General features: G+C 40.6%; 6 protein-coding genes across 11 annotated transcripts; 4 read left to right on the top strand and 2 right to left on the bottom strand.

The window, feature by feature from the left end:
• Positions 1-599: 599 nt before the first annotated feature.
• Positions 600-1,541, top strand: LOC118575917 (olfactory receptor 12D2-like). The gene has a single exon (XM_036176277.1). The coding sequence runs from the start codon at positions 600-602 to the stop codon at positions 1,539-1,541; it is 942 nt and encodes a 313-aa protein (XP_036032170.1).
• An 18,698-nt stretch (positions 1,542-20,239) lies between these two features.
• LOC118576041 (olfactory receptor 12D2-like) lies at positions 20,240-21,217 on the top strand. The gene has a single exon (XM_036176452.1). The coding sequence runs from the start codon at positions 20,247-20,249 to the stop codon at positions 21,186-21,188; it is 942 nt and encodes a 313-aa protein (XP_036032345.1). The 5' UTR covers positions 20,240-20,246; the 3' UTR covers positions 21,189-21,217.
• Positions 21,218-34,683: 13,466 nt separating this feature from the next.
• Positions 34,684-46,684, bottom strand: LOC118576014 (class I histocompatibility antigen, Gogo-B*0103 alpha chain-like). Of its 5 annotated transcripts, XR_004943907.1 has the most exons (10): positions 46,593-46,684; positions 46,140-46,409; positions 45,652-45,927; positions 44,377-44,652; positions 44,162-44,272; positions 43,194-43,226; positions 43,011-43,058; positions 37,778-37,922; positions 37,655-37,689; positions 34,684-37,028 (listed from the first exon to the last, which is right to left on the bottom strand). XR_004943907.1 is itself a non-coding variant. In XM_036176409.1 (8 exons), exons 1-7 carry the CDS (start codon positions 46,666-46,668, stop codon positions 43,015-43,017), a joined length of 1,086 nt encoding a protein of 361 aa, XP_036032302.1. In that variant the 5' UTR covers positions 46,669-46,684; the 3' UTR covers positions 34,684-37,922; positions 43,011-43,014. The 5 variants fall into 5 exon arrangements, 2 of the variants coding, with proteins under 2 accessions (XP_036032302.1, XP_036032301.1); XR_004943906.1 differs by having other exon boundaries at positions 34,684-35,240; positions 37,655-37,922; XR_004943905.1 differs by having other exon boundaries at positions 34,684-37,689.
• LOC118576015 (olfactory receptor 1G1-like) lies at positions 35,487-36,508 on the top strand. The gene has a single exon (XM_036176410.1). It carries the CDS (start codon positions 35,553-35,555, stop codon positions 36,480-36,482), a length of 930 nt encoding a protein of 309 aa, XP_036032303.1. The 5' UTR covers positions 35,487-35,552; the 3' UTR covers positions 36,483-36,508.
• Positions 46,685-54,364: 7,680 nt separating the features above from the next.
• Positions 54,365-55,336, top strand: LOC118575929 (olfactory receptor 12D3). Its single transcript, XM_036176284.1, has one exon. The coding sequence runs from the start codon at positions 54,365-54,367 to the stop codon at positions 55,334-55,336; it is 972 nt and encodes a 323-aa protein (XP_036032177.1).
• A 5,595-nt stretch (positions 55,337-60,931) lies between these two features.
• Positions 60,932-68,665, bottom strand: LOC118575998 (class I histocompatibility antigen, Gogo-B*0201 alpha chain-like). 2 transcript variants are annotated; one of them, XM_036176375.1, is made up of 7 exons: positions 68,561-68,665; positions 68,100-68,369; positions 67,588-67,863; positions 66,529-66,804; positions 66,313-66,408; positions 61,608-61,640; positions 60,932-61,296 (listed from the first exon to the last, which is right to left on the bottom strand). In XM_036176375.1, exons 1-6 carry the CDS (start codon positions 68,631-68,633, stop codon positions 61,615-61,617), a joined length of 1,017 nt encoding a protein of 338 aa, XP_036032268.1. In that variant the 5' UTR covers positions 68,634-68,665; the 3' UTR covers positions 60,932-61,296; positions 61,608-61,614. The 2 variants fall into 2 exon arrangements, with proteins under 2 accessions (XP_036032268.1, XP_036032269.1); XM_036176376.1 differs by lacking the exon at positions 66,313-66,408.
• Positions 68,666-70,845: the final 2,180 nt, after the last annotated feature.

Genomic DNA, 70,845 nt, shown 5'->3' with positions numbered 1-70,845 from the left:
CTCAAATTAACACAGACTATGTGGTTTTGATCTCCTCTCCCACGTTCCATCAAATAGGACTCCTTGACTTTACTGGGTATGTGAGTCAGGAAGAGATGAATAAAACAGTATCTTCACTTTAATAATCTAAGGATACGAGACTAGTGCTATTTTAGAGATTTCCTACTTTTTTAGTATTTTATTCTTGACTCTTATTCTTAAAATTTTTCAAGAAGCATCTCAATAGATAAAGAAGAATGATATAGTAGAATATTAAAAAAACAGCATGTCACAGAGCTGACTTACAGATGATAGTTTTATTAGAATATAGATGCTCATAGCCAGAGAAGAGCATGTATGGACAACATGCTGCAAACCTCTCAGAGAATAAAAGTGTTAATGATGAATCTAAATTTTAAAAATAGTTAACCGAGGCTGTTCAAGAGCCAGTCTAATATTACACAGGATCTGAGGCTGGTTTATGTAAAACAACCATTCTCCTTTATTCATCTTATCCTCCTCCTCTTCTTCATTTTACCAAGAAAATTCTAATCTTGAAAGATTGATTGGTCTTGTTCCAGGCTGTGTTCCACAAACTATGTCATCTTTTCTTTTAGGTGATGCTGAATCAAACCTCTGTCACTGAATTTTTCCTGCTGGGAGTGACAGACATACAGGAACCACAACCTTTTCTTTTTGCTGTTTTTATCGCCATCTACTCTGTCAATATAACTGGGAATGGAGCCATCCTGATGATCATCATTTCAGATCCAAGACTCCACTCACCTATGTATTTCTTCCTGGGAAACCTAGCATGTCTAGATATCTGCTACTCCACCGTGACAGTGCCAAAGATGCTGGAGAACTTCCTCTCCATAAGCAAAGCTATTTCCTTTTTGGGATGCATAACTCAGCTTCATTTCTTCCACTTTCTGGGCACCACAGAGTCCCTGCTGCTGGCAGTGATGGCATTTGATCGCTTTGTGGCAATCTGCAAACCACTTCACTATTTTGTCATCATGAATCGCCAGCTCTGTATCCTAATGGCTGTCATCATCTGGACCATTGCTTTTCTACATGCTCTGCTTCACTCTGTAATGACATCTCGTTTGAGTTTCTGTGGTTCCAACTATATCCATCATTTCTTCTGTGACGTTAAGCCATTGCTGGAACTGGCCTGTGGAGACACCGAGCTCAACCTTTGGCTGCTCAACACTGTGACAGGCACCATTGCCTCAGTCCCCTTTTTTCTGACATTTCTCTCCTATTTCTACATTATCACCTATCTGTTCCTCAAGACCCGTTCTTGCAGCATGCTCCACAAAGCACTGTCCACATGTGCCTCTCACTTCATGGTTGTTATTCTTTTCTATGCTCCTGTTATCTTCACCTACATCCGTCCCTCCTCAGGCAGCTCTCTGGATCAGGACCGGGTCATTGCCATCATGTACAGTGTGGTCACTCCTGCTCTCAACCCACTCATCTACACCTTGAGAAACAAGGAAGTGAGGAGTGCATTGAATAGGAAGATGAGAAGATGGCTTCAACTTGAAGAGATCTAAAGAACTCTTCTGAGGCATAAATAACCAGGCAATGAGAAATTAAGATATATTCTTATGTATAATAGATTTACACATATATAACTGAACAAGTTGAGTAATGGAAAATATATGGGAAAATATGATCTAGTGGTATTAAACTATTAAAGCAAGGGAAACTTGAACTTGTGGAGCTCTAATCATAGAATCTGGTTCCTGAATTTGCTTTTGGCATATTAGTTGGTAACTTTTACTTGTGACATACTCTAATGTGACTTGTATGTAACTATTTATAAAAATATGTGTATACTACCCGTGTTTAGGATAAATTATTAGTACTTATGACTGTTTATCTGTTAACAACATTAGTTTGATGATTATTATTATGTTTTCTTATTTTGAGGAATTATTGAAACTATGGTTACAAAGCTGGAAAAGTTAGTTGCAAATCACAAATGAGCTACAGAAAAATTTCAGAGGTGAAACATTTCTTTTAATCCTGATCCTGTTAATATTAGGAGTTTTAGGGTCAATGGGTAAAGTTTTATTTTTTAAACTTTTGTTAGGGACCAAGATTTCAGGAACCAAACATGAACCATGGAAAGTACTAGCTAAGCCAGAGAACAAGTCATAAGCCCACTGCCCTTCCCTAGAGCAGTAACACCTGTTTACTAACCAGAGGCTCCCAAAGATAAGAAGACATTCCACAGTCAGGTGCCATGACAACCGAATGTAAAGAGCATTTCATGGTCAGGTAGCCTAGCAACAGAACAAATGGCCCCTGACCAGTGACCTTAGCCGACATCTTGTAGTTGCACGACCTGCATGTCTCACACATCTTGCATGCCTTCCATGTCTCTTCCCCTTCCCTCCTTCCTGCCCTCTCCCCTCCTATGCTATATAAGCCTTGCGGAGGAAAATAAAAATTGCAGCTTGATCAGAATCTTGTCTTGCTGTCCATCTCTCATGTCCCCTGTCTCTTTCATTCGCTCCCACAACACTCCCTGTTGAAACCCTCTGGCTGGGGCAAATTTTATTGTTTATTATTGTTTTTTAGGCAAGGTCTCCTGTAGCCTGGGCTGGCCTTGAATTCCTTATATTCTTGCTTCTACCTCTCAATTGCTGGGCGTATATGTGTACTACCACACCCTGCTTTATAAACAATTTAGACAATATATTTTACCAAGTCAACATATCATATATATATATATATATATATATATATATATATATATATATCAGCATAAGGATGTTGAGATATTTTACATCTGACTGTTTAAACTCTTTAAGATCTGGGTGGTAACTTTTTCTCTTGTCCTAGCAACATTCTAAGTGTTGAGTAACCTTAGCTACCAGTGTTTGAGTGATGGAATAAAGTCCAAGGTGAGAATTCATGTGGTTAGATTTTTTTTCAAACCTATTTTTATGTATTAAGTATTTTTATTTAATATTCATACATGCATATGATGTGTTTGGATCTAATCCACCCTATTCCATTTTCAATTCCTCCCCTATATATCCTTAATGTTTCCCACCAAACTTCATGTGCTTCCTGGTAAGGAAGTAGATGTCTATAGAAAAACAGTGTTTACTGGGTATTAGACACTAGAATGCAGTTTCACAATGAACTCACAAGGGCTGGGACTGCAGGCACAAGACTTGAACATAATGGGGCCAGAAAAAATTCCATGAATTCCCACCCCTGTCTGAGGAGATTGGGCAGTTGATAGCTACTGGGAGAGGGAGAGTCACTTTTCTTTAGGAATGTGGGCCCAGAGAAGATACCCATGCTCTAGTGTACAAGCCCACAACCACGCACATAAAGGCAGTATGAAATGGATTCAATGTGTATTCAATTAGATTATTTTTCTGGAACCTTGTACTTTCCAGAGTCCATGGCCTTACCCCTTCAAACCAACAAAACTAAACAACTAAAGATATTAAAAAGAAATTGATAATTTTTTTTAATTTTAATTTTATTTATTTATTTTTTTGTTGGAACAGAAATAGTTTTATTCTTTTTTTAATTATATTTGTGTTTTAATTTTACAGATCAGCCATGGGTTCCCCTGTCCTTCCCCCTCCCGTCCCCACCCCCACCTTCCCCCCATCCCCTCCCCTCCATTCCCATCTCCTCCAGGGCCAAGACTCACCTGGGGATTCATTTAAACCTGGTGGATTCAGTACAGGCAAGTCCAGTCCCCTCCTTCCAGGCTGAGCAAAGTGTCCCTGTGTAAGCCCAAGGTTCCAAACAGCCAGCTCATGCACTAAGGACAGGTCCCGGTCCCACAGCCTGGATGCCTCCCAAACAGTTCAAGCTATTCAATTGTCTCACTTATCCAGAGGGCCTGATCCAGCTAGGGGCTCTACAGCCTTTGGTTCATAATTCATGTGCTTCCATTCGTTTGGCTATTTGTCCCTGTGCCTCTCTAATCTTGGTCTCAACAATTCACGCCCTTACAGTCCCTCCTCTTTCTTGACAATTGGATTCCTGGAGCTTCACCTGGATAGCTGGCGCTCTCACATGACAAAATAAAAACAAAACAGTTTTATCCGGTAAAGCGAATGATTAGAGGTCTTGGGGACGAAATTGATAAATTTTATGATGTAAGGAATCTTTGTTTTTGTACAAAGGTGAGAAGCTCTCTCCCTCAGTTCCAGAAACTGGGCCACAAGGCTGCAGAAGCCACAGATCAGTCAATGAGGCCCTTTGCTGACAACCTAAGGCAGATCTGATGGAGATGTCACCACTGTTAGGTTCTCACAGCCGGAAAACCTTTCCTGCTGAGCCAGAACTCCCTATGGCTTTAATGTAAAGATTGCAAGAGTTTCACAGAATCATTAAGTGAATTTTCCTACTCTCTTGTCATTTCACTTTGGATCCAAGGAACAATTGATCTCTTCTGACTAAGAGGTGGCATCCTTGTTAGACTTTCCTTTTCAAATAAGTGCTGTCCATTCTTTAGTTCGCAATCTTTTTCAGGACTGGAGAGGTAGTGCATTGGTTAAAAGCACTGGCTGCTCTTACAGCTGAATGTGATTCAATCCCAAGTACAGCACAGTGGCTCACAACTATTTGTAACTCCAGTTCTAGGGCATTTGGATGCCCTCTTCTGGCCTCCTGGATGAGTGTGGTTTATAGACATACATGCAGACAACATCTCCCCCATTAAAACAACAATAAAATATTTTTGAAAATGCTTCAGAGTTTGCTTTTTTTTTTTTTTTAAATCATGGAGCATGCTTTTTGTTTTTATTTAAGTTGTGTGATTATTTTTGTGTGTATGTGGATTTTTAAAAATTTATTTATTCTTCTCTCATATATTATATCCCAACCACAGTTTCCCTCCCTCCTCTCCCCAGTCTTTCCCTCTGACCTCTGCTTTTTCCCAGATCCACCCCTCTTCTGTTTCCCTTCAGAAAAGGGCAGGCCTCCCAGTGATGTCAACCAAAGATGGCATATCTGTGGTGGTATTGTATTCCCTGAGATACTGTGCACCCTAATAAACTTATCTGGGGTCAGAGACAGAACAGCCACAATATTAAACATAGAGGATAGGCAGTGGTAGCACACGCCTTTATTCCTAGCATTCCAGAGGCAGGAATCCATCTGTTCAAGGATACAGCCAAGCATGGTGACTCACACCTTTAATCTCAGGGAGTGATGGCAGAAAGCAAAAAGGTATATAAGGCGTGAGGACCAGGAACTAAGTTAGTTAAGCTTTTGCCTGGTTAAGCTTTTAGGCTTTGGAGCAGCACAGTTTAGCTGAGAGGCATCCAGTCTGAGGAAACAGGTTCAGCTGAGGAACTGGCAAGGTGAGGTAGCTGTGGCTTGTTCTGCTTTTCTGATCTTCCAGTGTTCACCCCAATAACTGGCCTCAGGTTTGATTTTATTAATAAGACCATCTAAGATTCATGCTACACATATCAACTTGCCATAAGGCTAGGAGCCTCCCCTCATATTAAGGCTGGACTAGGCAACCCAGTAGGAGGAAAAGGGTCTAAAAGCATGTAAAAGAGTCAGAGACAGCCCCTTCTTCCACTATTAGGAGTTGCACAAGAAGACCAAGCTACACAACTGTAACATACATGCAGAGGGCCTAGGTCAGACCCATGCAGGCTCCCTGATTATTGGTTCAGTCTCTGGTTCCTCCTATGAGCCCTGGTTAGCTGACTATATGGGTTTTCTTGTGGTGTCCCTGAACCCTCTGGTTCTTACAATTCTTCCTCCCTCTCTTCTGTAGGATTTCTTGAGGTCTGCCTAATGTTTGACTGAGGGTCTCTGCAACTGCCATCATCAATTGCTGGATGAAGCCTCTCTAATGACAGTTATGATCTCGGCTCTGGTCTATGATCTATGAGTATATCAGAGTGCCCTTAGGAATCATTTCATTGACTTTTCCTTGCCAGCCATGCTTGGTTCTATCCTAAGTCTGTGGGCTACCCAGCCTATGGTTCCTGTCCCTTCAGGCAGTGTCAGGGGTGGGCTCCCTCTCATGGCATGGTTCTCAAGCTGAACCAGTTATTGGTTGGCCACTTTCACAGATTCTGCTCCACCTTTACCCCAACACATCTTGCAAGCAGGACAAATTGTAGGTCAAAGGTTTTGTGGTTAGGTTGATGTCCCGGTTCCTCCACTGGAAGCTTTGCCTGATTAAAGAAGATAGCCAGTTCAAGTTCTGTAGCCCCCATTACTAGGAGGCCTAGCTAGCTTCCAGGTGTCTTTCCCAGTAATTTCTCTCTTCATCTTTCTCCTACCTGATCCCCCCTGTTCCAGTTCCCACCTGCCCCTTGTCCACCCACAATATCTATTCTATTTCCCCTTCCAAGGGAGAGCTATGTGTCCCTCCTATACTCCTCTTTCTTTACTGAGTCTGTGGATTGTAGCTTATCATTTACTTAAGAGTTAATATTCATGTATAAGTGATACATAACATACCAGAAAGAATTTCTTTCTGGGTCTGGGTTATTTCACTTAGGATAATTTTTTTCTAGTTCCATCCATTTGCCTGCAAATTTCATCATGTAATTTTTTTCCCTAATAGCCAAGTAATACTCCATTGAGTAAATGTACCACATTTTCTTTATCTATACTTTGGTTGAGGGACATCTAGGTTGTTTCCATTTTCTGGCTATTATGAATAAAACTGCAATGAACATGGTTGAGCAAGTGTCTTTGTGGTAGGATGGAGCGTGCTTTGGGTATATGCTCAAGAGTGATATAGCTGCATCTTGAGGTAGATCCATTCCCAATTATACCATGTTGATTTCCATAATGGCTGTACAAGTTTGCACTCCTACCAGCAATGGAGAAGTGTTCCCCTTGCTTCACATCCTTGCCAGCATGAACTGTAACTTGTGTTTTGATCATAGCCATTCTGACTGGTGTAAGGTAGAATCTCAGATCATTCTGATTTTCATTCCCTGATGGGTAAGAATGTTGAATATTTATTTGTTTCTCAGCCATTTGAGATTCCTCCATTGAGAATTCTTTTTAGATCTGTATCCCATTTTTAAATTGGATTGTTTGGTTTGTTGATGTCTAGTTTCTTGAGTTCTTTATATATTTGGGTATTAGCCATCTGTCAGATGTGGAGTTGGTGAAAATCTTTTCCCATTCTGTAGGCTACAAATTTGAATGACAGTATCCTTTGCCTTACAGAAGCTTTTCAGTTTCATGAAGTCCCACTTATTAATTGTTGATCTTAGTACCTGACTATTAGTAGTCTGTTCAGAAAGTCTTCTCCTGTGCCAATGTATTCCAGGCTATTTCCACTTCATTTGTCTATCTGGCTTTATGTTGAGGTATTTAATACACTTGGACTTGAGTTTTGTATAGAGTGATGATAAGTATGAATCTATTTGAATTTTCTACATGCAGCCATCCAGTTTGGCCAGCACCATTTGGTGAAGATGCTGTCTTTTTTACAGTGTGTATTTATGGATTCTTTATTAAAAATCAGCTGTCCATAGGCGTGCAGATTTATGTTTGGATCTTCAATTTGAGACCATTGATCATTGTGTTTGTTTTTATGACAATGCCATGCAGTTTTTATTACTACATATTTTTAGTACAACTTGATGTCAGGAATGATGACACATCTGGCAGTTCTTTTATTGTTCAGGATTGTTTTAGCTATCCTGGTTTTTCTGATTTTCCACATGAAGTTGAGGATTGTTTCATGATATGTGAAGATTGTGTTGTGATTTTGATGGAAATTGCATTGAATCTATAGATTTCTTTCGGTAGGAAGGCCATTTTTACTATGTTAATGCTACCCATCCATGAGCATGGGAGATCTTTCCATCTTCTCATATCTTCTTCAATTTTAAAAAGACTTGAAGATTTTAATCATACAAGTCTTTCACTTGCTTGGTTAGAGTTACTCCAAGATATTTTATATTATTTGTGGCTAATGTGAAAGGTGTTGTTTCCTTGATTTCTTTTTCAGCCTGCTTATTGTTTGTATATAAGAGGGCTACTGATTTTTTTTGAGTTAATCTTGTATCTGACCACTTTGCTGAACGTGTATATCAGATGTAGGAGTTCTCCAGTAGAATTTTTTTTGGCTGGTTTATTTATATTATCATATCATCTGTGGGTAGTAATATTCTGATTTCTTCCTTTCCAATTTATATCCCCTTGATCTCCTTCAGTTCTAGTTAAGACTTCAAGTACTATATTAAATAGATATGAAGAGAGTGGCCAGCCTTGTCTTGCTCCTGATTTTAGTGGATTGCTTTGAGTTTCTGTCCATTTAATTTGATGTTGGTCATTTGCTTGCTGTACATTGCCTTTATTGTGTTTAGGTATATCCCTTGTATCTCTAATCTCTGCAGGGCTTTTATAATGAAGGGGTGTTTGATTTTATAAAAGGCTTTTTCTCATCTAATGAGGTGATCATGTGGTTTTCTTCTTTCAGTGTGTTTATATGGTAGATTACATTGACAGAATTTCATATGTTAAACCATCACTGCATATCTGGGATGAAGTCTACTTTATCATGGTGTATGATTTTTTTTTTTAAAATATGCTCTTGGATTCTGTTTGCCAGAATTTTATTGAGTATTTTTGGATCAATATTCATGAGGGAGTTTGGTCTGTAATTTCCTTTGTTGCATCTTTGTGTGGTTTGGTTATCAGGGTAACTGTAAGCTTATAAACAATTTGGCAATGTTCCTTCAGTTTCTAGTGTGTGGAACAATTTCAGGAGTATTGGTGGTATTAGCTCTTCTATGAAATTCTGGTAGAATTCTGTGCTGAAACCATCTGGCCCTGGGCTTTTTTTTTTTTTTGAGACCTTTAATGACTTTTTATTTCTAAGGGTTTATAGGTCTATTTAAATTGTTTATGTGGTTTTGATTTACCTTTGGTAAGTGATATCTATCAAGAAAATTGCTTGTTTCTTTCAGATTTCCAATTTGTGGAGTACAGATTTTCAAGTATGACTTAATGATTTTTTTGATTTTCTCAGTGTCTATTGTTATGTCCCCATTTTCATTTCTGATTTTGTTAATTTGGATATTCTCTCTCTGCCTTTTAGTTGGTTTGGGTAAGAGTTTTTCTATCTTGTTGCTTTTCTCAAAGAGCCAACTTTGTGTTTCATTGATTCTTTGTATTGTTCTCTTTGTTTCTTTTTCATTGATTCCTTGTTTGATTATTCCTTGCTGTCTGCTCCTCTTGGGTGTGTTTGATTCTTTTGTTGTAGAGATTTAGGATGTGCTGTTAAATTTGCTAGTATGAGAACTCTCCAGTTTCTTTGTGAAGGCACTTGGTGCTGTGAAGTTGCCTATTAGCACAGCTTTCATTGTGTCCCATAAGTTTGGGTATGTTGTGCATTCATTTTTACTGAATTCTGGGAAGGCTCTGATTTCTTTCCTTTTTTTCTGTCTTGATCCAGTAGTCATTCATTAGAGAGTTGATCAGTTTCCATAAGTTTTTAGGCTTTTTGTTATTTCTTCTGTTGTTGAAATCCAACTTTAATCTCTGGTGGTCTGATAGAATGCAGGAGTTTATTTCAGTTTTCTTGTATCTGTTGAGACTTGCTTTGTGTCAGAATATGTAGTCAATTTTGGAGGAAGTTCCATGAGGTGCTGAGAAGAAGGTATATTCTTTTGTGTTCAGATGAAATATTCTGTAGATATTCATTAGATCCATTTGTTTCATAATGTTTGTTAACTCCCTTATTTCTCTGTTTACTTTTTTTTCTTGGATTTCCTGTCCAGTGGTGAGACAGGGCATTTAAGTCTCCCATTATGTATGGGGTTCATTGTGTGATTTAAGTTTTAGTCATGTTATTTTTACATGTGTGGGTACCCTTGCATTTGGGGCAAAGATTTTCAGATTTGAGACATCATCTTGGTGGATTTTTCCTTTGATTAGTGTGAAATATCTTTCCACATCTTTTGATTAATTTTGGTTGGAAGTCTGTTTTCTTAGATATTAGAATAGCTACATCAGCTTGTTTCTTGGGTCCATTTGCTTGCAAAATCTTTTCCCAACCCTTTACTCTGAGGTAATGTCTACCTTTGATGTTGAGGTGTGTTTCTTTAATGGATGGAATCTGTTTTTGCATCTATTCTGGTAGCCTGTGTTTATTTTTTTTTAATTGGGGAATTGAGTCAATTGATATTGAGAGATAGTCATGACTAATGATTGTTATGTTGTTGTAGTTGGTAGTGTGTGTGTGTGTGTGTGTGTGTGTGTGTGTGTGTGTGTGCATGCTCCCTTCTTTTGGTTTTGTTGGTGTGGGATTATTTATTTCCTGCATTTTCATGGGTGTAGTTAGCCTCTTTGTAATGAAGGAGTTTAGTACCTTCTCTAGGGCTGAATTTTTGAAAAAATACAGTTTAAATATGACTTTGTCAAGGACTATCTTGTTTTTTCTTTATATGGTGATTGAAAGATTTTTTGGGTCTGAGCTGGCATCTGTGGCCTCTTAGAGTCTGCAGGACATCTGTCCAGGCCCTTCTTGATTTTAGTCTACATTGAGAAGTTGTGTGTAATTCTGAGAGTTCTGCCTTTATATGTTACTTGGCATTTCCACCTTGCAGTCTCCAACATTCTTTCTTTGTTCTGTGTGGTATTGTGTTCCCCCAAATATTGTACACCCTAATAAATTTATCTGGGGTCAGCGAACAGACAGCCACTAGATACAGAGCCAAAAATGGTGGCTAGAAAATGGGTCAGAACAAGCCATAGGAGAAGCTGGGCGGTGGTGGTGCACACCTTTAATCCCAGCACTTAGGAGGCAGAGCTAGGCTGATCTCTGTGTGTTCAAGGATACAGCCAACATGGAGACACACGCCTTTAATCCCAGAAAGTGGGCCTTTAATCCCAGGGAGTGATGGCAGAAAGAGAAAGATATATAAGGCATGAAGACCAGAAACTAGAAGCATTTGGCTGGTTCAGCATTTGTCTGGTTAAGCTTTTAGGCTTTGGAGCAGCACAGTTCAGCTGAGAGCCGTTGGGATGAGGACACAAGACCAGCTGAGGAACTGGTGAGGTGAGGTAGTTGTGGCTTGTTCTGTCTCTCTGATCTTCCAGTATTCACCCCAATACCTGGCTTGGGTTTGATTTTATTAATAAGTACCTTTAAGGTTCCTGCTACAGTTCTGTATGTTTAGTATTTGATTATTACGTGCTGGAGGGATGACATTATTTCCTGGTCCAATCTATTTGGTGTTCTGTGAGCTTCTTGTATCTTTATAGGTATGTCCATTTTAAGGTTAAGAAAAATTTCTTCTATAATTTTGTTGAAAAGAATTTTCTAGATCTGTGAGCTGGGATTCTTCTCCTTTTTCCTTTCCTATTATTTTGTGTTTGGTATATTCATAGTTTCCCAGATTTCCTAGATGTTTTGTGTCAGAATTTTTTTAGATTTAACATTTTCTTTGACCAATGTATCAATTTCTTCTATTATATCTTCTATGCCTGAGATTCTTTCTCCTATCTCTTGAAGTCTGCTGGTGATAATTGCATCTCTCATTCCTTTTAACTTACCTAGATTTTCCTTCTAGAACTCTATCAATTTGTGTTTTTTTTGAATATTCTCTTTACATTTTCAGGTCTTGAACAGTTTTATTTATTTCCTTCACATGTTTGTTTGGTGTTCTTTAAGGGATTTATTAATTTACTCAAATTGTTTGTGTTTTTCCTTTATCTTTTAAAGGAATCTATTAATTTCTTCCTTAAGAAGCTCTATCATCTTCACAAAGTTGCTTTTAAGGTTGTATTCTTGTGCTTCAGCTGTGCTGACCTATTCAGAGCTTGCTGTAGTAGGATAGCTGGGCTCTGGTGGTGACATATTGTCCTGGCTGTTGATTGTGTTCTCATGCTGACCTCTAGGCATCTGAGTTTGGGGTAATTAGATGCTTAGGTGCTGTGCTATTCAGGGTTCTCTAGATTCACAGAACTTATAGAATGAATCCCCCCCTCTCTCTCTATATATATATGCATGTGTGTATATATAGTGTGTATATATATGTTCATATATACACACATGCATATATATTATTTTTAGGAATTTATTGGAATGACTACAGGCTTCAGTCCAACAATGGCTAGGGGTGAATGGGACATCCAAGAATCTAGTAATTTCTCAGTCCCATAAGACTGACTGTCTCAGCTGGTCTGTAAATGCTGAAGTCCTCAAGAAGTAGGTTCCATTGCCAGTGAAGAAATGGATGTGATGACAAGGTGAGGGCAAGCAGGAGAATGAATCATCCCATCCTTTTTTCACTGTTCTTACATAGGCTTCTAGCAGAGGATGTGGCTCAGACTAAAGATGTGCCTTCCCACCTCAAGATCTGGATTAATGGCATGTATCCTCTTGCCTCAAGATCTGGATCAAGAGTCTGTGACTTTTAGCCTCACGATTTAGATTTAGGCTTGTCGTCGTCTTGCTTCAAGGTCTGGATCACAAGTGTGTACTCCATTTCTGTTCATTCCAGATACAGTCAAGTTGACAACCAAGAATAGTCATCACCATCCACCCCTTGTCAACTTGACACACAATCAATCTCCTTATGACATAACTAATTTTCAAATGAAAAGAATAACCAGGTCTTAATAACACCTAAACATAAACTAACTGTCATATGTGCAATTGCAAATGCATTATATAATTTATCAGGTCATAATTATGCCTAACATGATATAAATATCCCTTGTACAACCATAAATGCATATGAATTTAGAATAGGTGGCACTGTTCACTGGGGGAACATCTTTCTAGTATCTCAAACTTACATATTATGGCCATTGATATTCTCTTAATTGTTGTTTCAACATATGATAAGGAAATTGAAAGAAAACACAAATATCTGTACAAATACATCCTTAACAAGATACAACAGAAGCACTCATGTTAGTTAAAATCAATCCTCCTTTCTGAAACTGGTCACATGGTCTTAGATTGTATCTAAGTGTTTTTAGTGCTATGATGAGACACCATGACCACAGAAACTCTTATAAAGGAAAACATTTAATTGGGTAACTTACAGTTCAGAGGTTCATTCCCTTATCATCATGGTGGGACATGGCAGCATGCAGGCAGACACAATGCTAGAGAAGGAGCTGAGAGTTGTGGAGGAGCTACATCTGGATCCCACAGGTGGTCTTAGACATTGGATATGACTAGAGCATACATGATACCTCAAAGCTCTCCCCTGCCTAGCCCCCTACCAGTGACACACTTCCTCCAACAAGGCCATACCACCTTCAATAAGCCACACCTCCTAATACTGCCACTCCCATGAGCTTACGAGGGTGGGGGCTGGGGAGGCAATTACATTCAAACTACCCCACATGCTGATTTCTGAGTTTGTCTTTCTTTCATGGGTGTTTTTATCCCCAGGTTTCTGTTTCTTCTCTGGTCTTCTGGCCTGAGTGGCCTGTGGTTCTGGTGACCAGCAAGACTTCTGGTCCGCTTGGATTTTGGCAGCCTGCATGACCTCTGGGGTTGTGGGTGCCAACATTGCCTGTGGGGTTTTGAGAACTTGTGTGGCGGGTTCAGGTTCCTGGTACTAGTGTGGCCTCTGGTAGGGCACAGGCCTTCTCTTTATTTATTTATTTTTTTGTCAGGTTACCTAGGTAACATTTCAGGATTCCTGCTGGGTGGTACAGGATTCACACCTACATACTGTACAAAGTGAAGGAGTAGGTATCTCCAGAGTTTCTTTTGTTGTTTTTACTGGAAAATCTATGCATACTTTATGGAAGTTGTTTTTGCTGTGGCCAAGAAACTCTGGTGCACAGCTTTCTTTGTTCTTTGAAGCTGATAACAGTATAAATGAAAATTTAAAAGCAGGAGCTATGGGTGGGTGTGGAGAAGTGTTTAAAGAGAGCAGGGAACAAGAGTATATAATGGGAGAGGAAAAGAATAATATTGCATATCTTATCTCATTAATGTTATAATTAAGTATATACACATGAAACAAGAAGGAGGACTCTTCAGGAGAAGGAAGCCAGCAAGGGAGGTGATTGGGAGGGATCTGAGGGAAGTGGGGGAGAAAAATGAGGAGATACAATGATATATATGTTTGTTGTTGTCTCTATGAAACTCACTTTTGGACTCTAGGGAGGGGAGGCTGTGATCTGGATGTCTTCTTGTATGAGAAAAGAATAAAGGAAAAGAAAAAGAAAGTATAAAGAAGATACTTGATTATAGGAGAACTTCAACTATGCCCATTTTAGAAGCACTAATATTGTGAAATCGGCTGTATTACCAAAAGCCATGTGCAGATTGTGCATAATTCTCATCAAAATCCCACTGGCATTTTTGGCAGAGATAAAAGGAAGAATTACATATGAAGTTTTAAAAGACCCTGAAGAACCAACAAGGAGAAGAAAGAACAGTGATGGAGATGTTGCAATATTTGATTCAAGCTACTCTGTAGAGAAATAATAACAAAGATGTTACCAGCACAAAACCAGAGACAGACTAATCAATGAAATAGAACAGAGGCCACAAAATTTAACTCACACAGCTACAGACATTCGGTTTTCTTCTTTTTGTACACATGCATACATGTTTGCATGTGTGCAGGCACACATGTCTTTGTGTTTATGCTTATGAAGGCTTGAAATCGACATTGAGTGTCTTCTTCAACTGCTCTCCACTTTATTGAGGCAAGACAAAACTTTCACTGAACCAGGAGCTCTTTGATATGGCTAGTCCAGCTAGTCAGCTTTCCGCAGGGATCCTGTTTTTGCCTCCTAAGTGCTGGCATTTCAGGCTGCCACCATTCAAGTCTTGCTTTCAGGTGGATCTTGGGAATACAAGCTATGCACAGCAAGTGTCTTTTCCACTGAGTCATCTCTCCAGCCAATACTGATGGCATCAAAACAGATGTTGGATAAAAGATAGACTATTTATCAAGGGGTACTACAGAGACAGGATATCCTCCCATAGAAGATGGCTAGATCCCCACTCAGTCATGGTGGCATATCTCTGTAGTTATAGCACTTGGGAGATGAAGGCAGGAGAACAAGAAAGATTATTCAATAACATCACCTCTTTGCAAAAATCAAAATGATGTATCTGCCACTCATTAAAAAAATCTTTTATGTAAATCTATTTTCCATTAAATGGAAGATATATTAAATGCATTTCCAGGCAAATTGCCTATGTGTGGGAGTGATTTCAAAACTCTAAGGAGATGAAAGAAAATTGACTATGATAATATAAAAGCCCAAGATCTGTGTTTTTCATGTACCGGAAACTAAAGAACAAACAAAGGGAAAGAAACCTGAAGAAAGAAAACAAAAGGAGCATAGAAGAATTGTCCAGGGACATTTCCCCTATTGAAGGTGGGAAAAAGTGCCCTGTTAATTTTCACATCTTTCCTGCTCAGCACAAGGGACATGCTCCCTTGGGATTTTATGTCTACAGCTTGGTCTTCTTAGAACACTGGCGGAATTTCGGGATGGCAGAGAGGTTTTGATAGGTGAAGACTGTCAGCCAGATGCTCAACGTGAGCTGTCACTTTGAACACTTCACAGGCTGCAGTTTCTGGACATGCGTCTGAAAACCGTTTTGTTGATGTTGTTTGTGTGTTTGTTTGTAGCAGTCAGTCAGGTAAGAGAATGAATTAGGATTAGAATTTCCCGTTCTTTACGGGTGGTCTGCCAGTTGGCAACACTAAACACCGATAGGCAGGGTCACAGGGTCAAGGCTGGTTTCCTTTCTTCTGACAGACTCCTCACTGTGTGTGAGGATTGTAAAGGTTCTTCAGCTCCTGTATTTCATTGCTACATCTCATATGATTTCACTGTACTCAGTTCCCTAAACATTCTCCAAATCTGCAAGCTCCAGATATTGAAAGTGTGGTGAACAATTCAGGTCTGATTGTATAGAGCAGTTTGACTGATACTTTTCCTTAATTGTTAGGTAAATATTTCCCCTGTATGTGTACTATTTTGATTTCTGGTTCAGAGAATTATGAATAAATTTTGTCATGGGACTTGATTTTAAGCAGAAATGTCTGTTGTGTTTATAAACACACTGAATATGTATCACTATCAAAGAATCTGCCCCAAATTGTTTGAAAGCAACCCTTCACAGAATTACACTAGTTATTACATCATTTCTCAGACTGCCTCCCAGCTGTAAATGTCAGAATCCCTCAGGATCCTTGTAAGTTTTCACAGTTTGTTACTTTTGTTTCTCTAGTTGCACAAATTATTTTCCTCCTCTAGTGATTTCTTACTCCTTGAGTGGTCCCCACTTTGTAGGAATCACCTCAGTGTCAGTCTCTGTCCAACTCTATGTGCAGCCTGGGGATTCTCTCAGAGCCTCCCAGCAGCATGGGTTTGCCTCCCCCGACACCGATTCTGATTCTTCTTTTCTGTACACAGGGTGCACCCAGCACATCTTTACATGAAAGGAACCAGAGGAATCTACTTCTCACAGCTATGTCTGCTCTGGCTAACGTATTTCAGGGAGATAATTCAGGTACTTTGCTAATAATGGAGAAAGTAACAACTCAAAAACACTTTTAGAAAACTTTGAAAGTGTAGTCAATTATTAAACTTTTTTCAATTGATTTATTCATAATCACTTAAGAATTTTACTTTCATTGAAAGAAACACTATTAATAATGCAACTGAAAAGAAAATGATACATCCCTCATAGAAAATAGGACTTTGAAAGAAAGGAATAGAAAGATTGTATTTGAATAAAGCTAGACAAATAAAACATGTTTTTGACCAAAGAAGAGCTGGAAAGTTCCAACATCTAGGGAGAAATCTGAGATGAGGCAGATGCAATTCTCAGTCACAGAAGAGAGCACAGTTACCATTGCCACATTTATGGAGCTAGAAGAGAGGAGGGGAAAAATCTCTGTAATATCTGAGGAGCGAGCTTATTTTAAGGTAAGTGAAAAAAAAATCCAATAATTAAGACCACAAGAGAAGACAGGATTTCAAGGATACTGAAGCCATGGGTATTTGGCAGTCTTTCTGTTGAAATGAGGGAGGGATTGCTGAGTCCACAGAGGATGAGCGGTTTTGATCCAGGTTCTCTGGGATAAAAAACCAAAAAACCAAAATCAAAACCAAACCTCAGGGTGTCTAGGGGACCAGAAGCACAATAATGCATAATTTATAATGCAAGAAGTAACTTGGGCCAGTTATAGCAACACAGGACTATAATCCCTGCCCTTGGAGACTGAGGCAGGAGGATTGAAGCAAGTTTGAGATCAACATGTGGTTACATGGAGACCATGTCCCAGTAAACATACAAACAAAAAACAAACAAAAAGGAGGTGTGGGGGAAATGTCTCCATCTGCTAAGTGTTTTCTATTCAAGCATTAAGATCTAAGTTCAGATCCCTAACACTCAGTTAAGAAGCTGTGTGTGGTGACGTGTCTTTGTAAACTCAGCCCTGGGGAAGCAGAGGCAGGAGAATTTAGGGAACTCTCTGTCAAGCCAGCTGAATGGGGGAGCTTCAGATTCAGTAGGACATGCTGTCCCAAAAAATAAGGTTGAGGAAGATGTTTGATATCAACCCACTGCTTCTACATGCACTCAGATATCATCAGAAATCCATTTTGGAAATATATAATGGCTTAGATTTTAGAAACATAAAGTTCAACACCAAATATAGTAGTAAAAATGAGCATAAATATTGTCAGACTGTGGCTAATATGATCAGCTAGTTCCATGATGCTTTCTAGGTTGTGGGTGAAAAACAAGTCTATACAAGAACATTTCTACTTTTTCTACATTTTAAGTAGAGAAAGTATAATGAGAATGTTAAAAAGCTAGCTTTCCTTTTTATTTTTTTTGTCATACATTTAAAAATACTTTATTTTTGTTGTTAAATTAGCTTATGAGATAATGGGTTTCCACATGGGATTTTCATACATCTTTCATTTTGGTTGATTCTGTGCTCCTCCCCCCTCTCTCCTCCCTGTCCCATCCTCTTCCTGCCATACCTGTTGGTCCCTGGTATTTCATTGTCTTTCATATTGCTTTTTTAAAAGCTTTCCTTTTTCAGTTTTTTGTTCTTTACCCACGTCCATACCCACTTGGTTCCACATATTTAACAATTAGAGGCTAGGACTGAATATGAGAGAGCATGGTGCTAGGTGGTGGTAGTGTATGCTTTCAACCCAGCACTTAGGAGGCAGAGGCTTGTGGATCTCCAGATTCAATGCCACAGTGAGTTCCAGGAACAGCCAGGGCTACATTACAGAAACCCTGTCTCAAATATACCAAATTGAGAGAGAGAGAGAGAGAGAGAGAGAGAGAGAGAGAGAGAGAGAGAGAGAGAGAGAGAGAGAGAGAGAGAGAGAGAAATGGTTTTTTGTCTCTCTGTGTCTGTGTTACCTTGCTTAATATCATATTTTTAGTTCCAAATATTTTCTTACAAGTTCATAATTTCATTTAACTTTAAAGATGGATAAAATAATTGTCTTTATGTATTGAATTTTCATTATTTGCCGTTACTTGATAAGTATCTAGGCTGATTCCTTTTCCTGACTATTATGAATACAGCACATGTGCATGGATGTGCAAGTATCTCCGCAGTAGGATGTAGAGGCCTTTGAGTGTATCCCAGGATCAGTCTATCTGGGTCACATGGTGATTCTTTGATTTCTATAGAAATAACAGTGATTTCCATAGTGGCTGCATCAGTTTACATTCCCTCCAACATTCTTCACCAGCATTTGATGCCATCTGCTTTCTTCATGATGGTCATTTTATCTGGGGTGAGATAAATCTCGAAGGAGTTTTAATTTCTATTTTCTTGATTGGGATTAAAATTGAACACTTTAAAAATATTTATTGGTTATTTGTATCTTTTCTTCTGAGAAATGTCTATTTAGGTAATTGGTCCATTTATTGATTTGTAGAGATTGTTTTTGTGGTTAACTTTTGTAATCCTTTACATATTCTAGATACTAACCCTTTGCCTGAAGCATAGCTGGAGAATATTTTCTCCCATTCTGTAGGGTCTGTTGTTAGCATCTTTTATTTTATATTTTAATTTCATATAATAACATTTGTCAATTATTGGGTGATATCTTTCTTTTTAAAGTGTCAGTGCTTGAGATGAGTCCATCGGCTCCTATTGTCCTCAAGTTGGAAACTTTCAAGTCTTTTCATTCACCAGGAGATGTCTGTCTGGTGGAGTACTTAAAAGATGCTCCCTGTGAGATCCAACTTAAGAAATGAGAAGAAAATTGGCTCACAATGTAAATACTTGCAGCTAGAAATTACGGTAGGCTGGTGATCTACTCAAAAACCACTAAATAAAAAAGAAATGATTATTGATAATATAGTAAATTAAAAGATATTTGATCACAATTCACAACAGACACTTAGGATTGTTATTTAACATATTAATGGGTAGATGATCCAAAAAATTCGAGAAGGCGCCATGGAAAACAATGTCTTACTCTCCACATACTTTGATTTTGAAAAGAAAATCTATGGCCGGAAAGACTGGTCTATACAAATGGTAGTGTTGTACAATAACTGTCCTTTCTTCTCTTTTATTATTTTTAAATATTTTTTTATGTTTTGTTCATTTATTTTACATACTGACCACATTTCCCCTCCCTCCTCTTCTCCAGTTCCCTTTCCTCTCACTCCCATCTACCCCCTCCCCCTCCCCTTCTCCATCTCCATTCAGAAAGGGGCAGGCTTCCCATGGGCTTCAACAAAGCATGGCACATCAATTTGAGGTAGGACCAAGCTCCTTTCCCTGCATCAAGCCTGGGCAAGGTAATCCAGCATGGGGAACAGGTTCCCCAAAGCCACTAAGCACCAGGGATAGGTCCTGATCTTACTTCTAGGAGCCTTATAAGTAGACCAAGTTATACAACTGTCACACACATGCAGAGGGCCTAGGTTGGTCCCATGCTGGTCCCTTAACTATTAGTCCAGAGTCCATGTGCTCCCATGAACTCAGATCAGCTGTCTCTGTGAGTCCTTCCATCATGACCTTGATACCCCTGGGTCATACAATCTGTCTTCCCTTTCTTCAGGACCCCTAGAGCTCAGCCCAGTGCTTGGCTGTGGATCTCTGCATCTGCTTCCATCAGTTACTGGATAAAGGCTCTCTGATGACAATTAGGGCAGTCACCAATCTGATTATAGTAGAAGGCCAGTTCAGGCACCCTCTCCACTGTTACTAGGAGTCTTAGCTGGAGTCATCCTTGTGAATCCCTGGGAGTTTCCCTGGCACCAGGTTTCTCCCCACCTTTTCTTTTAAGTGATGTCAAATCAAACCTCAGTCACTGAATTTCTCCTCCTGGGAGTGACAGACATACAAGAATTGAATCCCATTCTCTTTGCTATTTTCTTCACCATCTACTTTGTCAATATAACTGGGAATGGAGCCATCCTGATGATCATCATTTCAGATTCAAGACTGCACTCACCTATGTATTTCTTCCTGGGAAATCTAGCATGTCTAGATATTTGCTTCTCCACTGCGACGGTGCCAAAGATGCTGGAGAACTTCCTTTTCAAAAGCAAAGCAATTTCCTTTCTGGGATGCATAACTCAGCTTCATTTCTTCCACTTTCTGGGCAGCACAGAAGCCCTGCTGCTGCCAGTGATGGCATTTGACCGCTTTGTGGCAATCTGCAAACCACTTCACTATTCGGTCATCATGAATAACCAGCTCTGTATTCAGATGACTGTTACTATCTGGATCATTGGCTTTTTACATGCCTTGCTTCACTCTGTAATGACATCTCGTTTGAGGTTTTGTGGTTCGAATCATATTCATCATTTCTTCTGTGACATTAAGCCATTGCTAGATCTGGCCTGTGGAGACACTGAGCTCAACCTTTGGCTGCTCAACACTGTGACAGGCACCATTGCCCTCAGTCCCTTCTTTCTGACATTTCTCTCCTATTTCTACATTATCACCTATCTGTTCCTCAAGACCCGTTCTTGTAGCATGCTCCGCAAAGCACTGTCCACATGTGCCTCTCACTTCATGGTTGTTATTCTTTTCTATGCTCCTGTTATCTTCACCTACATCCGTCCCTCCTCAGGCAGCTCTCGGGATCAGGACCGGGTCATTGCCATCATGTACAGTGTGGTCACTCCTGCTCTCAACCCACTCATCTACACCTTGAGAAACAAGGAAGTGAGGAGTGCATTGAATAGGAAGATGAGAAGATGGCTTCAGCTTGAAGAGATCTAAAGAACTCTTCTGAGGCATAAATTAACCAGGCAATGAAAAAGTTTAGAAACAGCTATATTTTTCAGTTTTAAGACTGTATGTTATTGAGAAAATTAGACAACAAAAATATATATAGGAAAACTCTGTGGTGGTATGAAACAATATTTCTCAGATAATAAAAGGGAAACTTCAACATGTATGGCTCTAGCTACAGAATCCTTCTGATTTTGTTTGAGAATGTTAGTTGATAATCTTGGCTTGTGATATATTAAAAAATTTTATCACATTTAATTAGGTTTAGAAATATGTCTATACCATCCATTTTTAAGATAAATAAATAGTACTTGTTTATTTATCTGTGTAGACCCTTTTGGTTTATACATATTAGTGGGGAGAATAAAGTTATTATGCTTCTTTCCCTTTTATTAAAAATAGATTCTTTTCCTCTACAATATATCCTGATTACAGTTGCCCCTATGTCTACTCCCAACCTTCCCTCCCCTCCAGATCCAATCCCTTTCTCTTTATCATTAGAAAAGAACAGACTTCTAGAAATAACAACAAAACCTGTCAAAATAAAATATAATAAGATAAAACCAATACATCACATTGAAGTTGGTCAAGGCAACCCAACAGAAGAAAAAGAGCCCCAAGGGAAGTTGGAGAAGTGGAGGGATTTGGTAGAGACATCTCAATTATATCTGTGTATTCCAAGGAAACTCTCTGCATAATGTCTGGCTGTGGGTTTCTGTATCTGTTCCTGTCTGATGTAAAATGAAGCTTAACCAATGATGAATGAATAAGGCACTCATCTATGAATATGGCAGAATAGCATTAGGAGTCATTTTATTGATTATTTATGTTATACCAGTAATGTTTGGCTTTACCTTAGGTCTCTAAAATATCTAATCTCTGGTTCTTGGTCACCAAAGCAGTGGTGGGTTCTGTCTTATGGAGTGTACCTTAAGTCAAATCAGAAACTGGTTGAATACTTCCACAAGTTCTGTGCTACCATTGCCCTAGCATATCTTGCAGGCAGGACAGATTGTAGGTCAAAGGCTTTGTGGCTGGTTTGGTGTTTATGTTTTTCTTTAGGTGGCTTGCAGAGTACCTTCCTGCACCAAAGACACTAGAAGACGAGGTGAAGGCTCCATTTAGGCAGCCTTCTCAGTGTTCAATGAGTTGTGTGGGTGTTGTCCCTGGCAATGTGGCCCTGGGTCAGTTTGTGGAGAGCAACCCATTATCTTAACAATAGTCTGTATTGTTTGGGGATTTTCATGGGACCACCTTTGGCCATCAACTAAATTGATTGTAACCCAGTCCCACTATTAGAAAACTCATTTGGTGACAAGAGATGAGCAGTTGGGACTCTATCTTCCCTATTATTAGGAGCCTCATAGGTATTGCTTTCATATATTTTTAAAAGTTTCCACTGCACTAGACTTCCATACCATCCCTTCAAGTGCTCCTCTCTTCTAGCTTTCTCTCCTCACATTTCCTCCCTCAACCCTATCCCCCTTTCCCCTACCCACCTGATCCTCCAGTTCCCACCCCATACACTCCCAGTCCACCCATAAGCTCTATCCTGTTTCTCCCTCATAGGGAGGCCCATGTGTTCTTCCAGCCCCTTCCTCTTTACTTAAGTTTTCTGGCTCTATGGATGTACATTGTTTATCACTTATTTAATGGCAAATATCCACATATAAGTCAATACATACTATAGTTATCATTCTTGATCTGGGTTACCTCAGCCAGAATGATTTTTTCTAGCTTCATCCATTTGCCTAAAGATTTCATGGTGCTATTTTTTTAAAAACAGGTGAGTAATACTTCATTGTATTAATATACCACATTTTCTTTATCAATTCTTCTGTTGAGGGACATCTAGGTTGTTTCTAGTTTCTGGCTATTATTAATAGAGCAGCAGTGCACATGGTTGATCAAGTGTCCTTGTGGTAGGACAAAGTCACATTTGGGCATTTGCCCTAGAGTGGTATAGCTGGATCTTAAAGTAGATGGATTCCCAGTTTTCTGAGAACTCACCATATTGATTTCCACGTGATTATACAAGTTTTCACTTTCTCCAGCAATGGTGTAGTGCTCTCTTTTCTGCCAGTCCGTTCAGCATGAGCTGTCACTTGGATTATTGATCTTAGTCATTCTGACTGGTATGAGATGGAATCCCAAAGGAGTTTTGCATTTAATACTTTAATGGGATGATAGCCATCCAGTTTGGCTAGCACCATTTGGTGAAGAAGCTACCTTTTTGTGTGTGTCTTTGTAGCTTCTTTATAAAAACAATATCAGCTGTCCATAGGTGTATGGATTTATTTTTGGGTCTCCAATTTCTGTCCATTGATCAATGTGCCCATTTTTATGCCAATACCATGCAGTCTTTATTATTACAGATTTGTAGTACAACTTGAAATCAGGAATGGTGACACATCTGGCAGTTCTTTCATTGTTCAGGATTGTTTTAGCTATCCTGGTTTTTCTGTTTTTCCTCATAAAGTTGAGAATTATCCTTTCAAGATATGTGAAGAATTGTATTGTAATTTTGATAGAAATTGCATTGAATCTGTAGATTTCTTTTGGTAGGATGGCAATTTTTATTATGTTAATGCTACCTATCCATGAGCATGGAAGATCTGTCCATCTTCTGATATCTTCTTCAATTTTTTTTCAAAGACTTGAGTATTTTGTCATACATTGTTGACTGTAGTCTGGTTATCTTTTGCTTTACAGTAGATGGACTTTTCTGTCCCGCTAGCCAATTCCCAAGCATGCACACAGAGACTTTTATAATTAATTATAAATGTTTGTCCAATAGCTCAAGCTTGTTACTAGCTAAGTGTTACAACCTAAACTAACCCATGTTTTTTTTTATCTATGGTGGAAGAAAGAACTCCCTCCACCACTCTCCCACTGTCACAACATTTTGCTGAAATGACAGAATCAAGAAACTATGTTCCTAATCCTCTGATACTATGAACCAAATTAAATTCTTCTCTCCCCCCTCCTCCTCCTTCTCCTCTCTTCTTCCCCCTCCTCCTCCTTAACCAGCTCAGGATACTAACTAACTTTCATTGACTCTAGGCTGAATAATTCCTCTAGGTTATTACAGACCCTGTTTAGCATCAGAGGAACAGATCTGTCTGGGGAATGGAAAAAAGAATCCTGAATCCACATGCCAGTGTAGAGGAAAGAACTAGAAAGTGTATTGGTTTAATATTTCCAGAATATTTGATGAACTGACAGATATAAGTAAATAAATGTGGAATATTCCTTTACACTGTGTGACTATATGTTGCTGTGATTGGTTTAATAAAGAAGCTGACTAGCCAATAGCTGGACAGAGGTTAGGTGGGGCTGGCAGACAAAAAGAGAGTGTGAAGAAGAAGAGAAGGAGTCTCAGGAGTCTCAAGGAGATGGAGAGGAATCAGGAGATGAACTTTCCATACTGAGAAAAAGCACCAAGCCCTATGCAGAGCATAGATAAGAAATATGACACCAGGCAGTGGTGGCACACACCTTTAATCCCAGCACTCAGGAGGCAGAGGCAAGTGGATCTTTGTGAGTTTGAGGCCAGCCTGTAAAAGTGAGTTACAGAGAAATCCTGTCTCAAAAAAACAAAAACAAACAAACAAAAAAGAAATATGGGTTAGTTTAGGTTGTAACACTTAGCTAGTAACAAGCTTGAGCTATTGGCCAAACATTTATAATTAAATTATAAAAGTCTCTGTGTGCATGTTTGGGAATTGGCTGGTGGGACAGAAAAGTCCATCTACTGTAAGTCAAAGGATAACCAGACTACAAACTAGGTAACAAGGAGGACCTTAAGAGAAACATACATGGAATCCCCCTAGGAAGGGGAAATAGATAAGATCTCCTGAGTAAACTGGGAGTATGTGGGGTGAGGGAGCAGGGAAGAGGGTAGGGGAGACGGGAACAAGAGGGAACAGGATGGTCGGGTTGGGGGAGAGACAGAGAGGGAGAGCAAGGAAAGAGATATCTTGATAGAGGGAGCCACTATGGGGTTAAAGAGAAACCTGGTGCTAGGGAAAGTCCTAGGAACCCACAAGGATGACCCCAGCTAAGACTCCAAGCAATAGTGGAGAGGGTGCCTGAACTGGCCTTCCCCTGTAATCAGATCGATGACTACCCTAATTGTCATCATAGAACCTTCATCTAGTAACTGATGGAAGCAGATGCAGAGATCCACAGCTAAGCACTGGGCCAAGCTTCTGGAGTCCAGTCAAAGAGAGGGAGAAGGGATTAAGTAAGCAAGGGGGTCAAGATCATGATGGGGAAACCCACAGAAACAGCTGACCCAAGCTAGTGGGAGCTCAAGGACTCCGAACTGACAGCTAGGGAACCTGCATAGGACCAAACTAGGCCCTCTGAATGTGGGTGCCAGTTGAGTGGCTTGGGCAGCTTGGGGGCCCCTAGCAGTGGGACTAGGATTTACCCCTAGCGTGTGAACTGGCTTTTTGGAGCCCTTTCCCTATGGAGGGATACCTTGCTCAGTCTGGATGCTGTGGGCTTGGTCCTGCCTTAATTTGATATGTCAACTTTGTTGACTCCCCATGGAAGGCCTTACCGGCTCTGAAGAGTGGATGGGAGGGGGGCGGTGTGAGGTAGAGTGGGGGGGGGGAAGGAAGGGAGGGGGAAATGTGGTTGGTATGTAAAAGAAAAAAGAAAAAAGATTCATAGTTCATGTGTTTCCATTATTGGCTAGTTGTCCCTGTGATTTTTCCAATCTTGATCTCAACAATTCTTGCTCATACAATCCCTTCTCTTTCTCACCAATTGGACTCCTGGAGCTCCACCTGGGGCCTGGCCGTGGATCTCTGCATCCACTTCCATCAGTCAATGAGATTTCTAGCACAACAGTTAGGGTGTTTGGCCATCCGATCACCTGGGGCTTATGCAGGGACACTTTGCTCAGCCTGGGAGGAGGGGACTGGACCTGCCTGGACTGAATCTACCAGGTTGAGCTGAATGCCCAGGGGAGTCTTTGCCCTGGAGGAGATGGGAATGGGGGGTGGGCTGGAGGGAAGGCAGGGGTGGGGGTGGGAGTGGGGAGGACAGGGGAACCCATGTATGTAAAATTAAATTAAATTACAAAATAAAATAAAAAAGTTCATCTATAATAAATAATCTAAGTTATCTAAAGTGAATTATGCTGCTTGTAGCTAGCAACATAACAAGAAAATCTACTCCCCTTCTCAGTGATTCACTCCTCATTTTATCTACACAGAAAGAGGATGGAACTTCATTGACTTGTAGCACATCTAATTTAGACTGTCTAATTTATCACAGTTTTAAAAGCTTCTCTATCATGGCCACACCTTATCCATGCATAAAATAATCCTTTATTAAAATAACTTACCTTTCATGACCTGGACCAGAAGATGCATCTTAGGGATTGTTTCCTGAGGAGGAGGACCAGGGACTGATAACCTCAGTTCTTCCTGGGGGAAAATGTCAGGTTTCTAGTAACTGAACACTAACTCCTTCAAGACCCTGACCCAAGTCCCAGACTGCATCTTACAAGTCCATCTCTAGGCAAGAAACAGTGTTCCCTTTGTTCTTTTATCACGGCCTCTGAGAAAACTTCGGATTGGCTTGGCTTTCAACATGTTAAACTCTGCATATAATTCAGTTGCTTATACACAGCTTGTTTTTCCCCCTTTCCAGCCTAGTATCTAATTGGCTGACTCACTGCTTCCATGGTTCGCTGTTTCCTCAGGATGCCTCCCATGCCATGCTAAATGTGTGCATCAAATAAGATTTACACATTTTTGTCATGTTAATATGATCAGGTCAATTTGATTTTTTTTTTTTTTTTTTTTTTTTTTTGGCTTTTTGAGAAAGGGTTTCTCTGTAGCTTTGCACCTTTCCTGGAACTTGCTTTGGAGACCAGGCTGGCCTCGAACTCACAGAGATCCACCTGCCTCTGCCTCCCGAGTGCTGGGATTAAAGAATGGACCACCACCACCCGGCCAATTTGATTCTTGAACTCAGCCATTTTTGTAAGAGGATGGAAGAAATAGGATAATTACTGGAACTTCATGATTCCAGCAGGTGCTAGTATGTCCTCAGAAGACACAGGAGATCATTGTCTTGGGAATGCACTAGCTCTTCTCTATGCTACCGACCTCTCTCTCTCTCTCTCTCTCTCTCTCTCTCTCTCTCTCTTTTTGATTTTTTTTGAGACAGGGTTTCTTTGTGTGTAACAGCCCTGGCTGTCCTGGAACTCACTCTGTTGACCAGGCTGGCTTTGAACTCTCAGAGATCCACCTGCCTCTGCCTCCTGAGTGTTGGGACTAAAGGAATGCACCAATACTGCCTATCTGGATATCTTTATTAGAGAGAAAAAGAGACTTTTACTCATTTCACATATTGCCTTGGTAGTCCCTAATAATTAAATATGATTCCTAGCTGACATCAGTGAATGGTACACTGTGGGGCTATTTATTAATTGTGAAATTCATCATCAAATATGGTAAAAGTTGAAAGAAAATGAGGAGAATGGACCAAGAATTCTCATTTAGTTAGAATTAGGTTTGCAATACTGTCAGAATCTGGGGGTAGGTGATTAGTGAGTAGGACAAATGTTTGAATCTGTATTTATTTAGAAAAGTGCAACTTAAAACTCATTCATCAGTCAGAGTGGTTCTTTTTTGAAACCAGGAAATATTATGCTCACATGTACACTATTCAAGTTTTCTATAATCAAGGAGTTAGATCAATGACTAGAAAAAGACCATGAGTTTCAAATATCTTTCTGATTTCACATCTGAATCATGGTCAATATTTTACAGCTGTTTAATTAGTGACTTTATCCTTCAAATACATCAACAGGCAAATTTCCTATTGGAAATTTATTACAGATTTTCCACTAATGAGTAACTCTGGGAACTGGCTCTCAAAGGCCAAGGAAGATTTATTCTATAGGCGAACCTTTTCTGATCCCAAGGGGCATAATACAAATAATGCTAGGCTTCCAGACTTTATCATCTCTACTTTTGTATTTGGTCTCGCAATGTGGGCAAAGGGCAGGGTGCTCTTAAGTCTAAGAACACTGGGTAGAGTGGATGTTTCTGAGTTCATTATTTATTGGTGGACATTAGAGATATCAGAAGGTAAGTGAGAAATGTGGTATTTTATGGAGTAAAACGAGCTCATGTTTCAGACTGGAACATAGAAAGTGTAGTATAGGACATCATTCTGTTTGTATGTTAGTTTCCAAAGTTGCGTGTAAATAACTCCACCTAAAAAAAAACATCTTTCACAGTAAAATTGCTCCAACAAAGATTTTATATATATGTACACACACACACACACACACGTGTGTGTGTGTGTGTGTGTATGTACATATACATACATACATACATACATACATACACATATATATGGTAGACACACTCATCTATCTGTCTATCTATCTATCTATCTATCTATCTATCTATCTTCCTATCTATCTTTCATCTGTCTATCTATCTATCTATCTATCTATCCATCCAATTTAGAGTTGAGGAAAGAAGCTAGAATTGAAAACTTGAACAGAGTGATTTGCTTACAGATATGTGAAGCATGAAATTGGAAATAGAAAAGTTACAACAAAGAAAGGGTCTAAAGTAAGGTAAAGAGGATTTTCAATTGAGCTGTCTTTTTGAGAAATTAATAACTTAAGGACTAAAATTTAAAACTGACATTGATGAGAGTTATTTTTGGGAATATAAGTGTAAGTATTTGCTTTAAGAGGGTTCAAGAAAGCATGAACGTAAAACTATTGAATTAGAAACTAACTAGTGATTGAGAAGGGAGTTTTCAGCTGAATAAGGTAAGAAGTAGAAAAACGAGGCAATAGTTCTACAAGCCAAGGGACTCATCCCGTATTACCATGTAACCCATCTGAAGCTGCGTCTTTAGACACAACCATAGATGCTGAACCAGTTTTCAGATAACCTCAGTACTGGATCTCCAGTTGCTGTGAGATCTGACATGGTCTATATATTTTAATGGATATGCAGTCTTGAGATGGATTCAACAGCAATGAGAGTATTTAACGGGGTGGGGGGGGGAGGCAGCATGAGGGGCATTTCAGTGCCTGATGGAGGGGAGAGGATTGTCCCTAAGAAAAGAGAGTGGAAGAGTAGACTTCATCTTGTATGAGAATAACCTCCTCATTCCCAGTACAAAGGGGAAATGGGATAGATCAGAAAGTGAGTAATGCAGGTATGACTGACAGAACACTACATATTTTAAAATTCAGTATAGCTAACTTGGAGCACCAGCATGTTGGAAATACAGATTCTCATCTCTCCCCAGGTCTCCTCTGTGAGAATCTCTGGGGTAGAGTGTGATGCCTGTGACTTAACAGCATCTCCAGGTGAATGTCAGCTTTGTGAAAGTTTGAAGTTTTCTGTTTTCATTTAAAAGCATATTCAAGGGAAAACTAATGTCTCCTTATTCTAAAACATTTGTCCATTAGGACACCTACACACTGTGAGCAGCTAGAAGTTAATGAACATAGAAATGAAAACAGAAAAATGCAAAAAGAATACTGTAGTTATATCTACATGGATCTTTTGTCTTTCAGATATAGCTTATCATTTCCAGTTAGCATAACATGACTCAGCTCTTTTTAAAAGTTCAATTCTTAACTTATATGCCTTTACTGTACAGCATGAAGTTTACAATCAGAAACAACTAAAATTACATCTTCCAACTAGGACTCAATTCCCCACATTTTTGAGTGAAGAATATGTGCTCCTAAAGCACCACAAAAACAGTCATTCTCTCTTCCTCTTTAAAAAAAAATCTGCTTGGGTCCTCTCTAGTATTTAAGGCTTTACCTACATTTACACTAATTCAAACACTCACATATGTACATTACAAGCTACAATCTGCATTTGAGGAAGAATATGAGGCTTTAGCTTTTTCTGAGCTCATATCACTTCATTTAATATAATTATTTTCAGAACCATTACTTGCTTGACAATTTTATCTCATTATTATTTATAGTCATTACAATCTAATTATGCACATGTACCATATTTTCTTTCTTTATTGAAAATAGATCCTTCTTTCATGCAATACATTCTGACCACAGTTTCTACTCCCTCCAGTATTACCCCCCTTTTCTCCCCACTTCATAAAGGAGTAGGCCTACAAGATACAATAACCACACTTGACAAAACAAGATACAACAAGACAAGGCAAAAGCCCTCATATCGAAGTTGGACAAGGCAACCAAATAGGAGGAAAAGGGTACCAAGAGCAGGCAAAAGAGCTAGACACATACCCACTCGTACTGTTAGTCCCACAAAACATCATACTAACAACCATAACATAGACAGGTATGAGATGAAATCTCAGAGTTGTTTTGATTTTAATTTCCCTGATGGCCAAGAATGTTGAACATTTATTAGTGTTTCTTAGCCATTTGAGATTCCTCTACTGAGAATTTTCTGTTTAGACCTGTATCCCATTTAAAAATTTTAATTTATTCTTCTCTCATATATTATATCCCAACTGCAGTTTTCCCTCCCTCCTCTCTTACCCTCTCCCCACCATGACCCACTCCTCCCCTGTTTCCTTTCAGCAAAAGGCAGGGCTCCCAGGGATATAAACCAAACATGGCATATCAAGTTGCAATAAGACTAAGCACCTCTCCTCATATTAATGCTGGACAAGGCGACCCAGTAGGGGGGAAAGGGTCCAAAAGCAGGCAAAAGAATCAGAGACAATCCCCAGTACCACTATTAGGAGTTCCACAAGAAGACCAAGCTATGCAACCATAACATATATGCAGAAGGCTTAGATCAGACCCATGTAGGCTCCATGATTGTCAATTCAGTCTCTGAAGCCCTTATGAGCCCAGGTTAGTTGATTATGTGAGTTTTTTTGTGATATTCTTGACCCTTCTGGCTCCTATTCTTCAGAGGATTCCCCAAGCTTTACATAATGTTTACACCATTTTAAAACTGGATTACTTGATTTTTTTTTGATATCTAGTTTCTTGAGTTCTTTATAAATTTTGGAAGCCAGTTCTCTATTGGATATGGAGTTGGTGAAATCTTTTCCCATTCTTTAGGCTGCTTCTTTGTCCTATTGACACTGTCCTTTGCCTTACAGAAGCTTTTCAGTTTCATGAGATCCCATTTATTAATTGTTGATCTTAGAGCCTGCACTATCAGTGTTCTGTTCAGAAAGTTGTCTCCTGTGTCAATGTGTTCAAAGCTATTCTCCACTTTGCTGTCTATCTGGTTCAGTGTATCTGGTTTTATGTTGTGGTGTTTGATCCACTTGGACTTGAGTTATGTGCATGGTGATAGATATGGATCTATTTGCATTCTTCTACATGCAGACATCCAGTTTTTCCAGCACCATTTGTTGAAGATGCATTCTTTTTTTCCAATGTGTATTTCTAGCTTCTTGATTAAAAATCAGGTGTACATAAGTGTGTGGATTTATGTCTGGGCCTTCAATTCGATTCCATTGGTCAATGTGTCTGAGAAAATTATCCATTTATTCTATATTTTCCAGTTTGGTGGAGTACAGGTTTTGAAAGTATGCCCTTATGATCCTCTGAATTTCCTCTGTGTCTGTTGTCATGTCCCCCTTTTCATTTCTGATTTTGTTAATTTGGATATTCTCTCTGTGTCTTTTAATTAGTTCGCATAAGGATTTGTCTATCTTGTTGATATTCTCAAAGAACTAATTATTTGTATCATTGATTCTTTGTATTGTTTTCTTTTAGCCCCCAGTTTGATAATTTTTTGCTCTCTACTCCTCTTGTGTGTGATTACTTATTTTTGTTTCAGAGCTTCCAGGTGGGCTGTTAAGTTGCTAGTATGTGATTTTTTTCCAGTTTTTTTTTTTTTTTTAATATAGGCACTTAATATTGTGAACTTTCCTGTTAACACCACTTTTATTGTGCCCCATAAGTTTGGGTCTGCTGTGTATTCATTTTATTGAATTCTAGAAAGCCTTTAACTTATTTCTGTCTTGACCTGTTTTGTTTTAATTCAGAAGAGAGTTTTTCAGTTTTCATGAGTTTGTAGGCTTTCTGCTGTTGTGGACATCTAGCTTTAATCTGTGGTGGCCTGACTGGACACAGGGAGTTAGTTACTTCCATTTTCTTGTATATGTTGAGACTTTCTTTGAGTCTTCTTTTAAAATAATATTTTATTGTAAAGTATATGTATGTATGGGTGTATTTGTATGTTCATGAGTGTCAGTGCCTACAGAGGCCAGAAGAGGGTGTTGGATCTAGAGTTACAGGTGCTTGTGAATCACCTGACATGGATGCTGGGAGCTGAACTCAGTTCTTCAGGAAAATCAGCAACTGTCCTTAAGTATTGTATCATCTCTCTAGCCCTAAACACAGCTCTCTAAGTTATATCATCCAAAGAGAACTTTCTTTTGTATCTACATATTATATAAAGAGATAGCCTCATCGTTGGCAATCAGTTGATGAACAAGAATACTTTTTTTCTCTCGCCTGCGAGTAGTAGAGTCTTATCTATTACATTAACACCATTGTTCACCCATTCTTCTCATAAAAGAAAGAGTAAAAACATAACTAAGTAGAAAATTAAGGCAAAACCACTGCTGAGGTGTGAAAAGAAGGGGAAACACAAAAAGAGAAAGAAAGAAAGTTAGGAAGAAAGAAAAATCAAGGAAAAAGAAATGAGATAAAATGGGATAAAGTGTTGGATCAGCCTCTCTGTCAGCTTACTTCTCAGTAGTGCATGATATATTTCCCCCACACTTTAAAGATACCCTTTCATTTCCTTGGTGGGTTTTCAAAGCCATTATTTTCTTTGGAACAGAATAACATTTTTCTTATTCTGACTCTCCTTGACAAGGTCATATGGAGGCAATTTCCAGACTGATATCTTATCCTGAAGACCAGTAATACTCCTTACCAAAGGCATGGACTCATTGACTTTAAAAAAAAGAAATTATGGTTTTTAGTTTCAGGAAATTCACAATTTAACTGAAAAGAGAAAATTTATATGTCACAGAAATTGGAAAAACCCTTCAGACTATATCAACATAAGCACCAGATCATCCTGTCTATATATTTAAGAAGAGATAAGATAATAAAAAGTAAAGTATTAAATAGTAGTTTAATTATGGGAAAGAAGATGAAATTATAACATAGTCTTGAAGCCCTGGTAAAATTTGACCAAAGATAAAGAATTATCAGGTGAGAAGAATAATAGGTTAAGGTTAACAAGAGTGCATGATGTCAGGAATGACAATTAGTGAAACAATGGGTGACCAGTTAGAAAAATACTGCCTCACTAGCAGTGGAACAGGTAGGCAGAGGCACATTCAGGAGTTCCTGGTAACCAGGCACAATAGAGTACATGCAATTAATAGGAACGAAGAGATGCCAGAGGTATTTGAGCGGTGGAAAATCAAGGCAAAAATAGGAAGTACATAATTCTGTAAAATGTTTGCAGCTTGAGTTATAGTAATCTGAATACAATGAATGTAGCCAGTCGTACTGTTGGTGCAATAAGAGTTGAGTGAATTAATGAGAAAATATCCAGTTAAGGTAAGAAAAGAAAAGGTGACCAAGGGATTCAAAAGATGAAAATTTTATAACACTGAAATGTTATCACTTCGGAGAACAATGTTATAACACTGTTTAGGTATGAGAGAATGGAAGAAGTAGGTACACCAATGTTTTCAAGTCATGTTAGCAGGACAATGCCTAGAAGAAAGGTGTTTCTTTCCTGAAACACTAAAATAAAATGAACCACAGAAGAGGACAGTGAAATGCTTACTTCTGCCTCTAATCTCTGTAGCCAATTTATCCATTTCTTGGGAAGTTTTTTTTTTTTTGAGACAGGGTTTCTCGGTGTAGCTTTGAGCCTTTCCTGGAACTCGCTTTTTAGACCAAGCTGGCCTCGAACTCACAGAGATCTGCCTACCTCTGCCTCCCGAGTGCTGGGACTAAAGGTGTGCACCACCAACGCCCGGCGGGAAGTATTTTTTTTAATTAACATTTTTTTAATGACAAGCACTTTGAAGAGGCAAATAAGATTTTGCTCTTCAACCATAATATACCTCATTTCCTTGTGAAGGAGACACATACTAATTTAAAAATTACTAAATATTTAAACAAAATATGTATGGTGACTTTCTCCCTATCACACTTGTGGTAATCCATTGGGGTGCAAGGTAGATCTTCCAATCAAAGAAGCATAAGAAGAAATTCCAGGAAAGAAACTGAGCTTGTAAGGATGAGCCCTATGGTTTGAAACGAGGTGTTATCTCTCAAAGTCATATAAAAGGTCAGTGAGTTACTGAGATGGTGGAAACTGAGTTTGACTGTGGTAGAACTTTTGGTTGTCTCTTGGATTAGATTAAACAGTAATGGCTTAAGAAGAGCTACCAGAAGTATACACACACACACACACTTACACACACACACTTACACACACACTCACACACACACTTCCACGCACACTCACACACACTTACACACACACACACACACACACACACACACACACTTCCCACATCTTGCTCTGTGTTGCTCTCTGCTGTCTCAGACTCCACCAAAATGGTTTCTCCTACCTTTTGCTTGACCTATGATTCAAAATAAATCTTTTTTTGTTACTTAGTTTGCAGCATTTTGCTAGCAACAGGAACTGACCAAGACATAAAACTGGTAATGAGAGTTGTGACTTGCTGATGACACATTGAATGTGGACAGTGAGGTATGATAGAGTTGATAAGACATCGCCAAATGAAAACACTGAGACCTTAGAAGTTACACAAAGACTAATACAGCCTCATAAAAAGTATAGTTTCTCAGGTAACTGCTTGTAAGCAAGTAAATTATGTGCTTTTACTTTTTGAAGGAACTGTCTTGGCAGCACTGTGAACAACATGTTAGATGAGGCAACTGTGGTCACAGCAAGTCACTCAGGAAAACAGCAGTACTCTCCTTAATCAGCTGAAGCTGCAACCAGAGTGATGACTCTGTGGATGGACACTGCGTGCAAAGTACCAAGTTAAGTACTAAGATGCAGCCTCTGCCTTCAAAGTAAAAAAGATTCATAGGAAAGTAGTTATTCTATCATGTAATACACAGTTTAAAAAGCACAGCTTTCGCCTAGAGAATTCCAGGAAGCCACTGCCCATCCACAAATTGTCTTATGTCTCCCTAGGGAGCCATTTTTAATGAACTCCAAGTCATGTCCCTCTGTTTGCTATTATAGTTTCCATCGCTCAATTGGTGCTGTGAGAGAGACCCATTGCCAAGGGACCAGGTCTGGGTTGATGTCCATTCTTGCCTACAGTGAGTGAATTGTCTTCATACCAGTTTCTTCTTGAAACACAAGACTCACTATGAACTGCAGTCAGGCTCCTGGCTTTATCCTCTTAGGACTGTCCAGAGATAGAGAGAGATGGCAGCCTCTCTTTAGTGTCTTCCTAGCTCTCTACTTGCTGAGCCTCCTAGGGAACCTGCTACTTATGTTAGCTATTGGTGCCGATGTTCACCTCCACACCCCTATGTATTTCTTCCTCATTCAGCTCTCCCTCATTGATCTTTGCTTCATTACTACCACAACCCCCAAAATGCTGGAGACTTTGTGGACTGGAGATGGATCAATCTCATTCTCTGGATGTCTGACTCAGTTGTACTTCTTTGCTTTTTTTGCGGACATGGATAACTTACTTCTTGCAGTCATGGCTATTGACCGTTATGCTGCTGTCTGCCATCCACTGCACTACCCACTTCTAATGACTTCTTGCAGATGTGGGGTTCTGGCTAGTGGGTCATGGGTAGTAGCTCATTGTGTGTCTCTGGTCCATACCTTGTTGATCTCCCAGTTATCTTTTCATAACAACCAAGAGATTCCTCATTTTTTCTGTGATTTTGGCCCTCTTTTACGGCTTTCCTGCTCCAATACCTATCTCAATGAGTCCTTGATGATGGCTTTGGCTGGGGTTTTAGGAATAGGTGCACTTCTCTGCATTGTAAGTTCTTATGGTTGTATTTTCTCTGCTGTGGCTAGGGTTCCATCAACACAGGGGAAAAGGAAAGCCCTAGCCACATGCAGTTCCCACCTCTCTATGGTCCTCCTCTTCTACAGCACAGTCTTTGCCACATACCTGAAGCCCCCATCTAGTTCTCACTCATCTGGGGAGGTGGTAGCTGCTGTCATGTATACCCTGGTAACTCCCACTCTGAACCCCTTCATTTATAGTCTGAGGAATAAGGATGTTAAGAGTTCATTGAGAAAGATTCTGAACATGGAGAAGTCTCAGGACTAAGGATCATCACTCAGGGAGGATCACACCCCACAACACTACCACACATGCAAAATGAGTCAGCCACAAACACAATGGCTCATGGGGGAATTATATGATTTCTTTGGCTAATCTTCAGTGTTAATTTGACTCGTTTTGGAATCACCTAGAACATACATATCTGGGCATGTCTGTGAGGGTTCTCTGGAGAGATTTCACTGAGGAGAGAAGATTCATCCTGAATGTGGGTGGCATCACTTGTTCCATAGAATGGTCCTGGACTTAGTATAAAGAGCAAATGGAAAAACCTGCTTTATTTCCTCTGTCTGTGCTCGTTGACCACAGACGTGACCTGCCACCCCATCCTCCTGCTGCCAGGCCTTCCTCATCCTGATGTACCGTATTCTTCAAACCACGAATAAAATGAAACTTTCTATCCCAAATCGCTTCAGCCAGGTATTTTGTCACAGCAACAAGAAAAGAGACAATTCAATGGTCTATTGGAAATAACACTGTTGTGTTCGCCATTTGTTGTCTTCTTAATTCGTTTTCCTGAAGCATGAATATCCACTGCAACCAGTACAATCATTTGATAATTGTTAGACTTTCTCACCAGTGCTCTAGCAACAACAGCTCCCTGATATCCTTACTGTCCTGGAATTGGATGCCACTGACAAATCATGTTAAAGGGAGCTGTAGAGTTCACAGAAGTTAAATCACAAGTAAGAGGCCAGGAAGCTGGTGAGGCTGACCATAACCTAGGTCAATATTGGAGAATATATTACAGGATTCCTTTTAAGATAATTTATTATTATTGGTGTTTTATGTGTGTATGTATAAATATGTGTAAAGTTACTTATGATGTAACATTTTGTGGGAAAGCAAATTGCAAATTCCATCATCAAGTTTGCATGCTCAAACCCAAATACACACAATCAAATGTCATACTACAATAATATAAATGAGCATTGCTTTAGATTTGTCTCTGTATTGGTGTTTTGTTTCTGTAATTTTCCTTTCACTATTCATTAGTAGCAGTACTGCATATAGTAACAGGCTACAGAGTAACAATTTAGTACATATCTGCACTAATGATTGAATGAGTGTACTATTTATGGTGTATCCAAAAACCAACTCACAGTAGTTTATATAATCTTTTAAATTAACATTTGAAAATTGTTGAACTATTATCTTACCTTTGGGCATAATTCAGAAGACCTAAAGGGAAATTCTGGGAAAGAACGGAATACTCATTACCATCTCATTGTGGGAGACTTTTCAAGCAAGACCCTGAAAGTCCAATAGAAAATCTTCATTACCCTCCTTAGGTCACATTTCAGTTGCTTTGCAGTAGAGAAGCCTTCTTAGTGCCTGATGTACCTTCTGGTTCTTCAAGGTATAGATGACAGGGTTTAGGATGGGAGTGACCACTGTGTAGAGCAGGGCAATAACCTTGGTGAGGAGCTGCAAATGGACAACAATGGGCACAATATGAAAGACCATGAGTGTTACATAGACTGTGGACACACCATAGTCAAATGGGAGGAACATGGAGAGAAAGCCTTTGTTCTTCTGGCTCCAGAGCAGCCAGACTTTCTTTGGACCACCAGCTCCCAAATAATGACACAGAGACTTCTTAAATATGAAAGCTTGGCCTTAGCTTAGGCTTGTTCCCAATTAGCTCTTATAACTTAAATTAACCCATTTATACTAATGTTCATCCTGCCACTTTACTTATTACCTTTCCTCAATACAGCATACGTTTGACTTTCACCGAGTCTCACTGGCAAGTCTCTTACACCAGATCCTTCCCCCAAGTTCCTCTTCCTTCCCAGAAATCCCACCTATCCTCTCCTGCTTTGCTATTGGCTGTTCAGCTCTTTATTAAACCAATCAGAAGGTGCCTTGGCAGAGACACATCTTTACAGTATACAAAAAGATTATCCCACAACATAGCACAGTCACTACAATCTGAGCATAGGATATCAGAACCTGCCCAAAGGGGATAGTCAGGAGGACAACAGAAAGAACAAATGTAGTCACCTGGGCCACTCCAGTATCTGAGCAGGCAGGACCATCAACATGAGAAATCACAGTAAAAGTGGTCAACTTGGTTGGGGCCACAGTGGGGGGGGGCATCATAGCAATAATCAGTTCTATCATGAAGCCAGACAGCCAGACTATGAGCACCAATCCCAGACACCATCGAGGTCCCATCAGGAGTGGGTACCTTAGGGAGTGACAGATTGCTAGGTAGTGTAGTTAGAGTTTTCCTGCCTGGCTCAGTCAGAACAAATCTCTCTTACCCACCTTCTGAGGTCTTTGATGTAGTTGAAGACTAGATAGATATAATTTCCTCAGTTATGATAAAAGATAAGTTAGATGTAAAACCTTAAACTCACAAATATAAGATAGATAGGATATCTTCTTTAATATTGTAACTGTTATTCTTGCTTGATAATTGTTTTGTTATCTGTAATTTTACTATGTGAAAGTTAACCTTCCTTTTTTAACAAAAAAGAAAAGAGGAAGTGCTGTGGATATCACTCTGTATAAATAAAATGCTGATTGGCCAATAGCTAGGCAGGAAATATAGGTGGGACAAGCAGAGAAGAGAATTGTGGGAGGTAGAAGGCTAGAGAGGACACCGCCAGACACCGCCAAGAGAAGCAGCATGTAAAGACACTGGTAAGCCACAAGCCATGGGGCAAAGTATAGACTAACAGAAATGGGTTAATTTAAGATAGAAGAAGTAGATAACAAGAAGCCTGCCACAGCCATACAGTTTGTAAGCAATATAAGTTTCTGTGTGTTTACTTGGTTGGGTCTGAGCGACTGTGGGACTGGTGGGTAAGAGAGATTTGTCCTGACTGAGCCAGGCAGGAAAACTCTTACTACAAGGTAGTGATCATATGTCACCACAGACAGAAGGAAAACACTCATCTGTAGCCAGAAAGCCAAAGATAAAGAACTGGAACAAGCGGCTGCTTGTCACAAAGATGGCAGACTCCTGTAGGAAGCCCTCCAACATTTTGGGCACCACTGTGGAGGTATATAGAGGATCTCAATGAAGGACAGGATCACCAGAAATAAATAAATGGGGGTGTGAATCCTCTGTGACTACCACCACTACACTGAGCATGTGCCCTGCTATGATGGAAGCATAGATGATAATGAACACACAAATTGGAGGGTCTTCATGGGAGTCAAGGGATATAAACTCAGTGATAGTTTAGTTTCTTATGGAGACATTTTCCATGGAGTCATTCAGTTTTCTGCTTGATAGTAACTGGAGAAATTTTAGTGTATCTCTTCTTTCCATTGCAATCCTATAACTGATAGGGCTACAAGATGATGCAGAGAGTGTGCAAAATGAGGATGGCTTAACTTACCTTGCACCTATTCCTCTTCCTTCTTTCTTCTTTAATTTTTTCTTTTATTTTATGTACAAGGGATTTTTTGTTTGTTTTTGTTTTTGCCTGCTTATATGCTTGTACATTGTGTGCATGCCTAGTGCCTGGAGACTAGAAGAGGTTGTCTGGAGTTACAGACAGTTGTGAGCTGCTGCATGAGTGCTGGGAATCAAAACTGGCTCCTCTGGAAGAGCAACCAGTGTTCTTAACTGCTGAGCCCCCTCTCCAGCCCCACATCCTTAAAAAGAAAAAAACTACTGCTTCCCTAGCTTTCATCCTACCCCAAACTCTTTCATTGTATAAACTTCTTGTTTAACCAAACTCATAATTCTGGTGTTTCAGGACCTTTAAATACAATTCTATCACCATAATCTGTATAGTCAATGATAGTTTCCTTCATGTATAACTTGTAACATCTTCCTAGCCAGGCGGTGGTGGCGCATGCCTTTAATCCCAGCACTCGGGAGGCAGAGCCAGGTGGATCTTTGTGAGTTCAAGGGCCAGCCTGGTGTACAGAGCGAGATCCAGGATAGGCACCAAAACTACTCGGAGAAACCGTGTCTTGAAAAACATAAAACATAAAACAAAAAACAAAAAACTTGTAACATCTTCCAAATGCCTGCTAAATGTATCTCTCAACCACAAACTTTCACCTTCCCAAAGCCACCCCCCAACTGTTACAAGTGAATTAGAAATTCTGCTGAGATATCATGGTCACTGTTTCTTAGTCATCTTTACTTCAACAACTTCTCTGGACTCCATGTTGTAGTTGCTGAAGTCTCATCAACTCCCTTGACAATGTCTTTTGTCTTTTTCTTTTAAAATAGGTTTTTAATTGAAATAGAGCTACATCACTTTCCTTTGTCCTCTTCCTTCCTTCCAATGGTTCTCAACCTGTGGGTCATGACATGAGCCCCCTGGGGGTTGCATATCAGATATCTTACATATCAGATATTTACATTATAATTCATTACAGTGACAAATTACAGTTACTTGCAATAAGACTAAGCACCTTCTCATATATTAAGGCTGGGCAAGGCAACCTAGCATGAAGAGTAGGGTTCCTAAAGCCAGTAAAAGAGTTGGAGACAGCCCATGTTCCCGCTGCAAGAAAATAATTTTATAATTGTGGTTCACCATATTAGGAACTGTATTAAAGAGTCATAGTATTAGAAAGGTTGAGAACCACTACTTCAGCCCATTCCAGTTTACCTTCCCTTGAGCTCTCCCAAATCCTTTCAATGCTCAACTTGATAGCCACATTTTCTTTGATCATTGTTGTTAAGACATACTATGTATGTATATGTTTATACACACACATAAAAAGTCTTCCAAGTCCATTTTTGTTGTTTATGTATATGTGGTTTCAGGGCTGACCACTCTGCATTGGATGACCAATGAGTAGATTCATCTGCTTAGTTACTTTTCTATTGTCATGCAAAAATACCACGACAAAGTCAACTTATAAAAGAAAACAATTAATTGGGGGCTCACAGTTGCAAAGTGTTAGAGCCATGGTTACCATTTTGTGGAGCATGGCAGGAGGCAGGTTGGGATGGTTCTGGAGCAGTAGCTGAAGCTTACATCTGGAGACACAGCCAGGAGGCAGGGAAAGCTAACTAGTAATAGTGTGGACATTTTAACCCTCAAAACCCAGCCCCAGTGACACACCTCTTCCAACAAGGCCATACCTCTTAATCCTGCTCAAACAGTTCCACCACCTGGGGACCAAATATTCAAATACTGAGCCTATGGGGACCATTCTAATTCAAACCACCACATTCCTTTCCATGAAGCCCATAAGCTTGTGGCCATATCATATGCAAAATGTATTTAGTCCAATTTTAAAAGGCCCTATAGTTTTTCACATCTCTATACAGTTTAAAATTTCTAAGTCCAAAGTTTCTTCTGAGACTCAGGGAAATTTATTCTTTGGAATCCTCTGTAAAATCAAAAGCAAAAAGCAAATTACATACTTCTAATATACAATGGCACAGAATTTACTTTACCATTCCAATGGAGGAAATAGGGCATAGTGCAATCCTGAAGCATTAAAACTACTAAGGTAAAAAAAATCCATGAAAGTTATAACTCATCACTGTATTTTAGATAACTGTCAATATGAAAGCTCTGCACAGACAACAACCAAGATCTAATGAGATTGCTAGTACCAGAGTCCTCATTCCTGTTCTCATCTTAGTCACTCCCTAGGTGGCTTCATCAATGCTCAAGACATTAAATATAAGTTGCATGGCATCACCTACCAAATCTATTTCATTCTACTGAGGGTCAAGGGCAGAGGAGATGACTGTATCCAAGCTCACATATGCAGCACTGACAAAATCCAGCCACACTCTGCTCTCCAGACTTCTCTTGCCCACCTATAACAGACTCAATATAGTAAACACATGGGTTTTGGAAGTTTTCAGGTTTATTTCCTATCAATTTTGCAAATCTTCCTCTTTTAATGAACCAACAAACCACACCCAGAAGTTAAAAACAATAAAGCTATATCTACATCCTTACTTTCAGTAGGGAAATAAGAAGCCACAGCTTAGAGAAACCTTAAGTTCCATGAAGTCCCAGCTCTGCCTGTGGTAAAACAGGCACACAGGTATGGGGAAGAGACTCAGCCCTCAGAGTTGGTGTCAGCTGTTAGCTTCATCACATTGTGCTGACAGGAGACAGAGTGAGATGCCAATTGCAGAAAGAGAAAGTGGGGGATTCCTGGAGTCATGGTAGAGAAGGAGAGATCTGAACACATCCTATAAGACTCAGAACCACACAAGGCAGCACTTTTTTTTTTCTTTTTGGTTTTTTGAGACAGGGTTTCTCTGTGTAGCTTTGCACCTTTCCTGGAACTTGCTTTGGAGACCAGGCTGGCCTCAAACTCACAGAGATCTGCCTGGCTCTGCCTCCCAAGTGCTGGAATTATAGGTGTGTGCCACCACCGCGCGGCCAGCACTTTCATACTGTAAAAAAAAAAAAACAAAAAAACAGGAAGAAATTCAGACTATTCTCTGGGAATGGTGACACTCTGAAGAGCTCAACTCAAAATGTTCCAAATTTTAGAGTTATAACCCAGGAGTCTATCCTCTGTTCCACTGCATGTCACAGGTTAGTCCCTGCAAGAGCTTACCTTTCTAAATGGTGACAGAAGCACCAGAGCCTTCGGCACTGTTCCTACCTGGGGCAAAACAAATGGGACTTGATCAGAGCCCACAGAAGATGGGGATAAAGAAGGAGTTATGGGCTGGCTGTGCGCCCCATAGGCTCCTGTCTACTCTGCCCCATATCAGGGACCATATCCCACCATACTTACTGACAGTCTGTGTATAACGGATGCTTCTTTCACCTGTGGAAAGAAAAAAGTGAGTGAGAGGCCAGGAAAGCAGCAGGGCCACAAAGATCTATTGAAAAGGGTTACTCATAACCCAAGGGAAGCTACTAGGACTAGGACTGAGGACCCAGAGAAGGATGTGGAAACATGGCGGGAGATGAAGGAAGAGCAGTATACTCTTCTGGAGGATCCGTTCTCAACAGGGACCTTCTGACTTTTGACCCTGGAAAAAGAATATGGCCTTTATTTCCCATGCGCCTTTCAGTAGATTGCCAGCACAGAGACTTAGGCAAGGTAAGTATTTATTTGTGATGCTATTTCCTAGTCTGTGTTTCTCAGCATGACTTTCATTAGTGTATCTGAGGGCTTGTGCATGCAAACATGCAAGCTATTGCCTGTTTTATGGGATAAAATAGCCTCTGTTCTGTAATACTTTTATGTACCTTAAATTAAAACCTCTTTAAAATGTAAGTAAATATCTTTAAAAAATATTTTCCAAGAATTGCAATTTTGAACTTTTGAGATTTAAATATTTGGGATTTAGATGTAAATTGTTTAAATTGTGTATTTTGAGTCTGCATGTGGTTTGTTTTGCATCTGTAACCCCAGTACTAGGGACATAGAAATAGGAGAATCCCTGGAGTTTACTGTCTAGCTCTTCTAACCAAATTGGTGAGGTCCCATCTCAGAAAAGACAGAAAGGATAGAGGAAGATACACAGTAGTACACATCTGGCTTACACACACACACACACACACACACACACACACACACACACTATAAACACAAGTACCCACAGCATATACTCACAGACAGACAATAAAATACAATGAGTTATAGCATTTGAGAAGGTGGGCCGAAGGCATTCCCAGAGAGAAGGCAAGGAAAATTCTACCTAAGACCCCGAGTCCCCAGCTGTGAAAGAAGACTCAGGCTGCCCCTGTGCCTACCTGAGTCCCTCCTCTTGCATACCACAGCAGTAGTGACCACAGTTCCAAGGAGAATCAGACCAGCAATGATGATGATGATGAGGAGGAGGATAGAGGATTGAGAAGAACTCTCTGGGAAAGGAGTTGAAAGTCAGAGTCGTGATCCCCAGTTCTCAGCCCTGATCTTGATCTGGGCTCCTACTTTCCCTGACTCTGTTGCCCTTACCCCTCCTTACCCCATCTCAGGGTGAGGGGCTCAGTCAGGCCCTCATGTTGCACATGACATGTGTATCTCTGCTCCTCTCCTGAAGGCACCACCACAGCTGCCCACTTCTGAAAGGTCCCATCTCCTGAAGGCCTTGTCTCCACAAGCTCCATATCCTGAGTCCAGTCTTCCCCATCCCGCTGCCAGGTCAGCGAGATCTCAGCAGGGTAGAAGCCTAGGGCCCAGCACCTCAGGGTGATGTCACCTTCAGATCCAGGGTGATAGGCCACATGTGCCTTTGGTGGGTCTGAGGGGAAGAGTTGGAAAATTCAAGCATTTTGTATTTTTTTTTTTTTTGGAGGGGGGGACTCATGTGGGCTCATTCTGGAATGGACAAAATTAGGGTGAGGGAGGGGTGCAAGCACTGTATGGGAGCCTAGATTCAGATATCTAGCATAAACCATTTCTTGGAATGTTCTAGAATCAGGGTGAGTATGCTGGATAGTTTTATGTCAATTTGATATAAGCTAAATCTTATATATATCGATATAACTCACCTGAGAGTAGGAAATCTCAATTAAGAAAACATCTCCATAAGATCGGGCTGTTGGAAAACCTATAAGTTATTTCTTAATTGGTGACTGATGGGGGAGGGCCCAGCCCACTGTGGGCGGTGTCATCCTGGGCAGGTGGTCCTGGTTTCTATGAGAACTCAGGCTGAGAAGCCATGAGGAGCAAGCCAGTAAGCAGCACCCTCCATGGCCTCTGCATCAGCTCCTGCCCTGTTTGAGTTCCTGTCCCGACTTCCCGAGATGCAGAGCAGTGCTGAAGTGTAAGACAGACAAACCCTTTCCTCCCCACTGGCTTTTGGTTATGCTGTTTCTTTGTAGCAGTAGAAACCTAACTAAGAAGGTGAACCAGTACCAAGTCGGAGACTCCAGATTTCTTGCTTCTAGTCCTGATTGGGTTGGGCTGAGGGACTCGACATTGGTGGAGCTTGACCACCAAAGACACTAGGGTGGGCAGAGAACCAGGCCTGGGAGAGGACATGGTTCACAATGGGCTGCAGATTGAATCGAATTGCTTGGTTGTTTATTTCAGGGATGTTTTCTTCTTCCTGGGACAGATTCAACTGTTCTGAAGGAAGGGTGAGCCCTGGGGAGAGTTTCTCTCTGATGTGGCAGCACTCTCCTCCAGATGCAAGAGGCAGTATTCCAGCTGATGCTGCACTTCCTTCCTCCCCAGGCAACGAGCGTTCAGGGGATATCATTGCTCACTAAAAGTGGTTCCTAATTGTTCTTCGTACCTGCTCGCTGCAGAGTTTCCTTCCCATTCTGCAGGAATCTGTGGAGCAGCTCCAGACACTCCCCCTCCACATAGGCCCTGAAGTACTCTGCGGCACCATCAGACTCCAACTTGTGCTTTGAGATCTGAGCCACCATGTCCCCAGCGGTCCAGGAGCTCAGGTCCTCGTTCAGGGTGATGTAATCCCGGCCATCATAGGCACACTGATAGTATGCGCCAAGGAGGCGCATGTCCGACCCCACATCGCAGCCAACCATCCACTGAAAGATGTGAGAACCTGGCAACAACAGGGCCGTCAGCCTGGGCCACCCGGCCCGCTCCACCCATTTGCAGGATTTGCATCTAAACTGAAAGTGAAACCGGGTTCAGGGTTTCTGAGGGCTCTGAAGCCTACCTTCATACCTCGAACCTGGAACTCGGGGCCACTCGGGCTCGTCTGTGGGGACATGTAGGAGTTGTGACCTCCGACCCACGCCTGGGGTCACTCACCATCTTCACTCTGGTTGTAGTAGCGGAGCAGCGTCCGTACGGTCGCTCTGGCCTCTTGTGCAATGTTCTTCACTTTGTGTTTCAGATCTTCCCAATACTCTGGTCCTTCCCGCTCCATCCACGGCGCACGTGGCTCCATTCTCGGGATCTCTTCATTGCTATCGCACCGCTGGAACTGCTTGTCGTCCACGTAGCCGACAGAAATGTACTGGGGCTGCCCAGGGCCCGGCCGTGACAGGGCGGTGTGGAAATAGCGCAGAGAGTGGAAGCCTGGGGGCGGCGCAGGGTGAGACTAGGACCCTCCTCTGAGAACCCGGGCAGGTTAGCCCGGGCGCGGAGGTGGGGATGGGGAGCTCAGGCCAGGTGGAGAAGGGAGCAGGAGGGTCTGCCCCCCCCCCCCCATGCCATTGCTCCTGCCCTTAGAGGTTGTTCCCTTCTGACCCCTGAACTCACCGGCGCCAGTGTGGGTAACAGCTATAGCGACCACCACCAACAGCAGGAGGAGGGCCCCGTAGTCTGAAGTCGCCATCCTTCCCGGATACCGGGCGTCACTTTAAATCGCGGAATTGGGGTAACGCTGATTGGATTCTCTTGGTACCCGCCACCCAATCGCTATGAGAATTGGGGAAGTGTCATCAGTGTCCATGCAAAAGCATACGACAAAGGTTGAGTTATGAAGAAGTGAAAACTCTGAGGAAATTGGGGACTCTTCAATGCTGGGTTTTCCCCTTCCTTGACCCACTCTCTCTCCAAGTTGAGTCAAATGTGGCTACCTGGGTTTTACCTTGGCTGTTGTTCTCCTGTACTTCTTGTCATATTTCCTGGAACCCTTCTAATACTTCAGGATCTTTGTATGCTCTTAAGAAACAAACCAACCAATCAACAAAAAAACCAAAAGTTTTTGTTTGTTTGTTTGTTTTATGTGTACCAATGTTTTCGTGTGTGTGTGTGTGTGTGTGTGTGTGTGTGTGTGTGTGTGTGTGTATCTGTGCTTTATGTGAGTGCCCAGTGCCGCCAGCAGAGGCTAGAAGAGGGCATTAGATCCCCTGGAATTGGAGTTACGGAGCCTGTGAAGTGTGATGTGAGGGCTGGGAATAAAACCCGAGTCCTCTGGCGGACTCCACAGATAACTTATATGGGCTAGGTCTACCAATAATAATCACATTTGGAAGTTAAAACTGTTAAGGCCACACTTGGAGGCACACACCTGAAACTCAACCCCAGGAGGTAGAGACAGGGACCTTGGAAGGAGTTCAAGGTTGTCTCCAGTTACATAAGGAGTTCAATATCTGTTGTGGAACATTTGTTTAAATAGGCAAAGATGTGTTACATTTGTTTATATTGTGGAATACTACTTTAATGATGTGAAGATGTGTTACATATTTTTATGTTGCATTTGTTTAATTATGTAAAGATGTGTTGCCTGAGGCACCTGATTGGTCTAGAGCTGAATAGCCAATAGCTAGACAGAGAAGGGATGGGCCGGGCTGGCAGACAGAGAGAATAAATAGGAAGAATCTAGGCTTGGGAGGAGAGAAGAAAAGAAGGAGAAAGAGAGGAAGACACCAGCCAGACAGGGAAGAGGCACGAAAGTAATATATACAGAAGGAAAGAGAGGTAAAAAGCCCCAAGACAAAACATAGATAAAGAGAAACAGGTTAATTTAGGTTAGAGAAGCTGGCTTGGGGCAGGTCAGAGCTAAAGCCCAGCATTTGTAACTAAGAATAAGTCTTTACATCTTATTTGGGAGCTGGGTGGCAGCCCCCCCCCCAAAAAAAAAAAAGCCTACTACAAATACCCTAGTGGGTTATATGAGATGAGAAGAGAGGGAAGCACAGAGGAGGGAAGAAGGAAGGAAGGAAGGGAGAGAGAGAGAGAGAGAGAGAGAGAGAGAGAGAAACAAGGGGGAGAGAGAGCAGAACTCTGACATCTCTAACATCATGCACCACACAAAGAAAATGTGTAAGGGAGAAAGTCCTATGCATGGCTTTAGCTAACAGAGAAAAGGAAACCTGTTGATTCCACCGGCAGAGCCTTCAATTCTGCAAATCATAGTTTTAAGATGGGAGGTCTGCAATCTGATCAGTAAACACAGTGGAAAGGAGGACCTTTGTTTCTCTAGCATGTTCATTGGTGCTCTGGTGGGAAATCTTCAAAGAGGAAGTCTTGCAGTCAAACCTTTTGGTCATCAAAAGTAGAAGCCCCTGAGTTTTTCATATCTGCAAGCTCTAAAGTCCTCCCTTTCCACTGGCGATCTAAGTGAGAGTCTCTGGAGTCAAGGAAGGGACAGAAAACTGACTTGAATACAGACTCATTAATACCATTGGCAAGCTTAGCTGCACTGCAGGGAAAACAGTTCTGGGAGGCACAGAAAACAAAGATAGCATTAAAACAAAAATATTGATATAAATCTAATGAATCTAAAGTTGATGTTAGTGATGTTTGATGAATTGATACAAATTATATTATTATTCCATTTACACTCAGAAATAATATTAATCACAATGTCACAAATGAATTTATTAGATGGCTTGCAGTATTTCAGTAGGTCCACTTGTTACTTCTGCCAAATGTCTGTATAAACACCAATCCCCAAACGTAAGTTAGCCAAACACTCCAATTGCTCAGTCTTTTGTGTTTGACTGTAAATGATCAACAGTGTTTGCAGAACTCAGTTTAAAGTGTGCATTTTAATTTGCAGTATATTACTCTAAGTTTCTTTTTGCACTCACTAGTTGTTAGATTTCATAGGGAATGTGGTGGTTCCACCTCATCTTTGATATTATTTCCACTCTTTTCTCCGTCATAATTGGCAAAGCATTTTACCAAATTTTTATTACTTTTAACATCAATGGAACTGTTTGACTAGAACAAAAAGAAAAGGAATAAATTAATACTTATGGGAAAAGAAATTTGGACAGAATGAATCCTTGGAGAGAAGACCCCAAGATATTAATGCCCAAGACACTGATAGGGAAGTATGAGAAGGTTCATCCTGGTTTTCCCTGTCAGAATAAAAGGCGATTACTGCTGAGATTTAGTACTGTTTCTATAAATAAGTTCTTATATCCATTCTTAAGTATGTACAGCAGCTTGGACTAATGGGTAAATGTAATATTGGCAGGAATATTCTTTCGTTCCTTCCTCTTTCTATTTCTCTCTCTTTTCCTCCTTCCCTCCCTCCCTCTTTCCCTCTCTCCCTTCTTTTCTTTGCTAGACAAGTTGTCATATAGCCTAAGCTTGTGTGAAAACCATTATGCAGCCCATACCTTGATCCTCTACCTCCTGAGAGCTTGGCTTATGGGGAATGTGTCTTCACATGGACTGTTAGGGTCATTTTTTTTTTTCTTTCTGATGAAAAGAAGTTCATACCACAGCAATGGGTGAGTAAAGGTAACTGGGGATCCACTTTTACTACAGTTTGTAAAAATTTCAGTATAAACTGAGTAGGTTCACTGTACAAGTCAGAATCTGGAAATCTTTTATTTTTCTAATTCGTTTATAGATTATTTTTTTTTTGGCATGCACACATGATAGGGTGGGAGTGTTCAGATCTCAGGGTAGGCTATGTGATCAAGCATATGATATGTTGTAAATATATGTCAGTGTGTGTGACTTTAGTGGATCTGGTGGTGGAGGTGGGCGTGTATGTGTGTGTGTGTGTGTGTGTGTGTGTGTGTGTGTGTGTGTGTATGTAAGAATGAGAGAGGAGATAAGGAGAAGGGAGAGAGAGCAAAGACTTAGAGGATTAATCTCAGTGTCTGACAACATCAGTACTCATCAGAGAAGCAGGTTGCATTTCAGTGTTGGTAACAAGTTAGGTTGTATTTGGTATTAAATAAACATGACTGTAGGAGTGTTTTTAGTGGAAGAGGGATGATTCTATTTCTGGAAAAATAAACATAATTTGTGAACTATAGTGAGATATACTTCTTACATTATTTCATGTGTATAGCCCCAAATCCTTGACCATGTGTGTCAGTTATTATGTCCTGCTTGTACATGATTCTTGAAATTCCCTGCCACCAACAGTTACATTTAGAATATTTCTCCTATGTATGTGTCCATGGAAGGGATCTCCTCACTGCCTGTGTTGACTCACTGATCAAGTAATGAAATTTTCATACTGCTTCTGATGCTAACTAATCTGAACAGGTCAGCCAGACAACAAAATGCCAAAACAACTGTCCTTCCCTTGCTAAAGCTATTTACTTAATCCGAGACATAAATCACTCGTGCTCTGGTGTTAAGTATATATATATATATATATATATATATATATATATATATATATATATATGTGATTTTAAAATTTTTCTGAGTTTATCTGGCAGTTAAGTTTTATTTTTGAGCCTATTTATATACACATATGTGTTTAAATTCTGCATACTAAATTTCCTTTTATAAATGTAATACTTTCATAGTTTAAGGTAGTTGGATTCTTTCCATTCACTTGTGTTTAAAATGGTCAAATGAACATAATGGTATAATATATAATTTTTAACATGTTGAGGGACATGTGCAGCTAAATTGTAAAAACAATGTATTTGATTAAAAAATTTAAGTTCTGATAGAATTAAAAATTTATCTTCATATAAATAGTACAAAATTTCACCGTGACAAATTCCTATTTAAACATCCTCAAAAATAAATTTGTTTGTAAATATTTTGATGTTGTCAAACATGTGAGCTACAATCCTAACTATAATCTTTATAACATGCAGTTATGACTTTAAACAATGCAGAAATTCTGTGTTCCTATACTCTATTCTTCCAGAGGTAACCAATTAAAACAGAGGGTCACAGCCAGGTTATTCAGCTGCTGCAATTCATCAGTCCAGTGATCACCCAGCCATCTTTGCACTCATCCATTCTATGTTTGTGTTTACTCCTTCATAATTTTATCGTGTGTCCCCCCACAGCTAGCACTGCACTTAAAATACAGAATAGTGTCCTCACTATGGGGACCAGTTATTATTCTTTTTATGTTCACTAGCACATATCTGCCCCTTCTTACATCTCATTCTACAAAGTTTGGAACTTCTTATCTGTTCCCAGTTTCTAAAAATTACCCACTTAAAAACGTGCTACATAAACACAAAACCAGAGTGTAAAAACCTCTTGGGAGAGTCTAACATTAAGCAGATTCATGAAGATTTCATTGAACTGTTCATTCTTCCCTTGTAATGGTTTTTGGCTTTTTAGAGACAGTTTCACTATGTAGCCCAGACTGGACTGGAACTTACAGCAATCCTCCCTTCCTGCATCAGCCTCTCAAGTGCTGGGACTGCAAACATGAGGTATCACATCCAGTTTGTTCATTCCTGTTATGCAGAATTGTTTTCTCTGGTATATACAGTTTGCTTTGCTGTTCATTCATTGGAGGACTACTGTCCTCTGAGTGTTTGTTTTTTATAAATGAATATTCTATAAACATTAATGTGTAAGATTTTATGTGAATATATTATACATCTTCATTTTACTGAGGAAAAGGCTGAAGTTTGGAAGGGACTACAGTGCAACTGTGGCCGTAAATTCTTTTTGTTTTTACATGACATTGTGTTTGATGATATTTGATTGATTTGTTTTCTGTATTCTTAACATTGATCATATCTGCAGAGGCTGTCTTTTAAGTTGGTAACATACATCTGGTGGACTTCATCATTTCCACAGCCTTTTAAAATGTTATCTTTGTTGAATTTTCTTTGTTGTACTTTTTTTTTTTTTTTTTTTTTTGGCTTTTTGAGATAGGGTTTCTCCGTATAGTTTTGGTGCGTGTTCTGAATCTCACTCTGTAGACCAGGCTGGCCTCGAGCTTACAGAGATCCACGTGGGTCTGTCTCCCAAGTGATGGGATTAAAGGCATGTGCCAGCACTGCTGGCTCTGTTGTACATATTTTTTTAATTGTAAAATTTCTGTTATTTTAATTATTTCCATCTTAGTTTCTTCAGGTTTAACCTGGCTTATTTTATTTCAAGTTTCTAGCATTCATTCACTTACTTATTAGTTTTAGGAAGTGAAAATTTAGATACTTACAATATTTGTTTGGTTTTTTATTAATGCATAATTGTGCAGCTTCATGAGTGCAATGTGAGATTTCTTTTTTGAGGTAGGGCTGGAACTTGTTATGTAGACCAGGCTAGGCTTGAATGCACAGAGACCCACCTGCCTCTGCCTTCTAAATGCTGGAATTAAAGGGATGCACCACCACACCCAGCCCCTGCACCAATGTGATGTTTTGATATGTATGTTATTTTATAATGATCAAGACATGGTTATTAGCATGTCTATCACCTCTAATGTTTATTATTTCTCTGTGGTTTTTGAATATTTATCTCTTTCTTATATAAGAATTAAAGGTCAATTGTTTTCACTATATAATAAAATTTTGATATGTCTCATTTTCCTAATCACCAAATGTATTTTCTAGTTTCTATTTGGGTTTCTCCTTTTTTTTTTTTTTGTTTGTTTTTTCGAGACAGGGTTTCTCTGTGTAGCTTTTCGCTTTTCCTGGAACTTGCTTTGGAGACCAGGCTGGCCTCGAACTCACAAAGATCCGCCTGCCTCTGCCTCCCGAGTGCTGGGATTAAAGGTGTGCGCCACCAACGCCCAGTGGGTTTCTCCTTTTATATATGGATTATTTAAATGATGTTGCTTAGTTTGAAGCATTTAGTAAGCTTTTTAGATCCCCTTTCTTATAATTTTCTGATTCTGATGGGGTTCATTATTTTCATAATCTTTCTAAATAGTAGATTTATCTTTGTTGAATTTTCTATATTGTATGTTTGCTTTTTATTGTAAAATTCCTGTTATTTTTATTATTTCCATCTTATTTTCTTCAGTTTTAAAGCAGTGTTTGAATAGTTCAGCTTTCTGAAATAAAAACAAACAAAATAAAACAAACAAACAAACAAAACCTCCAAGCATTAAGAAAGACTCAGTCTATGCTTGACTTAGTAAGTGTTCAATGTGCCCGAGCAATATCATGACTTCTTTTACTTTTGAGCTCAGTGCTTTACATGTATTAAACAAATGTGGAAGTTATGTTGTTCAGGTTTTCATGTCTAGTTATTTTGGCTACTTATGTAATCAGTAGCATAGAGAGGTATATTAGAACATCTCCTGATTGTAGATTTGACTACTTATTCTTCATTCTTTTAGCACTTAAAGCTATTTACTGGGAGTCTGTATTGCATTCTGATATTCTGGATCACTAACTATCAGAGATGCTTCCTATGGGTGGTAGTGGATGGTGGGCCATATTCCTTTCCCAATGCCTCAACTCAGTCCAAGGACTCCCCTTCTGTTGAGTCTGTGTGGTTGTTTTCTTTCCAAATGGCAGTTTCCTTTGTTCTTAGTTTGCTCTGCCTTTCTCTTCACTCCTAGTGTTCAATGTTGTACCTTGTCTTCTTCCTGATAGCTCCCCTCCTCTCAACAAAATCTCACTGTGGGGTATGTTCCTGGGCTGAAAATGGTGTGTTGTCATACTGCTAGAATCTTAGTATTTGAGGGTTTTCTCAGCTACACTCAGAGCCCTGCAGCTGTGCTGCAATCCTGTGATGCAAATTACTTTACTTTTCTTTGACTTACATGATATTTGAAGTTTGTGGGCTCCCTCTTCCTCTCCCTGTCCCTATAATTTCTGTCACCTTGTCCCTTTCTATTTCTTTTTCTCTCCCTCTCTTGAAACATGGTCTCACATTGTAGCCCAGGCTGGCCTCAAACTCACAATCCTCCTTTTATCTCACTGAAGATTTAGGTGGTCAGAGGGGATGTAGAGATCCCTTGTCCAGTGTTTGGGTTTCAGAAGAAGTAGAGAAATTTCCACTGGACCATGTCTATATGATTGTCAGAACCTAAACCATAAGATAAACAAGTACACCCTCAGTCTGTGTGCTTTCAACAGGTCTAAATCTTGATTATGATACTATGTGTGGGGTTACGGTTGAATTCTGTAAAAAGTGCCCTTATCTATATCTGGTTTAGTCCTAACATGCTTCTTTTATTAGTCAGACACATTTTTACAGGTTCAGACTTTTTCATATATGCTGATCTCTAATTTTGTTGTAAGTAAACGAGTCATGACTTCTTAATATTCTTTTCACAGTAGCTAACCCTAGGTTCCTCCATAAAGTCAGCTTATTTTTCACACTTAGTTCCTACAGAGTAATATTTTAAATTCAGAAAATACAACACATTGCTTTCCTTATATTTTCCCTTAGTGATGGAGAATGCCACTTCAGTGGATGAGTTCCTCTTGCTAGGTGTGACCAGTGTTCAGGAGCTACAGCCCATCTTTTTTGTGATGTTCTTAATCATTTACTTGCTGAATTTGGTTGGAAATGGAGTGATATTAATGATCATCATTTTGGAGAGAAGACTTCACTCTCCTATGTACTTCTTCCTAGGAAACCTTTCCTGCCTGGATATTTGTTACTCTTCAGTGACTCTTCCCAAGGTTCTCATCAACCTGGTCTCCAGGCACAGAACCATATCTTTCCTTGGCTGCGTCACCCAGCTACATTTCTTCCACTTTCTGGGAAGCACAGAGGCCATCTTGCTGGCTGTGATGGCCTTTGACCGTTTTGTGGCTATCTGCAGCCCACTCCGATACACTGCTATCATGAACCCTCAGTTATACATCCTGTTGGCAGCTATGGCCTGGATCATCAGCTTCTTCTACGCTCTGATGCACTCTGTCATGACTGCTCACTTGAACTTCTGCCACTCTCACAAACTCAGTCACTTTTTCTGTGATGTCAAGCCCCTCTTAGAAGTGGCCTGTGGCAACACAGTGCTGAATCAGTGGCTTCTTTCTGTTGTTACAGGCAGCATATCCATGGGGGCCTTCCTCCTTACACTCCTCTCCTATTTCTACATCATTGCCTTTCTTCTTTTTAAGAACCAGTCCTGCAGAATGCTAAGGAAGGCTCTGTCCACTTGCACCTCTCACTTTATGGTGGTTTGTCTTTTCTATGGACCTGTTGGCTTCACATATATCCGCCCTGCCTCTGCATCAGCCTCCTCCATGAGTGAGGATCGGATGGTGGCCATCATCTATAGTGCAGTCACCCCAGTGCTGAACCCACTGATATATACCCTTAGGAACAAGGAGGTGATGCTGGCTCTGAAGAAGATCTTTGGGAAGAAGCTGTTTAAAGACCACCAGGTGCATGGAAGAGACCAATGTACATGAAGACATTTCATTCTAATAAATGAGGAGTTAACTTTCTTCCCTCTCTCAGGAGTTTTGAGGATTTCAGGCAAAATAGGAAGTTCAAATCACATGGGAATAAACAGAACAATTTATAGTATATTAAAATAAGAATTTTAATATGTCAAGGGGGTTTCACAATATCCATGGCACATATACCAGGGTAATTAAGTGATGTGGAAATCTAAATGAAAGCAGGAGGGACTGAGAGAGATGAGGCTAGGTTACACACACACATACACACACATATATATATATATGACAACTTGTCTTGTCTTTGCCCTGGGTTCCTGATACACACACACACACACACACACACACACACACACACACACATATATATATATATATATATATGACAACTTGTCTTGTCTTTGCCCTGGGTTCCTGATACACACACACACACACACACACACACACACACACACACATATATATATATATATATATATATGACAACTTGTCTTGTCTTTGCCCTGGGTTCCTGATACACACACACACACACACACACACACACACACACACATACACACACACACACACACACACACACATACACACACATATATATATATATGACAACTTGTCTTGTCTTTGCCCTGGGTTCCTGGAAGACAGCTGCAAAAACCTTAAGTGTCTTAGTAATTCATGGGCCATCTGGCTCACATCTGAGTTTATGTTCACAATAGGTTTTATGATAGGCTCCAAGCAAACTTCAGATGGGAGGTTGTTTATGATAGAAAGATTATATGATTAGGAATCTGGGGATTTGGTGACAATAGCTTGGTTCTTTAGTGAGAAAGTTTAGAGATTAAGTTCAGCTTTGAGGCCAAAAAAAAAAAAAATGAAGCTATGTAAGGAAATCTTAGTAGGAACTCAATACCAAAGTAAGGTCCACATGTTTGCACATCAGTGTTTGGAAGGGTTGTACACCTTGAGGACCTCACAGAACTTTCCCTCTGTCCTTTTCACCAGCTCTAAGTGTATCCTTGTCTATGATAGACTAAAATCATGAGTATAGCACTTTTCTGAGTTCATGAGTCTTCCCTGAAACAAAGGAAAACTATTCAACTGCATAAAGGAAGAAATCTATCACTGTATCAACAGAGATAGAGCTGGAAACTAATGTTAAATAACATATGCCGAGCATACCAAGACTGTATGAATGGTACTGTAAGAATGGAATCTATTTGTGGGCAGAGGCATCTTCTACCTTGCTGCCTTAAGGGTTAGTCTGGTAGGGCTGGTTAAGAACCTGGCTGGGGACTAACCCTAGGAAGGTGTTTCCCCTTAAGATAATGCGCTTTTCCTTCTCAGAATTCCTGGTCACTAGTGCAGTCCCTAGAGCCCAGCCTAGCGCTCCAAGAGACTGGACTGACTGCTCACCTTTCTGACTGCTGATTCAGAAAGGTGTGACTGTTTCTTTTTCTGCTCTCTAGTCTTTTTCTTGTGGATGCTGGCTAGAGCGCAGGTATGCCTAAGTAAGTAAGACAGACATCCCTCTCTTGCTTCTTCCTTCCTTCCTTCCTTCCTTCCTTCCTTCCTTCCTTCCTTCCTTCCTTCCTTCCTTCCTTCCTTCCTTCTTTCCTTCCAGCTGTGAGATTTGCTGCTTGCCTGCCCTGGGGTTTCCTTTTAAGTGCTAATGAATTTCCCTCCAGCTTCCAATCATTTGAGTCTGTTCTTTACTTTCCAGCTTCAGTTGTATGTTTTTAAATTTGCTTAATAATAAATCCAGATTTATTTGCTTAATAATAAACCCAGAGGGTACTCCGACTTCCCAGGTATCACATGATGGATCTACTGGGACTCCTCAAAATTTCTGGTAACATTTCTTTCTTGCCTTTTAATTCTTTAATTGGCAGAGAAAACAAACCCATTTCTGTACCTTAGACAGCAGCAATGTTTGGATATGGCACCTAAGAGCTTTTAGAAGTTGTGACTAATGGTTACCAAAGGCTGGGGAAAGTACTGGTGAACATGGGTTAGAAAGAGGTTGATCAGTAGGCACTAAATTAGTTATAATAAAGAAGTTCTGGTGTGCTTTGCTCAGTTGGGTGACTGTAGACAACAACATTTCATAAAACTAAAGATGAAGAGATTCTTGGGGTTAACAAGTGCAAGAAGAAGGTGGGACTGAAGATAGCCATGAGAATCGTTGGATATCAGGCCTTCTCTACTCAGAAGAGGGAGGCAGAGAGCCATGAATGCAGAAGTTAGTGCATGATGGAAGACCCAAGCCTTGTGAAAAGCAGATAACTGTTTCCTAAACACTTGAGGATCCAAAGGCCCCCAAATGTTTTACCTCCAGATAAAAATCAAGATCAGCTACCCAGTGACCAACTGGCCTCACAGCCTCCCTCTATACAGCTGAAGCCTTAAGAATTGAAGCAAAGAGAAGACAAATATGTTTAGTATCCACCTCCAGGCAGTTTTTAGTTTTGGTGTTATTATTTCTTTTTGTTTTATGAGATGTTAGGGGTAGAACACAGGGTCATGCAAGATAAATGACATGAAGTCGTAAGACAGCACACAAGGGATACAGGAGGTGTCTATCAAGGCAGCGTGTGGTCAGTTTACTATAAACAAGAGCATCTGTCCTTCCCCAAGGTTACAGACTGATAATGGTTATTCAGTTAGAGGGAGGTGCTTCTTCACTCTTGTAGGTAGGTCTTCATTCATGTTCCTATAAGCAACACTAATTCAGCTTCTTGATTTACCAAGTTAGATTTTGGGGGAATAAATTCTTTAGTCTGTTATTAGTACCCTATCTGAGGTGAACAAATATTGGTTTTTTTCTCATCTTCCCAAGAAGTTAACACAACATGCAAGGACAAGTTTGAGAGGAGCTGATATATCAGTATAGCTTAAAGTATATTAGCATAGTTTAATTAACAAATAAAAATTGTATATGTATAGCAAGATGTTTATATGTAACTGCACAGTGGAATGATTAAATAAAGCTGATTGATATGTATATGATTTTGTGCACTAGCAATACCACCAAGCTATAAATAATTTTTGAGGGGTACAATTAATAGCTATTCTTTTAGCAACCTTAAAATATACAATTAATTGTTGCAAGACTAGAGTTACTCTGTTGTACAAAGTATCTCCCAAGTCTGCCATCTAATGAAAACTCTTTTTACCAACATCGCTCCAATGCATTCCCTTCCCTGCCTAGGCCCTGTCAGTGTGCTGGGTTCTATTCATTGCATAAACTGGGCATGGTGGAAGAGGCCTTTATGCCTTCAATTCAGCCTACCCTCCACTGACACTCTTGTCACATATGCCGTCAGGATCCCACCCTTCTCAGCTGAAGGTAATTCCATCTTTGTAATCACGTTAACATCATTTTAATGTTTTTTTCTTTTTTTTTTTTTCCTAAAAAAAAAAAACAACACCTTCTGGATTTGGTCTAGTAATAGAAGCTATAAAATTCATCTTCAAAATGCATAGACCATGCCATCATTTTCATTATCTCAGCTGATCATAAACAGCTCCAGGAATCAGCACCACCAATTGTCATCTGGAAGACTGAATAGTTTCCTATGCTGTTCCCAGCATCTTACCGGCCTTGCCAGTCTTTCTGCTTTGATTATATTCTCATCTGTGAGGCTAGAGTGATCCTTGCAAAATAGTCACATATAATCTGTTTAAAACTGCCTCATCACACTAATCATCCTTCGGGTCTGTTTTAGACTTACAAGACCAGCTGTGCTTCTGATCTCCTCTCAGTGACTGCTCACCAACCCTAGATCCTATATCTCTCTAGAACATAGCTAAGATCCTCCCCTGAGAGTACGAAGGATCCCCTTGCTTTGAAAAAAAAATGTCCTGAAGACATTCTTATGGATAATTTTCTCATTTTCTTTATGTTTGTCCTTACAGCTGACCTTTCCAATGAAGTGTACATGGAACACTTTATAACAGCTATCGTCCCTGCACCCACACGTACACTCTGGATATCCTTCCCTGTAACATCTGCCACTTCATAACATGATCACCAGCCTCATTTATTACTCCATAGCGTGTACCATGTGCCTCTTCTCACCAGAACACATGCCTCGCAAGGGTGGTTTGCAGGCCTGCTTTCAGTTCTTTGTTTTATCCTATATATCAAAATTTTATATCTTATAGACAATGTTCATGAAATGTCATCTGGATCAGTGGTCACTATAGAGACACTCCCACTCCTGCAGGCAGGATCTTTCCTGATGTGACTTAGGCCATCCCTGCTCTGTGGCCCCTGCAGCACAGGATCCCCTCCTGAGCTCAAAAACACATGAGCTTCCTCATAAGTGTTGCTCTTTCCCTCCCTTCTCTCAGTTCTTTCTAAGACAGTCTTCACATTCCATAGTTTATGCATACACTTCTTACTTAAAAATTTATAACTCATCTAAGCACTTAGGAGATTGAGGCAGGAGGATTGAGAATTCAAAGCCAGCCTGAGGCATATTGTGAGACTCTGTCTCAAAATGGCTGTGAGTATAGTGCCTAGTAGAGTATTGCCTAGCATAATTGTTAATAAAATAAAGAATACTTGATCTATGGGTCAGGTTTTACATCCACCTAAAAATGTAAACCACACACACACACACACACACACACACACACACACACACACACACACACATATATATATATATATATATATATATATATATATATATATATATCCATGATCTTGGGATTGAGCAGGGCCTTACAAGAGCTCAGAGAAAGAAGAGGGATGGGTAAGCAAAGGAAACAGCACTTTGATATGATTTTATGTAAGTTTACTAAATATCCCCCTCTCTACTAATTTAAGAATTTGGATTCATTAAAAAGATTGCAGAAGAGATGGATAATTCAATCTATGAAACAGCACTGCAGGAAGGAAAGAGTTAAAGAAGCTTGAAAATGCACTTCTCTAGTTGAGCCCATCTGCCTTTAGAACCTTCTCTGGGTCTTTTGGGGACAATGATAGACAAAACACCCCATTTTGTCAGCATTGAAGACATGTGGAGGAGAAAGAGATTACAAGCATGCTAAGGAACTAGAAGAGGCATCATACATACAAATAAGAAGTGAGAACACAAAGATGGAGCCTGAGAGCTGGATTTAGGCCTGAGCAGAGACTGAGAGCTGTTTCTGCAAGGCCCAGATATTTCTGAGTCCATGTGATTACAAGTCTTGGTGGAACAACATTATACTGAAGGTTAAGAACGGAGGAGGTGAAAATGCCCTAGTTAAGGATGACTACATCTAAAACTATGGAAGACAGCGCCCTGGCCAAGCCTAGCCATGTTCTGTAGCCCTGCTCTTTTCCTGTCCAATCTGCAACACTCAGAACATCAAACACATGGGTCTTGGATATTTTCAGATTTTATTTCATGTCAAGTTTTGTGAATATTCTGCTCTTTTAATGAACCTGTATACCACACCTTATATCCAGAAGTTAAAAAGCAATCCCATACCTACAGCTGTTTGTTGTTGTTGTTGTTTGTTGAGACAGGGTTTCTCTGTGTGTAGCTTTGGCTGTCCTGGTACTCTCTCTGTAGACTAGGCTGGCCTTGAACTCACAGAGATTCACCCGCCTCTGCTTCCTGAGTGCTGAGATTAAAGGTGAGTACCACCATGCCTGGCAACATCCTTATTTTCCAGAAGGAAGTAAGAAACTGCAATTCAGGGAAAGCTAAAGCTCAGTAGGGGTTGGAGACTTTCCATCCTTGCATTTGCTGAAACAGGAGGGATGTCATATCCTGTTGGAATGGGGATTGGTGCTCAGGGTTGGGCTGAGCTCCTTACTGTCTCACACCATACTGACAGTAGACAGACACTTGGACACAGTCAGATGCCAGTTACAGAAAGAGAAGTCAGGAGTTCTTGAAATCATCACATGGAGGATAAGAGATCCAAACAAATCCTGTGTGGATCTGTATCACATAGGGCATGGTCTTACACTGTGGAAGAAAATAATCAGAAAGGAATTCAGATCAATCTCTGTGACTGGTGATACTTTAAATAACCTATTACATATTCTCCATGTCACTTGAGTCCCACTCCATAAACCAGGAGCCTGTTCTCTGCTCTATCCTTCTCCCATTCATATCCTCTATCATGTCAAAGTTTTGCCCCATAAAAATGTATCAAATCCTTGGGAAGTATCTTCTTGCCTGAGGCAGAACAAAACAAGACCTGGTTTAGAGGGTCTAAGGTAGGAATTATCAGCAAGCTGAGCTCCTCCATGCACATTACCCCCCACCATACTTACTGGTATCCTAAGCATGTCTGTGTCTTCTTCTACCTGTGGGAAGAAAGCAATTTATGAGAGGCTAGGGAAGCAGCAGGGCCATATGTAGAAAAAAATCCTAGTCCTGACACCAGGGAATTTCAGAATTCTGACTGCAGATCCAGAGAAGAATGAAGAAGATGTGCAGCTACCCTCCTGTAGTCTGCCTTCAGAGGGACCTTCTCTGACCTCTGGCATCTGGGAATCAGGCCCACAATATACACGGTGATAAATCTGTCCTGCATTTTTCTATGTTATTTATGATAGATAGTCTGCACACAAGATCAAGTTTGCACATGCATAGTCAGAGCTGATCATAATTCTGAAAGACACCACTGAATACCACAAACTCTAATACAAATCGTTTATGTATTTTACTTTGTGTATGCGTGGTGTTTGTGTGTGCATGTGCACATGCCTGTGTGAGTTAATGTGCACAATGAGTCTGCAGTGCCTGTGGAGAGAATGGCATTGAATCACCTGGACCTGAAGTTATAGGAGGTTGTGAACCTCCTGGTGTGGGTGCTGGGAAACAAATCATGGACCTCTGCAACAGCAGTAAGCTCTCTTAACCAGCTCTTCAGCCCCAATACTAAACATTTTTAAGGATTTAGAGCTTTATGTGTCTGAAGGAGCAGGTGAAGTCTGTGGTTGGTTGGCAAACAAATGTGTGCACAGAAGATATACTGGCTGTTTTTTGTGTCAGCTTAACACAAGTTAGAGTCATAGGAGAGGAGAAAACGTCAATTGAGAAAATGCTTTATAAAGTCTGGCATTTTCTTAATTAGTGATTGATAGGGGATGGTCCAGTCCTAACGCAAACAATAATAGGTCCAGACTATATTGTTTGCTCCCAGGCTCTGCGAAAGAGTCTACCAACCAGCTGAGGACTCTAATCTGAGAGATATCCAATGAATCTAAGAACACTGAGTTCTTTAGTCCATTCACTTTATTCTTCTATGGTGATTCTATCTGTTCAGTTTCTTTTCTGCTCTCTTCCTTAGCTCCTCTCAGTCCTCCTGCTCTCAGTCCCTCCTGCTCTCAGTCCTCCTGCTCTCAGTCCTCCTGCTCTCGGTCCTCCTGCTCTCGGTCCTCCTGCTCTCAGTCCTCCTGCTCTCGGTCCCTCCTGCTCTCAGTCCTCCTGCTCTCAGTCCTCCTGCTCTCAGTCCTCCTGCTCTCAGTCCTCCTGCTTTCAGTCCTCCTCTTGTTCTCAGTCCTCCTGCTCTCAGTCCCTCCTGCTCTCGGTCCTCCTGCTCTCGGTCCTCCTGCTCTCGGTCCTCCTGCTCTCGGTCCTCCTGCTCTCGGTCCTCCTGCTCTCAGTCCTCCTCCTGCTCTCAGTCCTCCTGCTCTCGGTCCTCCTGCTCTCGGTCCTCCTGCTCTCGGTCCTCCTGCTCTCGGTCCTCCTGCTCTCGGTCCTCCTGCTCTCGGTCCCTTCTGCTCTCGGTCCTCCTGCTCTCGGTCCCTTCTGCTGTTCTCTCATCACTCTATCTAGTTCTTCCCATCTCTGTCCTCATCTTTGTTCTTCTCCATCAATCCTCTTCTCCCAGTGCTCTTAGAGTAATTCTTTGGTAAAACAATGTGAGGCTTGAAGTTTTCAAGGTCTCAGAGAGAAGTGATAAGGACCCACACATAAAGCAATTAATTGTCAGCTTCCAATTACAACCCCAAAGGGGAGTGACTAAAGGGGAGTTCTCTGGTAGGATCAACTAAAGCTAAGATCAATTAGGGAATTTACGTGCTCAAACTATAATCTAGAAATGGCTAGGTAAAATGTTAGGGGTCAGTGAGTCACAAGAAAGTAAACTGTCTTTGATGCCACTTTTCCCACTTGTCCCAGCTGCAGCTGCTTTCTGATAGGGAGGGGACATATGTTATGGCTAAGCAACCTATGTCAGAGCCTGTAGTATTTGGTTAGTAAAAGCACTTTCACTCAGAGTAATTGCTGAGGAGAAAATCTAGGAATAGCACCTGGCTGAGGAGGAATAAAAACTTAATTTGCACAAGAAAGAAGCTTGGCTTCTATTGCCTGTCTGGCCTGGAGGCAATCTCCTTGGGTCAGTGGGAAGTAACTGCCTTAACACAGTATCTAGCAAATGGCTAAAACATCATCCCAGGAATGTGAGCAGTAAATCTCTTAAATTAGGGTCTTGTGTAAATAACCCAGGGTGAAGGTAAGGGGTTGAGGATTTAATTGTTAGTGATTCTTTTCTCTGTCTGTGAGTGAGATGAGCTAATGTTTATCTATGTGCAGTTTTGTCCTTGGAAAAAGGTATCTTTGCCAAAATACTTTTGTCTGGAGAATAGCCCTAGCCAGATATATGTTAATGAAAAATAAACACAGCTGGGGACAGTTGTCCAATGACCCCAATATATAGGGAAAGTTATGCCCAAGATTGAGATGCAATTGTGAGATTACATGTACACTTAAAATGGAAATGCACGGTAAGTGGGGAGAATCATAGCTGTTACTGCACAAGAAGTTTACAACAAGAGACAGCCAGTTCATTCAAAAGGCAGTAATTCCATAATGCCTTGCATGATGGTTTCTTCTAACAGAACCTTTAGTTCTGATAGGTTGACCTTCTGAAAACTAGTTGTCACTGCTGTATACTCTCATGGACTTTTGCTACCAGCGGCTCTCAATACAGTCCATTGTGGGTGGTGTCATCCCTGGGCTGGTAGTCTTAGGTGCCATATGAAAGCTGACTGAGCAATCCAGTAAGCAGCACTTATGCATCATCTCTTACCTGCCCTGTCTGAGTTCCTGTCCTAACTGCTTTTGACAATGAACTGTTATATAAAAGTTCAAGTGAAATAAACCCTTTCCTCCCCAAATTGTTTTTGGTCATGGTGGTTCATCATGGCAATAGAAACCCTGACTAAAACAAAGGATAAGAAAGGACATGCAGAATAACTCTTGCCTCACCCCAGGCTCTTTATGCCGACCCGTGGCCTATGTACGCATGTAGAATAGCCTTCTACATATGGAGAATTGTGACATAGCAGACTGGTAACTATAACAGGGAATGCTCAGCTCAGGGTCTATCAGTCATACAAGCACTTGAAACTGAGAAGTACCACATGGAAGTAAATGTGAACATATTCTCTAAGGATAGCCAGATCAAAGAAGAAAAGGCTGTTTTTCATTACTGTTGGCATGCCCCATGACTACGTCTCTGGGGATCAAAGGGTATTGAAAAGACCTATGTGGGGAGCCAGGGGACTTCAGGTGTTTGCACTCGAGTAGTGCAAGCAAAGCACTTTTCATTTTTATTATCAAAGCAAAACATGATGTGATGTTTACAGTTAGCTTCAGCAAATACAAGTACAGCGAGGGAATACATGTAGTGTGATACCTTGTCATCTTTGACCATGTGAAAAGAGACAAGAATATTCCTCCCAGGACTTTGCCTTTCCGACAGAGATAATGTGGACATGCCAGGGCATTTTATTCATGTTTTGCTTTGAAGGGCTTTCCCTTATCATATTTTATGCAATTCTTTCTAGGAGGCCACTTTGTCAGAAAAACATTCTGCATTCTGTCTGCCCCATCCATAATTCACAGTAAGTTCACAGCTATCTTACACAGACTTCCACACATTATGATTCAATTTTTCGAAGTATAATTGATCATCGATAAAGCCCACCAGCTCTATGGATTGTATCCATGAACTGTTACTGATCTAGCCTTGTGATATATTTTTTTTCCCACATCAAGTTTAGTTGTTTTAGTTTTATTTTAAAACCTCAGGATTAAATAAAAATTATTATGTATTCCATTCATATAGCATTTCTAACAATAGAGGTTTAATTGTATAAAGGTTTTCTAAGGTCTCTAATTCAGTTTACATATTTGACAAAACAGTCTGTAAAGATGCATCACAGTTTGGAGTTTGTGAGCATGGTATAAGTCTGTAGGACTGAAATATCTTCAATAAGTGGAGGTGTCCTTTTTGTACATCTGCATTGGTATAAGATAAAATTTATCAAGATCTTGGGTCTTTTGGTGACACTCCACTGTGGGTTTTGATTAACATTCTAGAAGACTGATATTGTCTGTCCCAGTATTTCAGACAACTGCAGGTATGCTGCTCCTTCCACACAACTGACAACCATAGGGATATACGTTTACACATTCTGTCTTTGGGAATATGGTTTATCTGCTCACAATGGTACATCGATGTGACTTTTATGAGTGTGTCTGAAACTATACACAAATGTATATGCTAGTACTGATTTTATTGAGTAAAGTGGTCTCTGTTCTATCATGCTTTTATGTCTTTCATTTTGTTTGTTTATTTATTTATTTATTTATTTATTTATTTATTTATAGTAAATATCTGTTTTTTTTTTTTTTTTTCAAGACAGGGTTTCTCTGTGTAGCTTTGTGCCTGTCCTGGATCTTGCTCTGGCCTCGAGTGCTGCGATGAAAGGCGTACAGTGCCACCACCACCCGGCAGTAAATATCTTTTAAATGTAACGTATTGTTTTTAGCTAAATTAAAATTAAAGACAAAAGTATTGTATTTTGGGGATTTTGGTCTTTTGAGATTTGGGATTATGGCATTCAGAATTGTGCCTTTGGGAAGTAATGGGCCCCACCCCTTCCTATCAAGGAGGCAGAGAAAACTCTCTGGGTCTTGGAGTCCCGCAGTTGGAAAGGAAGCCCAGGCTGCCTCTTTCCCTACCTGAGGTCTTCCTCCACATTACAACAGCAGCCACAGAAGCTCCCAGGAGAACCAGGCCAAGGGCTATGAAGGGGATGACAGACTGGGGAGATCTGCCTGGAAAGACATGAAAAATGTAGGATCCTGACCCCAAATCTCAACCTTGACCCTGCTCAAGGTCTCCAGAAGGACTTCTGCTTTCCCTGACAACAAATTACGTGCCCACACCCTACTTACTCCATCTCAGGGTGAGGGGCTCAGACAGCCCTTCATGTTGCACATGGCATGTGTATCTCTGTTCCTCTCCGGAAGACACCACCACAGCTGCCCACTTCTGGAAGGTTCCATTTCCTGAAGGCCTGGTCTCCACAAACTCCATATCCTGAGTCCAGTCTTCCCCATCCCGCTGCCAGGTCAGGGAGATCTCAGCAGGGTAGAAGCTCAGGGCCCAGCACCTCAGGGTGATGTCCCCTTCAGGTCTGGGATGATGAGTTATATATGCTTTTGGGGGATCTGAGGGGGAAGAGTTAGAAAATTTGCACATTTACATTTTGGGGGGGGGTGCTCAGTGGTATTCTTGTGACCATTTTGGGAACAGTCAGTAGAATAGGTTGGGAGGGGTGTGTAATCCCACACAGCACTCTGTACTCAGGCATCTGGAATAATAGATAAATTGTTTTCAATTCTAGAATCAGGGTGAATCAGCCTAGGGTAGGAGACTAGGTTATCGGGGGAAAAAAACAAAAAAACAAAACAAACAAACAAACAAAAAAACCCCTCCCGTCCTGACTGAATGAGGCTGAGAAACTCTCTATCACTGAAACCATATTATACCACTGAGTGAGAGCAGAAAAATCTAACCTGAGAGAGGCTGTGGTTCACAATGGACTGCAGATTGAAGGGAAAGGCAATTAATTTTAGGGATCTCCTCTTCTGCCCTGAGACAGACTCTGAACTGAGACTTTGAGAGAGAGTGAACCCTCTGGAGAATCATTCTCTGATGTTGGACCAGGAAACTCCCCCCTTCCCGCACCCCCTGCCCCGTATGTGTGTGTGTGTGTGTGTGTGTGTGTGTGTGTGTGTGTGTGTGTGTAAGACAGACACATAGAGATATAGAGACAGAGTCTCTCTCTCTCTCTCTCTCTCTCTCTCTCTCTCACACACACACACACACACAAAGAGAGAGAGAGAGAGAGAGAGAGAGAGAGAGAAAGAATTACAGCTGATCCCATTTTCCTCCCTCCTCAGAATGTGTGAGCTCAAGTTCATTAAAATGAGTATCTTTGCCCCTAGTACCTGTGCGCAGAAGAGTCTCATTTCCCATCTTCAGGTATTTAAGGAGCCACACCACACAAGGCCCCTGCAAGTAGACCCTCCAGAACTCAGCCACATTAGTTGCCTCCCACTCATGCTTCGTGATTAGAGCTGCCGTGTCTGCTGCGGTCCAGGTGCTCAGATCCTCATTCAGGGTGAGGTAATCTTGCCCATCATAGCCAAACTGACGGTATGCATGAAGTAGGTGCCCGTCTGGTCCAATGTAGCAGCCAGTCATCCTTTGGATGGTATGAGAACCTGGCCCGGTCCCACAAGTCAGTCTCACCCACTTGGCCCAGGCCTTTCATCCTCCCTGCCCACCAACCAGACTTGGCCCTCAACTGAGAATCATAAAGGGATAAAGGGCTCATAGTGCCCTCAGCTCTCCCAGGTCAAGGCTATGTGTGGTCTCATAGCCTCAGGCTGAACCTCGGACCTGGTGACACAGGGATGTGAAAGGGGCTTGGCTACCACCTGGGCCCAGGGTCACTCACTTTTCTCACTCTGGTTGTAGTAACCTTTCAGTTTCTGAAAGTACGCTCGAATCTGCAGTTCTGCTGCTTTGCCAATGTGTGTCTGGTCATCCCAGTAATCCTGTCCCACCTGCTCCATCCAGGGCACCCGAGGCTCAAACCTTGGAATCACTGCCCCGCTGTTGAAGTGCACGAACTCTGTGTCGTCCACATAGCCAATGGTCATGTAGAGGGTCTCCTCTAAGCCAGGTCTTGACATTGCGATGTCGAAGTACCGCAAAGAGTGGGAACCTGGGGGAAGCAAGAGTCTGATGTCTGGCTTGACCCTCCTTCTATGGGGATCCGGGCAAACCGTGGAAGGGGAGCAGGAGGTGCAGGGCTTAAGGGAGTGGGGTATGGGCAGCCCAGCTGGGAGGGTCTGGCTGGGCAGGCTTTCCAGGTGTTCTCCCTGTGAAAGACTTCCCCTCAAGACCCGAACTCACCTTTAAAGGTCTGGGTCAGGGCAAGGGAAGCCCCCAGCAGCAGGTGGAGAGTGTGGAGTAATGAAGTCTCCATTCTCCGGATTTGGAGAGAGTCAAGTTCCTGTTCCTTCACGGTGACGATATAACAGGAACAACCGCAGGGCTGATAGCCAATAGGAATGAGAAATGGAGCCGAGTCATTAGTATCCGTGCAGAAGGTCTTCATTTGGCTTATAAGAGAAGAAGGGAACTGAAAACAGTATGTGTGGAGAATTGTTTTCAGTAATGTGAATGTCCATCTTTGTTGTTACAGAGAAAGGACACCAGTGTTAGCTTCTTCAAGGCTATTTGCAACTCAGAGTATCAAATTTATTACCCTGTGTATCCATCCAGGAAAGGTGGTGGCTCACAGACACCTAGAGTCTGAAACAGAATGGGAGGTGTGCATGAATTGTGTGGAAATGTAGGGAAGGAAGCAGTGAAAAGGAGGAAGGAAGTGAAATTCAGATATACTGTCCTTGGATTTGTAAAAGAAATTAATCTACCTTGACACCAGGCACTAGGCAAAAGCAGCAGAGAAGGGGAAGGTGCCCTTTGGAAGGGCTTTGAGTCAAAGAGAAAGGAAAAATGTTTCTGAACACCACAGGTACAATATTTGGGACTCTGCAAAATTATGGTTTAAGATCTGGGCAGCAAGCAGACACTGGCAAGGGACTCTCTGCAACTCCTAGCATGTTCACAGGTAGTCTGGTGGGAATTGTTTTCAAAGATTATAAAGTCAACCCTTTTGGCCATCAAGAGCAGACGCCCACACATTCTTATGTCTTGAACCCTAAATGCCTCCCCTCTCCAGTCAATAATCAAATGAGCACCCCTCCTCCAAGAAGCATGTGTCCACTGATTTGGACACAGATTCACAGACACATGCCAGGGGGAGTAGGCAGTGCTGCGGCTGAAGCTAAGGATGCGGCCATGTGGGAAAGGCTGTGATACCCCTGGGGAAAAATTACTAGCTGTATTTGAAGAGTGACAGAGGTAGCTTAAGGCAGGTAAATTCAGAGCTTATACTCTGTGAATCAGGAGAGATTACCCTGGTTTCATTGCTTTCTGTATTCTCAGAGTCCTAGAAAATATTTAGTGGAAATGTTCCACTGTTGGGGAATTTCCCAAGCCCACACTCTTAATGTCATGTTCCTGTTAGTATGTGGGGGTGGAAAGTGGGTGATTCATGGGAGAAGGGGGGGTGACTTCTGAAGTTGTAGCATTGCTGAAGGAGGAGCTGGCAGGAATCCAATAACAGTGACCTGTCACCTGCATCAGACAGTACACTGGGCAGGAAAATGGGGAATTGCCCCCAGAGCCCTTTCTGATCCAAACTGTTAAGTCATCAGAGGAAAAATAACTCCATGTTTCCCCTCCTGCCCCTGTAAAAGTAAGCTATAATAAAGGTTACAGATGACAAATGTATAGCCAACATTGTACGAAATGAGAAAAAAATGAAAGCATTTCTTCTAAAATCGAGGACAAGACAAAGTGTCCCCCTATGTTTATTTGAGATAGAACTTGAGGTTGTAGCTAGGTCAAGAAGGCAAGAGAAAAGAAGGAATTACAAATAGGAAAAGAAGCCAAATTATTGTAATTTGTAGATGACATGAGCCTATGCATAGATGGTCCTAATGACTTTGCCAGAACACTCCTATAAATGATTTTTAAAAAGTAACAGAATGAAAATGAACTCGCTGACAAATAAATGATGGAAAATATTTCATTTACACTGGCTTCCTAAAGCTGAAACATGTAGGAATGAACCTAATGAAGGAAGGGAAAGACGTTTACACAGAAAAAATTTAAGATTCTAAAGCAAGAAACTGAAGGAGACACTAGGAAAATAGAATGCTCATAGTTTGGCAGAATTAATGTAGTAAAATGAACATATTACCAAAATTGTAATAATGCTTTTAACCAAACTATAGAAACATTCCCAAGGTCCATATGGAAACACTAAATACTCAGAGAGCCAAAGGAATTCTAAGCTGAAAGACAGTTCTGGAGGCATTACAACACTCGATCTCACTTGATAATACAGAACCATCATTTCAGACACAGCACGGAACTAGCAAAAATGCATTTGGTACATGAAATAGAACAGGATCCAGAAGTTTACCCACACAGCTAGAGTCATATAATTTTTCACAAATGTATAAAATATATAAAAACATATTGAAGAAAACTTTTTAACATATGAACTATAGGAAATTGGATTTCTTCACATAAAAACTACAAAATCCATATCTCATATTCTTGAT

The sequence above is a fragment of the Onychomys torridus genome, unplaced genomic scaffold (genome assembly GCF_903995425.1).
Source record: "Onychomys torridus unplaced genomic scaffold, mOncTor1.1, whole genome shotgun sequence".
Taxonomy (NCBI): Eukaryota; Metazoa; Chordata; class Mammalia; order Rodentia; family Cricetidae; genus Onychomys; species Onychomys torridus.
Note: the sequence above shows the minus strand (reverse complement) of the source record. Positions and strands in the feature narration are given on the sequence as shown.

What these genes read in the sequence shown, in the direction of transcription:
- LOC118575917 (XM_036176277.1), top strand. Translation starts at nt 600, where the DNA reads ATGCTGAATCAAACCTCTGTCACTGAATTTTTCCTGCTGGGAGTGACA.
- LOC118576041 (XM_036176452.1), top strand. Translation starts at nt 20,247, where the DNA reads ATGTCAAATCAAACCTCAGTCACTGAATTTCTCCTCCTGGGAGTGACA.
- LOC118576015 (XM_036176410.1), top strand. Translation starts at nt 35,553, where the DNA reads ATGAACTGCAGTCAGGCTCCTGGCTTTATCCTCTTAGGACTGTCCAGA.
- LOC118576014 (XM_036176409.1), bottom strand. Translation starts at nt 46,668, where the DNA reads ATGGCGACTTCAGACTACGGGGCCCTCCTCCTGCTGTTGGTGGTGGTC. An exon ending in TGTTACCCACACTGGCGCCG is followed by an intron (nt 46,410 to 46,592) that starts GTGAGTTCAGGG and finishes CGCCGCCCCCAG; the next exon opens with GCTTCCACTCTCTGCGCTAT. An exon ending in GGAAACTCTGCAGCGAGCAG is followed by an intron (nt 44,653 to 45,651) that starts GTACGAAGAACA and finishes TCTTCCCCTCAG; the next exon opens with ACCCACCAAAGGCACATGTG.
- LOC118575929 (XM_036176284.1), top strand. Translation starts at nt 54,365, where the DNA reads ATGGAGAATGCCACTTCAGTGGATGAGTTCCTCTTGCTAGGTGTGACC.
- LOC118575998 (XM_036176375.1), bottom strand. Translation starts at nt 68,633, where the DNA reads ATGGAGACTTCATTACTCCACACTCTCCACCTGCTGCTGGGGGCTTCC. An exon ending in CCTGACCCAGACCTTTAAAG is followed by an intron (nt 68,370 to 68,560) that starts GTGAGTTCGGGT and finishes TGCTTCCCCCAG; the next exon opens with GTTCCCACTCTTTGCGGTAC. An exon ending in TGAGACTCTTCTGCGCACAG is followed by an intron (nt 66,805 to 67,587) that starts GTACTAGGGGCA and finishes CTTCCCCCTCAG; the next exon opens with ATCCCCCAAAAGCATATATA.